We start from the raw sequence: 72,089 nt of genomic DNA on the forward strand, positions 1-72,089 counted from the left end.
AGTTACCTTAGAAACCTTCCTATGCCTGCTGGTTAGTGAGGAAATGCGTGTGACCCTGAACTAGCTTTCTTTTCCAAGGGTGATTCCAACCATGCAATGAAGTAACCAGATATTTAGTTATCTAACTACCCACAGGACTTAACAAAAGCAAAGCACCCATCATGCATTTGTCACTTGCCTCAAAACATCATTGAAATGATCTGCTGCAACAATTTGAAACATTGGCATGTACACTCCAGAAGGAAGACTTTTTTAGATTTCTTTCTTTCTAAGGAGTTTCTGGGGTAGGGATTGCAATTGGAAATCTCAGCACACCCCAGTGCTAAATAGTTAACATGGCATGAAAGACAAAAAATCTCATTCAAGGCTTGAGAACTCATATTCTGGATTGAAACCCAAGGTTGACCTTTTACTAGCTACAGGACCTTGGAGAAAGTATTCAGCCTCTTAATTTGTTTCTTAGTGATAAAATGGGATTAATTCTGTAACAGAATTCACTCTTTCACAGGCCTTAGCAGGTGGTCATTGCTGTGCACCATTGACCCTCACCGTGTTACCAGGCAACTGTTACCCCAAGACCATTAGTGATCTTGCTCTCCCATTGGTTTGTCCTGCAAGTGGCCCCTTCCTCAAACAACTGGCTGTCTATGATCATTACTTAGAGGTCCATTCAGCCTACATTGGATGGAGAGTTGGGTCTCAGGCTAAAGGGAGATAAGAGTTGGATCCCATTCTTTACCTGGGACCCTCCAGCCTCCCTGGCCTTGGGCCAATGGGTTAGCTGGGGTACACAGGGAACCAGCTTGGGGGTATCCTACAGAGCTTCAGAGTTCTCACCAAGGTCATCCCTGGTCCTGAGTCTGGCCACAAGACAGTGGTGACTATCTTCCCGCTTCCTGTCTCGGGGACCTAAGAGCAGTGGCAGTCTGCCTGGGTCACAGTCTGCAGGACTTGCCCATCCTGCAGACGGGCAGACTGTGGAGCTTGAGGGGCACGTGCGTCCTGGGAGCCTGGCTCTGTCAGCAATAGCAGCTGGGCACGTATGGGGATGTAGCCCTGAAGGAGAGGAAAATTAGAATCTGGTTCCTCTTAACTAAGACCGGGACTTTAAAAGGAGAAAACTGTGCCTTGGGACCATGCCTTTTCTTGTCAGAACAGAGAACATTTGTTTGGTAGAGATTTACAGGGACATCATTACCTGCCCAAGACCTGAGCTCAAGAACAAAAGATATGACACCAAGAAGTTTGCAACAACTAATCACACCACAGAAAACAAGAAACCAGGCCAGAGCTTCCTCAGATCTAATCTTGACTCTGGCAGGAATCTATAGAGGCCATCACCACACAGGTGAAATGTGGCGGTACACTTTCAGTGCCACAGTGAGCTCTGGATTCATTTCCTTCCTAGTGCAGGATGCCCACCAGCCCCTCCAGCAGCTGCCTGCCTGGCTTTTGCAGACTCAGCCCTCTCCAGGTCTCTTCCACATCCCACAGTAAAGTCTAGAAAACAAACACTGTCAAAGCTCTCATATCCTGCCGAAAGCAGTTTGTTTGCTGTTTTTTTTGTTTTTTTAAACAGCCTTTGGTAACATGTTCAAAATCTTGAGTTCTTTGGTTTGGGACTGAAGGATCTGTACCAGAGAACCGGGAACCTCCCCTTCCAGCTAAATCTTTCTCCACTCCCACACGAACGACAGGCTTCACTGGACACTCTGTTCTCATAGTTGTTGTTTAGTCACTAAGCCGTGTCCACCTCTTTGTGATTCCATGGACTGCAGCACGCCAAGATTCCCTATCCCTCACTATCTCCCGTAGTTTCCTCAGACTCATATCCATTGAACTGGTGATGCCATCCCACCATCTCATCCTGTCACCCCCTTCTCCTGCCCTCAATCTTTCCCAGCATCAGGGTCTCTTCCAATGAGCTGGCTCTCCCATCAGTTGGTCAGAGCACTGGAGCTTCATATTCAACACCAGTCCTTCCACTGAATATTTTCTACAACTCCCCAAATAACACCCATGTTTCCAATCACCTGACAAATATTAAATATGGATAAAGTTGAATAGGAATGAGATCTTGTCCTCTGGAACTCCCAACACTACTGCTCCTGCCTTTGCTGCTACCATTCCCTCCCCTTGGCCTAGAATTTCTTCCCAGTCCCTTCTTCAGGTTGAAATGGCCTGCTGACCCATCCCTGTTAGCTATCCAGTAATTGTTCCTTCCTCATTCTCTAAAGATTTCTTCCTGTTCTCTGATGGTCCTCGGTGCAAACACATTCCAATTACTGTTTAGAAATCAGCATGTTTCTCCAGAAAAACAGGGGCTCCCCAAGGATCCAGCACATTTTCCCCATCATGTCTGCACCCCTGCATGGAAGTCAGTGCCTAGCATGCACAAGGAACTCAGTGAGTGCTGACTGCAAGGGGGCCTCCATTTTGTCAGACTTAGAGGAGCAAAGACTGTATTTACCCTCTTGCTTCAAACAACTCCAAACCAGACAAACTGAAGTGTTAGCTGTTGTACATCAAATGTCAGGCAGCAGAGAATGGATTCCTGAGAGGGGGAAGCAACTGAGGTGAGCCTTACAATTGCTTCAATGCTAGACAGAGTTTCCAACACATGCCACAGAATGGGCGTATCCAGGAAGAGCCAAACAGTCTCCCCAGATTTGGAAACAAAGTGTTGGGACTCTAGTTAGTTAGAGTTCATAGGAGAAAGCATGCAAAACAAACCATAATTTTTTTAAAAAACACAGTCGGAAAAAATCAATTGTGTGTCAGAGAGCTTTGAAACAACCTTAAGAATCCTATAATACAGGCAACTGGAACCCCACAGGAAGTGAAAGATAAGAGAATATAGAAAAGAACTGTAAAACTATTGGCCAAAACTTTTCCATATATGATGAAAGCTTTAAACTCATAAACACAAAACCTCAATTTACTCAAGTACAAGAAATATGAGAACTATACCAAGGGACATCATAATTCATTCATTTAAAACAGGCAATGAAAGAAATGTAGCCAGAAGAAAAAAGAGATACATAATAAAAAATAAATAAATAAGAATGACAGCAGTTTAGGCATATGAAACAATGTTAGTCAGAAGATACAGGCACCACATTTTGAAATGCAGACAGATACATAATTGATTCAGAATTCTATACCCAAGAAAGATCCATTTCAAACACAAGATAAAATAAAGACTTTTTCAGACCCAAAAGCTGCAAGAATTCTTCACCAACAGACCAATGTAATAAGAAATGTGTTTAAAAGGCCTCAAATCAGAAGGACTTTAAAAGGTAGTGGAAATCTGGATCTATGGAGGAACGTAAAGCATGTGAAATGATAAATGTGTAACATATATTTAAAAGTATATATATATATGGATTTCCCCAGAGGTCTAGTGGTTGGGAATCTGATTTGCAATACAGGGAACACTGCTTCAATCCTTATTCTGAGAATTAAGATCCCACAGGTGACTGAGCAAGTAAGCCTGCATGTCTCAAATAGAGAGTCTATGTGCTGCAACTACTGAGCTTGCCCTCCTCAAGTACAGAGTCCCTTTGTTACAAGGAAGATTCTGCATGCCATAGCTAAGAACCAAAACAGGCAAATAAAGGAATAAATCATTTTTAAAAGAGATTTTTCTTATTCTACATGTAAAATAATAGATCACTTGATGATAGACTGTGGCAAGGTAAAGATGCATTGAGTGTGAAAGTGTCTATTAGTCGTGTCTGACTCTTTGTGATCCCATGGACTGTAGGCCACCAGACTCTTCTGTCCATGGGATTTCCAAGGCAAGAATACTGGAGTGGGTTGCCATTTCCTTCTCCAGGTTATCTTCCCAACCCGGGGATTAAATTCAGGACTCCAGCATTACACGAAGATTTTTTTAACATCTGAGTCATCAGATAGAGCCTGAGTCATCACCTAGAGCCAGATATCCTGGAATGAGAAGTCAAGTGGGCCTTAGGCAGCATCACTACGAACAAAACTAGTGGAGGTGATGAAATTTCAGTTGAGCTATTCCAAAGTCTAAAAGATGATGCTCTGAAAATGCTGCACTCAATATGCCAGCAAATCTGGAAAACTCAGCATTGGCCACAGGACTGGAAAAGGTCAGTTTTCCTTCCAATCCCAAAGAAGAGCAATGCCAATGAATGTTCAAAATACCACACAGTTCCCCTCATCTCACACACTAGTAAAGTAATGCTCAACATTCTCCAAACCAGACTTCAAGAGTACTTGAACCATGAACTTACAGATGTTCAAGCTGCTTATAGAAAAGGCAGAGGAACCAGAGATCAAATTGCCAACATCTGTTGGATTATTGAAAAAGCAAGAGAGTTCCAGAAAAGCATCTATTTCTGCTTTATTGAATATGCCAAAGCCTTTGACTGTGTGGATCAAAACAAACTGTGGAAAATTCTTGAAAAGATGGGAATACCAGATCACCTGACCTGTCTCATGAGAAATCGGTATGCAGGTCAGGAAGCAGAGATTAGAACGGGACATAGAACAACAGACTGGTTCCAAATAGGGAAAGGAGTACATGAAGGCTGTATATTATCACCCTGCTTATTTAACTTATATGCAGAAGACATCATGAGAAATGCTGGACTGGAAGAAGCACAAGCTGCAATCAAGATTGCGGGGAGAAATATCAATAACCTCAGATATGCAGATGACAGCACCCTCATGACAGAAAGGGAATTAGAACTAAAGAACTCTTGATGAAAATGAAAATTTGGCTTAAAGCTCAACATTCAGAAAACTGTCATCATGGAATCTGGTCCCATCTCTTCATGGCAAGTAGATGGGGAAACAGTTGAAACAGTGAGAGACTTTATTTTGGGGGGCTCCAAAATCACTGCAGATGGTGAACGCAACCATGAAATTAAAAGATGCTTGTTCCTTGGAAGAAAACTTATGACCAACCTAGAGAGCATATTAAAAAGCAAAGAGATTACTTTACCAACAAATTTCCATCTAGTCTATGCTGTGGTTTTTTTCCACGAGTCATGTATGGATCTGAGAGTTGGATTATAAAGAAAGCTGAGCACCAAAGAATTGAAGCTTTTGAACTGAGGTGTTGGAGAAGATTCTTGAGATTCCTTTGGACTGCAGGGATGTCCAACCAGTCCATCCTAAAGGAAATAAGTCCTGAATATTCATCAGAAGGACTGATACTGAAGCTGAAACTCCAATACTTTGGCCACCTGATGCAAAGAACCAACTGATTGGAAAAGACCCTGATGCTGGGATAGATTGGAGGCAGGAGGAGAAAGGGAAGACAGAGGGTGAGATGGTTGGATGGCATCACTGACACAATGGACACGAGTTTGAGTAGGCTCTGGGATTTGGTGATGGACAGGGAAACCTGACATGCTGCCGTCCATCAGGTCTCAAAGAGTCAGACACGACTGAAAGACTGAACTGAACTGAATTGAGCCATCAGATGAATAGCATGAATTTTAAAACTACAATCAGAAAAAGTCATAGCTAATTAACTGATAAAGCTTATAAAGGTATACAAGGAACTTCCCAGGTGACTCAGTGGTAAAAATCTGCCTGCCCATGTTGGATATGTGGGTTCCATCCCTGATCCTCAAAGATTCCACCTGTAATGGAGCAGTTAAACCCATGTACCACAGCTATTGAGCCTGTGCTCTAGCGTCTGGGAACTGCAACTACTGACTCCACGTACCATATAGCCCATGCTTTGCAACAGGAGAAACTAAAGCAATAAGAAGCATGCACACTGCAATGAAGAGTAACCCTGACTCATTGCAACTCGAGAAGCAAATAATAAATAAATAAATAAAATCATTTAAAAAAGTCAATAGAAAATAAAAAGTGGCCTGGATGGAAAGAAGAGCAGATTAGACCCTACAGAGGAAAAATATCAGTGTACTTGAAGAAGCAACAGCAGAAACTAAGCAAAACAAACCCTAAATTAAAAGAAAACTTGACGAGTTGAAAAATTATGTGTCAAGAGAGCTTTGAAACTATTTGAAGAATATTAAATTACACGTAACTGAAGCCCCAGAGGAACCTCATTTCCATTCTTTTTAATTTCTTTAGAAAATCATTGACTGTTTAAAGCAAAAATTATAACAATATCTCATGTGATTTATAACGGATGTAGAAGTGAAATGTGTGACAACAACAGCAAAAAGGCCAGGAGGGAGGGAATGACAGTATAGCATGATTACATTCTTATTCTACAAGTAAAGCGATAGAAGATCACTTGATGATCGACTGGCAAGGTAAAGATGCATGCCATGAATCTTAATACAGCCACTTCATAAAAAGAGTTACAGCTATTTTTTTTTTAAGTTTTATTTTATTAGTTGGAGGCCAATTACTTCACAACATTTCAGTGGGTTTTGTCATACATTGACACGAATCAGCCATAGAGTTACACGTATTCCCCATCCCGATCCCTCCTCCCACCTCCCTATCCACCCGACTCCTCTGGGTCCTCCCCGTGCACCAGGCCTGAGCACTCGTCTCATGCATCTCACCTGGGCTAGTGATCTGTTTCACCATAGATAATATATATGCTGTTCTTTTGAAACATCCCACCCTCACCTTCTCCCACAGAGTTGAAAAGTCTATTCTGTACTTCTGTGTCTCTTTTTCTGTTTTGTATATAGGGTTATCATTACCATCGTTCTCAATTCCATATATATGTGTTAGTATGCTGTAATGTTCTTTATCTTTCTGGCTTACTTCACTCTGTATAATGGGCTCTAGTTTCGTCCATCTCATTAAAACTGATTCAAATGCATTCTCTTTAACGGCTGAGTAATATTCCATGGTGTATATGTACCACAGCTTCCTTATCCATTCATCTGCTGATGGGCATCAAGGTTGCTTCCATGTCCTGGCTATTATAAACAGTGCTGCGATGAACATTGGGGTGCATGTGTCTCTTTCAGATCTGGTTTCCTCGGTGTGTATGCCCAGAAGTGGTATTGCTGGGTCATATGGCAGTTCTATTTCCAGTTTTTTTAGAAATCTCCACACTGTTTTCCATAGTGGCTGTACTAGTTTGCATTCTCACCAACAGGGTAAGAGGGTTCCCTTTTCTCCACACCCTCTCCAGCATTTATTGCTTGTAGACTTTTGGATAGCAGCCATCCTGACTGGCGTGTAATGGTACCTCATTGTGCTTTTGATTTGCATTTCTCTAATAATGAGTGATGTTGAGCATCTTTTCATGTGTTTGTTAGCCATCTGTATGTCTTCTTTGGAGAAATGTCTGTTTAGTTCTTTGGCCCATTTTTTGATTGGGTCATTTATTTTTCTGGAATTGAGGTTCACGAGTTGCTTGTATATTTTTGAGATTAATCCTTCGTCTGTTTCTTCATTTGCTATTATTTTCTCCCAATTTGAGGGCTGTCTTTTCACCTTACTTATAGTTTCCTTTGTAGTGCAGAAGCTTTTAAGTTTCATTAGGTCCCATTTGTTTAGTTTTGCTTTTATTTCCAATATTATGGGAGGTGGGTCATAGAGAACCCTGCTGAGATTTATGTCGGAGAGTGTTTTGCCTATGTTCTCCTCTAGGAGTTTTATAGTTTCTGGTCTTACATTTAGATCTTTAATCCATTTTGAGTTTATTTTTGTGTATGGTGTTAGAAGGTGATCTAGTTTCATTCTTTTACAAGTGGTTGACCAGTTTTCCCAGCACCACTTTTTAAAGAGGTTGTCTTTTTTCCATTGTATATCCTTGCCTCCTTTGTCAAAGATAAGTTGTCCATAGGTTCGTGGATTTATCTCTGGGCTTTCTATTCTGTTCCATTGATCTATATTTCTGTCTTTGTGCCAGTACCATACTGTCTTGATGACTGTGGCTTTGTAGTAGAGTCTGAAGTCAGGCAGGTTGATTCCTCCAGTTCCATTCTTCTTTCTCAAGATTACTTTGGCTATTCGAAGTTTTTTGTTTTTCCATACAAATTGTGAAATTATTTGTTCTAGTTCTGTGAAAAATACCGTTGGTAGCTTGATAGGGATTGCATTGAATCTATAGATTGCTTTGGGTAGAATAGCCATTTTGACAATATTGATTCTTCCAATCCATGAACACGGTATGTTTCTCCATCTGTTTATGTCCTCTTTGATTTCTTTCATCAGTGTTTTATAGTTTTCTATGTACAGGTCTTTTGTTTATTTAGGTAGATATACTCCTAAGTATTTTATTCTTTTTGTTGCAATGGGGAATGGTATTGTTTCCTTAATTTCTCTTTCTGTTTTTTCATTGTTAGTATATAGGAATGCAAGAGATTTCTGTGTGTTAATTTTATATCCTGCAACTTTACTATATTCATTGATTAGCTCTAGTAATTTTCTGGAAGAGTCTTTAGGGTTTTCTATGTAGAGGATCATGTCATCTGCAAACAGCGAGAGTTTCACTTCTTCTTTTCCTATCTGGATTCCTTTTATGTCTTTTTCTGCTCTGATTGCTGTGGCCAAGACTTCCAACACTATGTTGAATAGTAGTGGTGAGAGTGGGCACCCTTGTCTTGTTCCTGATTTCAGGGGAAATGCTTTCACTTTTTCACCATTGAGGGTGATGCTTGCTGTGGGTTTGTCATATATAGCTTTTATTATGTTGAGGTATGTTCCCTCTATTCCTGCTTTCTGGAGAGTTTTAATCATAAATGAGTGCTGAATTTTGTCAAAGGCTTTCTCTGCATCTATTGAGATAATCATATGGTTTTTATCTTTCAGTTTGTTAATGTGGTGTATTACATTGATTGACTTGGGGATATTAAAGAATCTTTGCATTCCTGGGATAAAGCCCACTTGGTCATGGTGTATGATTTTTTTAATATGTGGTTGCATTCTGTTTGCTAGGATTTTGTTAAGGATTTTTGCATCTATGTTCATCAGTGATATTGGCCTGTAGTTTTCTTTTTCTGTGGCATCTTTGTCTGGTTTTGGAATTAGGGTGATATTGGCCTCATAGAATGAGTTTGGAAGTTTACCTTCATCTGCAATTTTCTGGAAGAGTTTGAGTAAGATAGCTGTTAGCTGTTCTCCAAATATTTGGTAGAATTCAGCTGTGAAGCCATCTGGTCCTGGGCTTTGTTTCCTGGAAGATTACTGATTACAGGTTCGATTTCCTTGCTTGTTATGGGCCGGTTAAGATCTTCTATTTCTTCCTGGTTCAGTGTTGGAAAGTTATACTTTTCTAAGAATTTGTCCATTTCATCCAAGTTGTCCATTTTATTGGCATAGATCTGCTGGTAGTAGTCTCTTATGATCCTTTGGATTTCAGTGTTGTCTGTTGTGATGTCTCCATTTTCATTTCTAATTTTGTTAATTTCATTCTTCTCTCTTTGTTTCTTAATGAGTCTTGCTAATGGTTTGTCAATTTTGTTTAATTTTTCAAAAAACCAGCTTTAAGCTTTGTTGATTTTTGCTATGGTCTCTTTAGTTTCTTTTGCATTTATTTCTGCCCTAATTTTTAAAATTTCTTTCCTTCTGCTAACCCTGCGTTTCTTCATTTCTTCCTTCTCTAATTGCTTTAGGTGTAGAGTTAGGTTATTTATTTGGCTTTTTTCTTAATTCTTGATGCAAGCTTGTAATGATGAACCTTCCCCTTAGCACTGCTTTTACAGTGTCCCATAGGTTTTGGGTTGTTGTGTTTTCATTTTCATTCATTTCTATACATATGTTGATTTCTTTTTGATTTCTTCTATGATTTGTTGGTTATTCAGAAGCGTGTTATTTAGCCTCCATATGTTTGAATTTTTAACAATTTTTTTCCTGTAATTGAGATCTCATCTTATTGCACTATGGTCAGAAAAGATGACTGGAATGATTTCAATTTTTCTGAATTTTCCCAGACCAGATTTAGGGCCCAGGATGTGATCTATTCTGGAGAAGGTTCCGTGTGCACTTGAGAAAAAGGTGAAGTTGATTGTTTTGGGGTGAAATGTCCTATAGATATCAATTAGGTCTAGCTGGTCCATTGTGTCATTAAAGGTTTGTGTTTCCTTGTTAATTTTCTGTTTAGTTGATCTATCCATAGTTGTGAGTGGGGTATTAAAGTCTCCCACTATTATTGTGTTGCTATTAATTTCCTCTTTCATACTCATTAGCGTTTGCCATACATGTTGCGGTGCTCCTATGTTGGGTGCATATATATTTATAATTGCTATATCTTCTTCTTGCATTGATCCTTTGATCATTATGTAGTGTCCTTCTTTGTCACTTTTCACATCCTTTATTTGAAAGTCTATTTTATCAGATATGAGTATTGTGACTCCTGCTTTCTTTTGGTCTCCGTTTGTGTGAAATATTTTTTTCCAGCCCTTCACTTTTAGTCTGTATGTGTCTCTTGTTTTGAGGTGGGTCTCTTATAGACAGCATATATAGGGGTCTTGTTTTTGTATCCATTCAGCGAATCTTTGTCTTTTGGTTGGGGCATTTAACCCATTTACATTTAAGGTAATTATTGATAGGTGTGGTCCCGTTGCCATTTACTTTGTTGTTTTGGGTTCACGTTTATACAACCTTTCTGCATTTCCTGTCTAGAGAAGATCCTTTAGCATTTGTTGAAGAGCTGGTTTGGTGGTGCTGAATTCTCTCAGCTTTTGCTTGTCTGTAAAGCTTTTGAATTCTCCTTCATATCTGAATGAGATCCTTGCTGGGTATCGTAATCTAGGTTGTAGTTTATTCTCTTTCATTACTTTCATTATGTCCTGCCATTCCCTTCTGGCCTGGAGGGTTTCTATTGATAGTTCAGCTGTTATCCTTATGGGAATCCCTTTGTGTGTTATTTGCTGTTTCTCCCTTGGTGCTTTTAGTGTTTGTTCTTTGTGTTTGATCTTTGTTAATTTGATTAATATGTATCTGGGAGTGTTTCGCCTTGGGTTTATCCTTTTGGGACTCTCAGGGTTTCTTGGACTTGGGTGGCTATTTCCTTCCCCATTTTAGGGAAGTTTTCAGCTATTATCTCCTCGAGTATTTTCTCATGGCCTTTCTTTTTGTCTTCTTTTTCTGGGACTGCTATGATTTGAATGTTGGGGTGTTTCACATTGTCCCAGAGGTCCCTGAGGTTGTCCTCATTTCTTTTGATCCTTTTTTGTTTTTTCCTCTCTGCTTCATTTATTTCCACCATTTATCTTCTACCTCACTTATCCTATCTTCTGTCTCCATTATTCTACTCTTGGTTCCCTCCAGAGTGTTTTTGATCTCATTCATTGCATTATTCATTTTTAATTGACTCTCTTTTATTTCTTCTAGTTCTTTATTAAACATTTCTTGCATCTTTTCAATCTTTGTCTCCAGGCTATTTATCTGTAACTCCATTTTGTTTTCAAGATTTTGGATCATTTTTATTATCATTATTCGAAATTCTTTTTCAGGTAGATTCCCTATCTCCTCCTCTTTTGTTTGACTTGATGGGCACTTGTCATGTTCCTTTATCTGTTGGTTATTTCTCTGCCTTTTCATCTTGTTTAGATTGCTGTGTCTGGAATGGGCTTTCTGTATTCTGGAGGTCTTTGGTTCCTTTTTATTGTGGAGTTTTTACCAAGTGGGTGGTGTTAGACGATTAGCTTGTCAAGGTTTCCTGTTTAGGGAAGCTCGTGTTGGTGTTCTGGAGCGTGAAACTTGATTTTTTCTCTTTGGAGAGCAATGGAGTGCCCAGTAATGAGTTTTGAGATGGGTCTATGTGTTAGGTGTGACCTTGGGCAGTCTGTATGTTGACTTTCAGGGCTATGTTCCTGCATTGCAGGGGAATTTGCATGGTATGTCTTGCTCTAAAACTTGTTGGCTCTTGGGTGATGGTTGGTTTCAGTGTAGGTATGGAGGCTTTTGGTCTTTTATTACTTAAAGTTCCATGTAGTCAGGAGTTTTCTGGTGTTCTCAGGTTTTGGGCTTAAGTCTCCTGCCTCTGGATTTCAATTTTATTCTTCCTGAAGTCTCAGGACTTCTCCAACTATACAGCACTGATAATAAGACTTCTAGGTTAATGGCGAAAAGATTCTCCCTCGTTAGGGACTCCCAGAGAGGTTCACAGAGTTACATAAAGAAGAGGAGAGGGAGGAGGGAGATAGAGATGAGCAGAAGGAGAAAAAGGGGGACTCACAAGGAGAGAGACAGATCTACGCAATTGTCTGTTCCTAGAGTGTTCTCCATATCCCAGACACCCACAAATGTCCACAGAATTGGATTGGGAAGAGAAGGGTAAAGGAGGAAATAGAGGTGTTCTGAGGAAGAAAACAGAGAGTCAAGGTTGGGAGAGAATAATCAACATACTCCTGAATAAAAATGGGAACTGAATATTGGATTCTTAATTGTTCACTGTTTATATCATATACTGAAAAACAAGAATTAAAAATCTATAGTAGAGGTTAGACTCTTAAAAATGCTATATTAAAAACAAAGACCAAAAGTCCCAAAAAAATAGTTTTAGAAATATATATGAGGTTTAGTTTAAAAATAGGGCTTCTCTTCTTTTTTTCCTTTTTATTTTTAAGGTTATAATGTAGTGAAAATGAAAATTAAGGAATAGTAGAGGAGTACTAGAGGACTTTAAAAGAAATAAGAGAAAAAGAAAAATATAAAATAGAAGAGACGAAGGAAAAATAAAAAGAGAGGAAAAAAAAGAGAAAAAAGAATTTTCCCTAATTAGAAAAATCATAGGAATTTTTGAACAGGAAAGTTAAGTAGTAATGGGGGATTAATAGGGAATTTTAAAGGAAAATAAAAGAGAAAAAATAAAAAAGAAAAAATAAAATAAAATAATTTTTTTTTTCTTAATAAAAAAAAAAGTAAAAATATATCTAGGAATTTCTCTGGAGCTGTTGCAGTCAGTGTGGGTTCGGCTCAATTTCAGATAGCTCCTTGTTCCAGCTTACACTTCTCCATATCTACAGGCCCCTTCTGGTGTAGTCAGTGTTTTCTACAGGGATTTTAATCTGTTGCACCAGTCACTTCTGAAGCGGTTCCCTTTGTTTTTTTGGCTTCTGTTTGCCGGTCTCTTCAGGGCCTCATTTCCGCTCTGAGACAGGCGGGTGGAGGTGGACTCTTATTCAGGTAGCTAGTTCTGTCGCGCTGCGGGGAGGGGCTGGTGCTCCGGGGAGTGCCTGGCGCTGCGAGGAGGGGCTGGCGCTGCGGGGAGGGGCTGGCGCTGCTCAGGCTCCCGGCTGCTCTATATGGAGTGCGCCCCGCGCTGCGCGCGGTTCCAGCCCTCAGGTGTTCCACAAAAGCTCGGAACAAAAAGCTGCGCATGCTCTTTGTGTCTTCCCCGTCAGAGCGGTCCAGGCAGCCAGGGGCTTGATGCTTGACGGGCGCACTTTCCCCGGGTGTGGCGCGCCCACTCCCTTCCGCGGTCCCAGCCATTGGTTCATAAAGTGCACATATACCTAAGTAGTATAAATGCAAAATTATTGTTAAAAAATATTCTCACAGATTTTGAATTTTTTTTCTTTCTTTTTTCTTTCCTTTCTGGTTTTCCCCACATTTGTGTAGCCTAGTATATATCCTCTCTTTTAATCTCGCCTGAATCCCTATTAACAGGCCAAAGGTGATGAAGGAGCAGGCTGGGGAGAACCAAAGAAGAGCAAAGCACAGGGACATGAGTGAAGGGTGGTGGCCCTGGTTACCATGAATATTCTGCAGTAGGATCACGTTCTCCTGCCCTTCTGTATACCCATCACCTGCAGGTTTGTTATGACCATGGAAGTTGCATTGGCCAGTGGAGTTTGAGTAGAGGTGACATATCACTTCAAAGTGGAAGTCTTTAAGAACCAGAGTCTAATTGGCCTCACACTCCCTTCCCCTGCATCCGGAGGGAACCTCCATCTACTTATGTCCCTGAACGTAAGTATTGAACAGAGCCCCCTGTCTACTAAGCTCAGATGTGAGTGAGAAATAAATCTTAGTTATTAAGACATTGAGATTTGGGCATTTTTTGTTTTCATACTGTAACTTTCTCTCCACTAAAAGAGGGGAATATAACAAGAACTCTTAATTGTCTCCTTCTTCGTTTAGTAACAAAACTATAACTAAATTCCTAGTCTAGAACCACCCAGCTTATTGTTTATTTCCTAGCTTATCTTTCACTTAAAAATGCCTCTCTGATTTCATTGTAACCAGTGAGAAATGAGCGAAAGTAATTTTATAACTTCTGGTTATGCCCTTAAAGGAAAGGGACATATCCAGATTCTTACAGTCTGTAAGAATAATTTTTTAAACAATAATTTTGCATTTATACTACTTAGGTATATGTGCACTTCATGAACCAATCCTTAAAATAAAAAATAAGACAAATTTAAAATATAAATGTAATCACTAAACCCAACAAAATAATAAGGCTAAACGTACTAGTATCAAGATTAAGTTTGGATGCACATTGCAAAAAACTAAAACAACCATACCTTTAACAAGATAAACTTGATTTTCTTTTCTCCCACCGAAATAAATCGGGAGATGGGCCAGCCAGGCCTAAGTGGCATCCATCTTCAAGGTTACCTATTTGTCCAAAGCAGCTTCAAGAGTTCCAGCCATCACATCTGGAAACAAGACAGCCTTTAGCAAGAAGGTAGGGAAGGAAAGAGGCTCGTCTCCCAGCTGAATCAGCTCCTTGAAAAAGTAGCCTTCCAAGAAATCGCTCTTAGAAGTCTGCTATATCACCAAGTCACCAGTCATGACTAAGGGCACTGGCAGGTAGGAAATGCAGTCTTTTAGGTACTGGGCACATTGCCTAATAACAAAATACACTTGGTTTTGAAAGAAAAGCAGATAATAGAGTATTTTGTAGGCAGTTACAGTTAGGCAGTTTTTAGGCTCCTGCCTAAAAGAACAAAACCTTTCTGGATGGATCAGCCTGAACTGTTGGGCATAATGTGGGAGCCAAGAGGAAGGAGCAGCAGTGAGAAACTGCTTGATGATCCAAGCAGCATTCCAGGAAAAAAAAAAAAAAAAAGACAAACTCGTCACTAGAGCTCTTCTAAGGATTGAATTGGGTATTATATATATCACATGATCCAATTTGTTTTGAAAACTGCTTTTCCAACTCAGGGCCAAACCTCTCTCAATTCTTCAGCTTCTGAAATATCTTGCCTTTGTTACCTCACATTCTGACCGACCTTCTCACACCTTCCTTACTCCTGTTCACATCACTTTGCCATCCAGTCCACCAGCATAACAAAATCCAGTACTGAGCAGCTAAACAACAGTTTTTAGAAGCAGGTAAGAACAAGATGATTATTACTATTTTAATATTTTTTGTTCCTGATCAAGGTCATCTGAAGGACTGAGATGCATTGGAGTAGGGAGAGTTCATATTTCTTCTCATATGCCAACCAGGAATGTGACTTCCTTGGACCTGGAGATGGTGTGTTCACTTTTGTATCCACGTGTCTTACAGAACAGCAAGTCCCCTATATATGAACAAGTTCTGTTTCAAAGGTGTTCAAAACTGGCCTTTCAGACATTGTAGGTTTGAAAGAATGATACTGTACTACTCTACTCCATATAGTTCTATGCAGTAAAGTACATAAAAGCACACTATCTTGTCAGGGATGTAACCAAAATGATGTGTGTCAGACCTGTGAACTGATGTGTTTGGACATTCAAATGCACTTATACGTCTTTGAAAGTTCTCAACTTGAAGGTGTGTAAATAACAGACTTGCTACACATGTTTTCAGTGAATGTCTGTCATGAAGGAACAAGAGAAGAGAATAAGAAACTGCCTGGTCTTTCTCCTTTTGCATGTATGATGGCCACTCTGAAAAGGAATGCCATTGGGTGTAATCGAGGCCTGGTGTATAGGAATATAGCTGCAAGTGACAGAGACCAGGATCCCAGGAGGTGGAACAAGAGCCAGGGTTGGCAGAAAAGAACCAGAAGTACAAAATAGGAAGAAACAAGGTTTACTGGTTTATGGGAGACTCAGCAATGACCATACAGATTTGTATGGCGTGACTTATCTGTGGCTGAGAAGAGTAGCACTGCGACTTAAGATGGGGCAGACAGGAGAGGAGAAGGGAGACTGAAACATGAAAATCAAACAAATAACGCCAGTCAGGTATGTCTAGTACTGAAGACGTGTAAGTTCTGTCAATTTCTCTGCTCCCTCCTGAGCAGAATTAGGGTAGTAAAAGAGGGAAGGTCGGCACTGTGCTGTCACCTTATTCTTCTGCTGTCCAGTGAACATTGATTTCTAATTTAAGTTCTTTATAAACAGGGAATATTCTTTGTATGATAGAATTCTTCTAACGTATTATTCCATATCATCTTTTTCTGCTGTTATGTGCCCAGGCACATGGGCCTCATTATCTGTCAGGTTCTGTTTCTGTTGTAGAGAGCAGTGTATGGCGATCAGCTGTCGTCTGGGGCCTGGGTTATGTCTTCAATCTGCATTCGCATCTGTGGGGTTAACTTTAGATGGGTTTAATTCTATCATCGTGCTGTTTGTTTTCAATCAGTCCCATGTTCTTTCTTCCCATTTTTCATTTTCAACTGACTTCTTTGAGTAGTTTTTATGATTCCCTTTCATATTGCTTCTCATTTTATTAGCTGTAACTCTTTTTTATGAAGTGGCTGTATTAAGATTCATGGCATGCATCTTTACCTTGCCAGTCGATCATCAAGTGATCTTCTATCGCTTTACTTGTAGAATAAGAACGTAATCATGCTATACTGTCATTCCCTCCCTCCTGGCCTTTTTGTTGTTATTGTCACACATTTCACTTCTACATCCGTTATAAATCACATGATATATTGTAATAATTTTTGCTTTAAACAGTCAATGATTTTCTAAAGAAATTAAAAAGAATGGAAATGAGGTTCCTGTGGGGCTCCAGTTACATGTAGTTTAATATTCTTCAAATTATTCCAAAGCTCTCTTGACAGATAATTAATTTTTCACCATGTCAAGTTTTCTTTTAATTTAGGGTTTGTTTTGCATAGTTTCTGCTATTGCTTCTTCAAGTACACTGATATTTTTCCTCTGTAGGGTCTAATCTGCTCTTCTTTCCATCCAGTCCACTTTTTATTTTCTATTGATTTTTTTAAATGATTTTATTTCTTTACTTTTTGCTTCTCAAGTTGCAATGAGCCAGGGCTACTCTTCATTGCAGTGTGCAGACTTTTTATTGCTTTAGTTTCTCCTGTTGCAAAGCATGGGCTATATGGTACGTGGAGTCAGTAGTTGCAGTTCCCAGACGCTAGAGCAAAGGCTCAATAGCTGTGGTACATGGGTTTAACTGCCCCATTGTATGTGGAATCTTTGAGGATCAGGGATGGAACCCACATATCCAACATGGGCAGGCAGATTTTTACCACTGAGTCACCTGGGAAGTTCCTTGTATACCTTTATAAGCTTTATCAGTTAATTAGCTATGACTTTTTCTGATTGTAGTTTTAAAATTCATGCTATTTATCTGATGGCTCAATTCAGTTCAGTTCAGTCTTTCAGTCGTGTCTGACTCTTTGAGACCTGATGGACGGCAGCATGTCAGGTTTCCCTGTCCATCACCAAATCCCAGAGCCTACTCAAACTCGTGTCCATTGTGTCAGTGATGCCATCCAACCATCTCACCCTCTGTCTTCCCTTTCTCCTCCTGCCTCCAATCTTTCCCAGCATCAGGGTCTTTTCCAATCAGTTGGTTCTTTGCATCAGGTGGCCAAAGTATTGGAGTTTCAGCTTCAGTATCAGTCCTTCCGATGAATATTCAGGACTTATTTCCTTTAGGATGGACCGGTTGGACAACCCTGCAGTCCAAAGAAATCTCAAGAATCTTCTCCAACACCTCAGTTCAAAAGCATCAATTCTTTGGTGCTCAGCTTTCTTTATAATCCAACTCTCAGATCCATACATGACTCCTGGAAAAAACCATAGCCTTGACTAGATGGAACCTTGTTGGTAAAGTAATGTCTCTGCTCTTAATATGCTCTCTAGGTTGGTCATAAGTTTTCTTCCAAGGAACAAGCATCTTTTAATTTCATGGTTGCGTTCACCATCTGCAGTGATTCTGGAGCCCCCCAAAATAAAGTCTCTCACTGTTTCAACTGTTTCCCCATCTACTTGCCATGAAGAGATGGGACCAGATTCCATGATGACAGTTTTCTGAATGTTGAGCTTTAAGCCAACTTTTTCATTTTCATCAATAGTTCTTTAGTTCTACTTCCCTTTCTGTCATAAGGGTGCTGTCATCTGCATATCTGGTTATTGATGTTTCTCCCGGCAATCTTGATTCCAGCTTGTGCTTCTTCCAGTCCAACATTTCTCATGATGTCCTCTGCATATAAGTTAAATAAGCAGGGTGATAATATACAGCCTTAATGTGCTCCTTTCCCTATTTGGAACCAGTCTGTTGTTCTATGTCCCGTTCTAATCTCTGCTTCCTGACCTGCATACCGATTTCTCATGAGACAGGTCAGGTGATCTGGTATTCCCATCTTTTCAAGAATATTCCACAGTTTGTTTTGATCCACACAGTCAAAGGCTTTGGCATAGTCAATAAAGCAGAAATAGATGTTTTTCTGGAGCTCTCTTGCTTTTTCAATAATCCGACAGATGTTGGCAATTTGATCTCTGGTTCCTGTACCTTTTCTATAACCAGCTTGAACATCTATATGTTCATGGTTCAAGTACTCTTGAAATCTGGCTTGGAGCATTACTTTACTAGTGTGTGAGATGAGGGGAACTGTGTGGTATTTTGAACATTCATTGGCATTGCTCTTCTTTGGGATTGGAAGGAAAACTGACCTTTTCCAGTCCTGTGCCCAATGCTGAGTTTTCCAGATTTGCTGGCATATTGAGTGCAGCATTTTCAGAGCATCATCTTTTTGACTTTGGAATAGCTCAACTGGAATTTCTTCACCTCCACTAGTTTTTTTCGTAGTGATGCTGCCTAAGGCCCACTTGACTTCTCATTCCAGGATGTCTGGCTCTAGTTGAAGGCTCAGATGGTAAAAGAAAACCTTCCTCTAATGCTGGAGACCTGAATTTAATCCCCGGGTTGAGAAGATACCCTGGAGAAGGAAATGGTAACCCACTCCAGTATTCTTGCCTTCCCATGGACAGAAGAGCCTGGTGGCCTACAGTCCATGGGATTCCAAAGAGTCAGACACGACTAATAGACACTTTCACACCCAATGCATCTTTACCTTGCGACACTTTATCATCAAGTGATTTTCTATTACTTTACATGTAGAATAAGAAAAATCTCTTTTACAAAATGGTTTATTCCTTTATTTGCCTGTGTTGGGCCTTAGCTATGGCATGCAGAATCTTCCTTGTAACAAAGGGACTCTGTACTTGAGGAGGGCAAGCTCAGTAGTTGCAGCACATAGACTCTCTATTTGAGACATGCAGGCTTACTTGCTCAGTTGCATGTGGGATACTAATTCTCTGAGAAAGGATTGAACCAGTATTCCCTGTTGTGCAAATCAGATTCCCAACCACTAGACCTCTGGGAAAATCCATATATATATACTTTAAATATATGTTACATATTTATCATTTCACGTGCTTTATGTTTCTCCATAGGGGGATCGGGATGGGGAATACGTGTAACTCTATGGCTGATTCATATCAATGTATGACAAAACCCACTGAAAAAGAAAAATAAATAAATAAATAAAGACCTTCTGATTTGAGGCCTTTTAAACACATTTCTTCTTACATTGGTTTGTTGGTGATGAATTCTTGCAGCTTTTGGTTCTGAAAAAGTCTTTATTTTATCTTGTGTTTAAAATGGATCTTTCTTGGGTATAGAATTCTGAGTCAATTATGTATCTGTCTGCATTTTAAAATGTGGTGCCAGTATCTTCTGACTAACATTGTTTCATATGCTTAATCTGCTGTCATTCTTCTTCTTCTTCTTTTTTTATTATGTATCTCTTTTACCTCCTGGCTACATTTCTTTCATTGCCTGTTTTAAATGAGTCAATTTGGATGTGCTTTGATGTTCTCATATTTCTTGTGCGTGAGTTAATTGAGGTTTTGTGTTTATGGGTTTAAAGCTTTCATCAAATATGGATAATTTTTGGCCAATAGTTTTGCAGTTCTTTTCTTTATTCTCTTATCCTTCACTTCCTGTGGGGTTCCAGTTGCATGTATTATAGGATTCTTAAAGTTGTTTCAAAGCTCTCTGACACACAATTGATTTTTTCCCACTGTGTTTTAAAAAAAATTTATGGTTTGTTTTTCATGCTTTCTCCTATGAACTCTAACTAACTAGAGTCCCAACTCTTTGTTTCCAAATCTGGGGAGACTGTTTGGCTCTTCCTGGATACCCCTTCCCTGTGGCATGTGTTGGAAACTGTCTAGCGTTGGAGCAATTGTAAGGCTTACCTCAGTTGCTTCCCCCTCTCAGGAATTCATTCTCTGCTGCCTGACATTTGATGTACAACAGCTAACGTTTCAGTTTGTCTGGTTTGGAGTTGTTTGAGGCAAGAGGGTAAATATGGTCTTTGCTCCTCTAAGTCTCCCAAAATGGAGGTCCCCTTGCAGTCAGCACTCACTGAGTCCCTTGTGCATGCTAGGCAGTGACCTCAATGCAAGGGTGTAGACATGATGGGGAAAATGTGTTGGGTGCTTGGGGATCCCCCGTCTTTCTGGAGAAACATGCTGATTCCTACATAGTAATTGGAATGTGTTTGCACGGAGGAACATCAGAGAACAGGAAGAAATCTTTAGGGAATGAGGAAGGAACAATTCCTGGATAGCTAACAGGGATGGGTCAGCAGGCCATTTCAACCTGAAGGAGGTACTGGGAAGAAATTCTAGGCCAAGGGGAGGGAATGGTCGCAGCAAAGGCAGGAGCAGTAATGTTGGGAGTTCCAGAGCAGGAGATCCCATTCCTATTCATCTTTATCCGTGTTTAATATTTGTCAGGTGATTGGAAACATGGGTGTTATTTTGGGAGTTGTAGAAAATATTCAGTGGAAGGACTGGTGTTGAATATGAAGCTCCAGTGCTCTGACCAACTGATGGGAGAGCCAGCTCATTGGAAGAGACCCTGATGCTGGGAAAGATTGAGGGCAGGAGAAGGGGGTGACAGGATGAGATGGTGGGATGGCATCACCAGTTCAATGGATATAAGACTACAAGAGATAGTGAGGGACAGGGAAGCTTGGCGTGCTGCAGTCCATGGAATCACAAAGAGGTGGACACGGCTTAGTGACTAAACAACAACTATGAGAACAGAGTGTCCAGTGAAGCCTGTCATTCGTGTGGGAGTGGAGAAAGATTTAGCTGGAAGGGGAGGTTCCCGGTTCTCTGGTACAGATCCTTCAGTCCCAAACCAAAGAACTCAAGATTTTGAACATGTTACCAAAGGCTGTTTAAAAAAACAAAAAAAACAGCAAACAAACTGCTTTCGGCAGGATATGAGAGCTTTGACTGTGTTTGTTCTCTAGACTTTACTGTGGGATGTGGAAGAGACCTGGAGAGGGCTGAGTCTGCAAAAGCCAGGCAGGCAGCTGCTGGAGGGGCTGGTGGGCATCCTGCACTAGGAAGGAAATGAATCCAGAGCTCACTGTGGCACTGAAAGTGCACTGCCACATTTCATCTGTGTGGTGATGGCCTCTGTAGATTCCTGCCAGAGTCAAGATTAGATCTGAGGAAGCTCTGGCCTGGTTTCTTGTTTTCTGTGGTGTGATTAGTTGTTGCAAACTTCTTGGTGTCATATCTTTTGTTCTTGAGCTCAGGTCTTGGGCAGGTAATGATGTCCCTGTAAATCTTTACCAAACAAATGTTCTCTGTTCTGACAAGGAAGGGCATGGTCCCAAGGCACAGTTTTCTACTTTTAAGGTCCCGGTCTTAGTTAAGAGGAACCAGATTCTAATTTTCCTCTCCTTCAGGGCTACATCCCCATACGTGCCCAGCTGCTATTGCTGACAGAGCCAGGCTCCCAGGACGCAAGTGCCCCTCAAGCTCCATAGACTGCCTGTCTGCAGGATGGGCAAGTCCTGCAGACTGTGACCCAGGCAGACTGCCACTGCTCTTAGGTCCCCGAGACAGGAAGCGGGGAGATGGTCACCACTGTCTTGTGGTCAGACTCAGGACCAGGGATGACCTTGGTGAGAACTCTGGAGCTCTGTAGGATACCCCCAAGCTGGTTCCCTGTGTACCCCAGCTAACCCATTGGCCCAAGGCCAGGGAGGCTGGAGGGTCCCAGGTAAAGAATGGGATCCAACTCTTATCTCCCTTTAGCCTGAGACCCAACTCTCCATCCAATGTAGGCTGAATGGACCTCTAAGTAATGATCATAGACAGCCGGTTGTTTGGGGAAGGGGCCACTTGCAGCACCAACCAATGGGAGAGCAAGATCACTAATGGTCTTGGGGTAACATTTGCCTGGTAACTCGCTGAGGGCCAATGGTGCACAGCAATGACCACCTGCTAAGGTCTGTGAAAGAGCGAATTCTGTTACAGAATTAATCCCATTTTATCACTAAGAAACAAATTAAGAGGCTGAATACTTTCTCCAAGGTCCTGTAGCTGGTAAAAAGTCAACCTTGGGTTTCAATCCAGAACATGTGTTCTCAAGCCTTGAATGAGATTTTTTGTCTTTCATGCCATGTTAACTATTTAGCACTGGGGTGTGCTGAGATTTCCAATTGCAATCCCTACCCCAGAAACTCCTTAGAAAGAAAGAAATCTAAAAAAGTCTTCCTTCTGGAGTGTACATGCCAATGTTTCAAATTGTTGCAGCAGATCATTTCAATGATGTTTTGAGGCAAGTGACAAATGCATGATGGGTGCTTTGCTTTTGTTAAGTCCTGTGGGTAGTTAGATGACTAAATATCTGGTTACTTCATTGCATGGTTGGAATCACCCTTGGAAAAGAAAGCTAGTTCTGATTCACACGTATTTCCTCACTAACCAGCAGGCATAGTAAGGTTTCTAAGGTAACTGCCAGTGTTCTAGATATGAGGGGCCCATGGGGACAGTTCCATTTAACAGGTTGAGATTGGACTTTGCAGGTTGCCAAAGTAACAGCTTCCTGTGCTACCTAGGAGATGTGGGGGAAGTGACAAGAGACTTAAAGCCTTTACAGCATTCATTGCCATTTGATTTTAGGCTAGAAGTATTTGGCAAGGAAAGGTTGGCTGGCAAGTATGAGGACGGGAGTAAGCGAGCCAGCTCTTTAACTCCCAGTGGAGCCAGGAAAAGAGAAGTGCTGGCTCAGTCAGAATTCCCTGTCTTTGTTCAGAACAGCAGTCATTTTGCTTGACTCATATTCAGCCCTGGGCATGGCAGGAGTTGTCTCTAAAGAAAGAATTGCCAGCACAAGAGGCAGAATAATTCATATTTTTCCAGACTCAGGAATTCAAAAAGCCTTCTCACGGCTACTTGCTCCTCCCAGGCACACATACAATCTCCAAGGTGGAATTGTCATCATGAGGGCCACTTTCCAGATGAGGAAACTGAGGTTAAGGGACTTGATCAAGGTCACACGACTCGGGATATGAGGAGTCAAAGTGGAAACTCAGGATATCCGTTCCCAAATTGTATGGTTTTGCTCTGCTCCCACCAGAGATGGAAGGTGGTGATCTGCTACTAATTGTGTAGGGAGAAGCAAGCAATATCCAGACTTAAAATGAAGAAACTAGGGAAAACAACTAGACCATTCAAGTATGACCTAAACAATATCCCTTATGATTTTACAGTGGAGGTGACAAATAGATTCAAGGGATTAAATCTGGTAGACAGGTTGCCTGAAGAACTAATGATGGAGGTTTGTAACATTGTACAGAAGGCAGAGATAAAACCATCCCCAAGAAAAAGAAATGCAAGAAGGCAAAGTGGTTATCTGAGGATGGCTACAAATAGCTGACAAAAGAAGAGAAGTGAAAGCAAACGCAAAAGAGAAAGCTAAAACCAAAGGAATGCAGACGTTCAGAGAACAGCAAGGAGAGATAAGAAAGCCTTCTTAAGTGAACAGTGGCAGAAATAGAGGAAACAATAGGTTGCAAAGACAAAACATCTCTTCAAGAAAATGGGAGATACCATACAAATATGTCATCTGAGGTGGACTAGTCAGAGCTCTCCCTTGAACCCTAAAGTCTCTGAGCTACTTCCCTTATGGGTTAGGTGCCTTCGGGATATAAAACCCTAGGGCAGGGAGCCCTAGTCTCCCTCAGTAGGTGTAGAAGCCTTAAGGAAGAAAGCTGTCAGGCTAAAACAATCAAAGAAGAGAGAGGGGAAAGAGCAAGGGTGAGAGAGAACTGATGACTTCTGATTTTTTGGATCCAGTCCTTGAAATCTTTCTACCTGCTCTGGTTCCTATGTACAGGATCTCCAGTGTTCTTCCAAAAAGTCTCCCCTTTCCTTGAAACCAGCTGCTCCTCTCCGCAGTGGTTCAGACTTGGTTCTAGATCCTGCCTGATTATGATGCACCTTCCAGACCCAAAAAGAGGCACCCATTTGTTTTAGCACCATTAAGAGTGAAACATTTTATTTATTACTGAGAATAGGGTTTGCAGAGCACCAAACACAGTTCACCAGCTTCACTGGAAAGGAGTGCTCTAGTGAAAGCGAGTGTGTGTTAAGAGAGGCCTGATTGGTTCCTGAACCAGTCCAAGCATTTACACTGCCAGAGCCAGGCCAATCCTTTCATTTTTTCGATCAAAAACCGAGAAGTACTGCCTCAGAAAGACGTCACCCAGGAGCCAGTTGTTTGAAGAGGTAGCTTGTTGACCTCCGTGAAATGCACTAAGGCAGGAGCTTTTTTCCTGGGGGAGGTAGAGACACACACCAGTCAGCCTGTGAGCTTACCTGCAACCCCCTCCTCAATATCCAGACCTAGCACACTTCTTGGTTACATTTCCCTCTTTTGGTATGTATCGGGTGATTTTCTCAGCACCTTGGGATATGAGGATTCATCCAAAAACAAAAAGGGCCAAGACGTGTGGTTGTCATATGGCAGGAGTGTGGGGAGGGGAGGGTTGGGAGTTTGGAATGATCAGATGCAAAGTAATATACAGAGGAATGATAAGCCACAAAGTCCTACTTATAGCACAAGGAACTATATTCAATATTTATTGAATAAGTAATGAAAAAGAATATGTATATTTGTATATGTACAGCTAAAGCACTTCTCTGTGCAGCAGAAGTTAATGCAACATCGATCAGCCACACTGCAATACGGTTTTCTAGAAAAGAACAAGAGCGTCCCTGGTTCCCCTGACACTCTCTGTTTCTTTCTTTCTGACTCCTGCTCCTCATTTTCTCTGCAGTAAATGCCTGTTCTTCTCCTGCATCCACAAAACCTGTTCTTTTTTTTTTTTTAATTAACTTTTAATTTTGTTTTGGAGTATAGCTGATTAACAATATTCTGAGTTTCAGGTGGACAGTAAAGGGACTCAGTCATACATGTACATGTATCCTTGTCCCAAAGACAGCCCTTCCATCCAGGCTGCCACCTTACTTTCAGCAGAGTTCCCTGTGTTATACAGTAGCTCCCTGCTGGTTATGCCTGTTAAATATATTCAAAGCAGTGCTCACAACACGTTCTTTAAGATGTCGCTCAGGCTTTCTGAGAAGCATGTTTGGATCGACACTCACCCTTCAGCCAGTCCAGGCTTCGTTGGGTGACTTATTCAGGTCTCTATCCCCACTGGTCGGTTCATAGCCCTCATCACCCCTAATAAGTCCCCAGGGTCCCTTTGCAGAGCACCGTGGGGTTCCGTTTGCATGGAATCCAGGGCAGATTTGCCTAGACCCAAGCAGGCCTCCCTATGAATCAGGGGTTTTAGAATTACTGTAATTCCCTCACTTCCTCAGAGTCATCTTTGAACCCAACAGCCTGCTCTGAACTCCCACAGGGAGCTGACGTGAAGCCTCCACCCTGTGTCAGGGCTGAGCAGTCACTGTGCACCCTTTATTCAACTTAGCATCCAACCACCCCACAGAAGGTTCGGGTAGCCCGACTCACAGAGGGGGAACTGGGAAATAGCAAGGGGAAGTTGCAGTCAAGGTCTAAGGTAGCCATGGAATTTATTGTACCTGGGAAAATTTCAAGAAGGCAAGGGAGACTGTTAGTCATTATGGTCGGACAGCACACAGCACCGCCACCAGCCAAGCCCCCTTGTCACATGTCCTATTTTAGGGATGACTAGAGCTGACTTTCCATGTTCCTGCATGTGAGGGCTCTAGTTGAACTGAAGATCTATGAGGGCGGAAGACCTTAGTGTTCCCCTCTTCTTGTGACTCCCACCATGGCAGCAAGGAGTGATGTCTCCACATTTACTTCAGGAGGACGGATACCCCAGACCATCCTCCACTCTGAAGTGGTTGATTTTGTGGGAGGTGCTGGCCCAGCCACAGGGGCTCAGCGGCATCTGCAATGCTGCGGCTTGGCCTGCAGAGGGTGCCGTCCTCCCAGCAGTAGCCCAGGGTTCCTGCAAACCCCAATTTAGAGAACCAACCCTCAGGGGTGGCCGCTCACCTTGATGATGTAGGCTTGAGGGGGCAGTGGATAGTCGACGCCATTGATGTTGAAGATGACAGGAGGCAGGGTGTTGACTGCATCACATGAAACCACATACTGTTAGAGAGAAGGAGAGAGGTTGGCCCAGAGGATCCTTATTATGTGGGGAGACTGGAAGTGACCCTGTGGCATGACCCTTCACCTCAGAGTCCTTGGGCTTGGCTTTCATGACTTTGTGGATGTTGGTGACCATTTCTTTTGGGCCATAGATCAATGCTGATCTGGTGTCCACAAAGGCCTGACATCCACGAGAACAAGCAACAACTTCCCCGTTCATGGTGGTGCTGAGACAGTAGGACAAAGCGGGCATCAGGGTCATGCAGAAGGCTCCCTCCTTGAGGGAACTGAGCTCCCTCCCTCGCAGCTGCCCCCTCCCTCACAGTGTCCAGAATAGCGCGTGATCTCTTGCCCTGACTTTTCTTTTTCTCTGATCACAGCACCTTTCGTGACATCCTTGAGCAGTACTTGAATACACCAGGCTCTTTTGTACCTTGACACAAGCTGGTCTTCCTTTCTAGAAGAGCACCCTCCCCTTTGACTAGGTAATTTCTCCACATCTTCCAGATTCCAGCTTAACTGTCATGGTTTCAAGGAAGTCTTTCCCCCAGTGTGTATCAGTCTCCTTTCTTGGTCACTCTCTGTAGACCCTTGCTCATGTCTAGCGTGTACCAAACTGACAATTCACTATGTGTGTGTGTCATTTCTTGCAATTTGCCTTCTTAGATGTGAGGGCGAGTTTTATTCTCATCGCGTCCCTAAAGTGCCTGGCACACAGTTGATGCACAATTCTTGTTTGTGAAATGAATGAAAGAAGACTGTGAAAATAATGAATGGAGACCAACCAGAGAGGTATATCTGATGTCTCACCAATAATGGGTCAAACACACAGTGAAGATGGAGGTTCCTGTGGCAGGAGATTCTCATAGAGGTGGGAGAGACCGGCTGCCCTGGGAGAGGGTGTCTCTGAGCAGCACCCCTTCCCTGGGCTCAGACACTGAGACCCCGATCAGCCAATACCTGACTAGACACAGAACCTCAAAGGACAGGTAAGATTTTATCTGAGGCCCTCTTGTTCTCGAGCCACTCCTTTATCCCACCTTCCCAATTCTCTCAGTTATAGCCCCTGTCCCACCGTGTGCCCTGGGACATGGCGTGTCTCTTTTTATGAGTGGTTTTCAGGTCCCAAGACTGTGGCCATCCTCTCTTTACTGCTGGCTAGCTTCTCCCTAAGGAGACCAGTTTTCCCCATTTCTTCAGGACTCTCCCTGTTTTTAAACTGACATTTCTCTGTAATGAGAACTTCCTTGGCCCATATATCCCTGGAGAGTTGGTCATCTTATCACAGCTCTGTTCAGGCTGAGGAAATTCTTCCTGATCCTGTTTTCCCTACACTGTAAAGTCCTATAACCATGCTCCCCACCTCACACTCAGGGGTGCCTTCCTCCCGCAGCTGCACAGGCCTCTCTGGACCCTGTGAGGGACCCTGTTCTGAGCCCTGGTCAGGAGGCCTGGGGCGATTACAAACCCATGTGTGGTTTGTGTATCTATGTGTTTCTGTGTTTGTTTACGTGTGTGTTAATGCGTGGCTCTGTGTGTACTTGTGTCTCTAGCTGGGTATGTAAGTTTATCTGTGCCTGCCTGTGTCTTTGCATGAGTGTCTGTGTGTCTGTCTGTGTCATTGTGGGTGGTGTGTATGCCTGTTGACTTTGTGTCTGGGAGTGCATTTGTGTGTCTGCATGTGTCTGTGTACAGGTAAGGGATCATCACTTGAGGTGACCTTCAGAAGGAGAGGCTTACCGGTTCATGCTTATCTGCCAGTGGCGCGTATGGGACACTGGTACCCAGTTGAGCTCTCTCTTGTAGTAGCGGTGGTCCACCCCACCAAACATGACCACACTGCCCTCTGTCTTGCTTCTGCAGAGAGAAGGGAGGGGGATCCTTGGAGGACAGTAACAACAGCACTGCCTGGAAACTGTGCTTGTCCACCCATCAAGGCCCTAATAAGATCCCCATCTACATATGCAGAAATCGAGGCTAGGAGTGATTGAGAACCAAACCGAGGTTGGTTGCTGGCTAGTGAGTGGCACAAAGGAGGTTAGAAGCTGCGCCACCTGGCTGGGCTCCACCCACTCAGTGTTCAGATGAGGCCCTGAACCTCCTGTGACTTGAGTGCTCAGAAATACCCTCAGAGGACCGTGTGCCGAAGGGCTTTGGCTTTCCCCTTGTCCAGCCTGTAGTTTTTCAGAAACATCAAGGCCTGAAGCACTAAGGGTGTGGCTTCAAGTCACACAGAGTTGGCTTCACTGGCCTGTGACCTCTGCTGTCCTTTGGGCCCCACACTCAGCAGGGCCCCCACCTCTGCTCTCGTTGTCTTGAAATTCCCAATACTTGTTTGAACAAGTGGAGTCCCACACTTTTGGTTTGGATCCCACGCTTTCTTTTTGCACTGGCTCCTGCAAATTGTGTGGCTGGTCCTGGGTGCTCAGTGAAATGTTAGTGAGGAAGGAAAGATTTCCACCATCCCTCTCTTTCCTTCCATGTCAAATTCATCAGCATATCCTGTTGCCTTTTCTTCCAACTCGTATCCTGACACCTTGCATTTGTCTTCCTTTTCACTCAAGCCCTACACCAAGCCCTGGCTCTTCCACCCAGGAGCATGGTTGTGTTCCAATAAAACCTTGTTTATAAAAGCCAGTGGTGAAGCCAGGTGGGGCCCTGGGGCCATAGTTATCCTGGATTAGTCTATCTCTCAGGATATTTCTGTATCAATTGTTGCATCATTTTCATACAACTGAAAGGATCTGACAACTAATTTGGAGAGAGGGATTGTCCAGCTCAGACTTACTTGCTCAAGTAGAAGGCAAAGATCGGCTCCGAAAAGGCACCTTGGGACCACAAGTTGTCAAAGATGGGCCTGGCACCTGTGAGGCTGATGGAGGGGAAGGCCAAGCCCAGGACGCCATCAAAGGGCATACCATCAAACCCGAATTCCTCCACGCTTAGGCCAAACGACTGATTAAGGCTAACGAAGTTCCCGATCTGTGGGCGAGAAGAGTGTTCCCACATAAAAGTTTGTTAAGTGGGTCTAGGCTTGGGTTGAGTAAGAAATGCCATTAGCTCTGCAGAGAAGAACTGAGAACGTTCGGTGTCCTTGGTAGACCTCAGATGGTTAGAGCGAGCAGGGAGGGGAATTTGGTTTCCATTTATGTGGGTCCGTGGATTTTAAAACTTCTGCCCCTCTCAAAAACACCTTCTGAGTGAGTCAAATTGGCCTCAAGGCTTCTGTACTGGTGGGACAGCCAAAGTCAGGCCAAGACCCAATGGTGCCCCCTTGTGGACAAAATGAGCAAAGAGCAAGAGAGCATTCTCTGGCGTCTCTATGAACTGATGACAGAAATGGACTGGATTGATGGTAACATATTTTGGATTTTGCATCTGGCCAGAAATACAGAAGTCCATTATATAGTGTTTCTGGCCGGATTCTTAAGAAATTCCTGCCTGGGAAATACCCTTTTGGGGGTATCTGTGTGTTTGTGTGAGTGTGTATGAGAGAGACAGAATAAGAGAGAGAGGCGAACTACTCAGGTACTTTGGGGAAGGAAGGCCATAGGTTTTATCATACTCCCAACAGCCCCATACTTTGAGAACACACTTATCAGGACCCCCTACATCTCTGGCCTCCTGCTTACTCAACTGGATATCTGAAATTCCTGACCTCACCCAGGGTCCCCGATCAGTTTTTCCCTTTCCCCAAATACCCACCACCAGCTTCGGTCCTGACAAGCCAGCCTAGCTCCACTGCTTACCACAGGTGTGACCTCAACAAGGCTCTTACTGTCTGCACCTCAGTTTCCTCATCTGTATCATTAGCTAATCAATGCATCTGCTGTGTGGGGTGGTTGCAGCTTTAAGCAAGTTATTACCACGGCAGTGCCCGGCACATTCTGAGAATATAAAAGCCGGTGCTTTCTCTCCCCCTCTTCTGGTTCCCAGCAAAATGAGCCCTGAGCTGCTCATGGGCAGAGGAGCTGCAAGTCCACAGCCCAAGCCACTCTCTGGGTTAGCTAATCCATTTGTTTGTGTGTCACTATGGAGACGTCTCCCCAGGGACAGGATCCTGTGGGTAAGATGGCCAATGTCTATGGGAGTTAGGGTAGGACGGTCCTACCAGCTGGTCCTGTGTCTGTTTTGTAAGCAGCGGTCCCTCCATAGTCAGTCCTGACTCAGCTTTTGTTTCCACATTACCCGAGCGGTGTCAGAGCCAAGAAATCCCTGAATTAGCCCAGGTCCATAGACGATGCTGACAGGCTGGCCTGCTTCCCTTTAGCTGGAAGAATTTTGAGGATTGAAGGTGTTGTGTGTTTCTGCAGACACAAGAGATGAGTGTCAGTCAGGTGCCAAGGGTGGAGAAGGGAGAGATAGGGTAAGGAATAGGTGGGTGGGTTGGGGGGTGTTTGTACTCACTACAGGCTGGACTTTGACAAGTGATGGAGGGCACCCACAAGTCAGCTGAGCCTGTGTCAAAAATGACCTGGATGTCCTGAGGGGGTGTTCCAATGGTGATGTTCCCCTCATAGGCAATCTATGGGGACCAGGAGGGGTGGGTTAGTGCAGATCTGGCTCCCCTCGATTCCCCCACTGCTGCCTCCCTCTGGGTGTCACATGTCTCCTGAGATCACTTTCCAACCACCATGCAGCTCACAGCCTTTGTTCTCAGAGGATTGATATTTATCTCTGCGCTACACAGTATCTGGGACATTCTCTCTATGACCAGGGGTTGAAAAAGTAGCTCCTGCATTCGAAGCCCAGAGTCATAAGCACTGGACCTCCAGGGAAGTCCTGGTGCCTTCATTTGAGAAGCTCTCTAGTCTCTTCAAACCCAGCCTGAGCATCTCCTTCCCCAGGAGGTCCTCCTTGATCAATCCCAGCCACTCCCTCCAAACTCAGACCACATCCAATCAACACCACACAGGTGACCCTTTCATTTGACATATATTTACTCTTTGCCTTTCTCTCAGGCTAGCCTGCAAAATCTTGAAGACAACATATGCCCATTTTTTAATCTAATAAGAATAACCACATTGTCAGATTCTTATGCCTTACATGGATTAGGTATTCAGTGACTTTTTACTGCTGTGATTCTTGCATCTGTGGAAGCTGAATTCTTTTGCCTGGGGATTCACTCTTGCTTTGCAGTTGGCTTTATCCGTTGACCAGAGATGGCTCACCCTTCATCTGCAACTGAATGGCTCACTTATTTCAGAAGGAACAATCTCCCTCAGACTAACGACACATCTTTGACACAGAAGTGAATGTTTACCTGCCACCTGGTCATTGCTGGGCCAGTCACCACAGACCAAGAGTTGAGGATGAGAATGCCTTCTCCTCTGGAGTGGGGTCCCTGTTGCCCAGTGTTTCTGCCTCCTGCAGGAGCCCCAGCCCCAACTTCCCCCCTGCCACCGCCAGAAGAGGTAGCAGTGCCAGCCCAGAGCACCAGGGGGCGATGAGGAGAACCATCCTCCCAACAAACTCACATCCAGAAAGTTCCTCAGGGGGTGAGTGGCTATGTTGGTGTCTCTCTTGGACAGTCTGTAAGCTTGTTCCTCCAGGAAATTGTTCAGTAAGTTTTTTTCCCTCAGGGTTTCTCGCAAGGTCTTCACTTTCCTCAGAGGCAAACTTTCACCGAGGATTAGGAAAGAAACAAAGGAGAAGATACGATTAGCTGTCCGTGTTAAGGTATAACTGTCATTGTAAAGGCACTCTGGATTTTCCAGCGTTTTAATGAGTGTCACCTTATTATTGGAATGCCATCCAAATGCCATTTCAAAGATGTAGGTTTGAATACAGGTTGTGTTGTGTAACATTGTGTAAGACCATTTGGACTCTCAGCTTACTCCTGGGCAAAAGGGTGGAATGTAATGATTACCACCCTCCAGATGGAAAATTTAGGAGATAAGTGAAGTGAGGGATATAATGTACCTGATGTATACTAAATGTCAACAATGACAGCCATTAGTATTACTATTGCCATCCCACTGTATCCTTCTCAAGGAAGCTCAGGGAGGAAGGTTCTAGAAGAGGATTATTATCCTATTTTTACGGTGAAGGAATCTGAGATTTCCGGAGTTTGTCACTTGGCTGTGGTCACACTGCTTGTCAGATGTTCAACAGCGTAGAATTAGCTCTCCCAATCTTTCTCCAAGTAGAAACAGAACAGAGGGTTAAGAGAAGAATCCAGGAGCTAGGAAACAATTTAGAGAAATTAAGAGGCTAAAGAAGCAAGGATGAGTCAAAATCAAAAAACTAAAACAAGTGAAAACAACACGGAGAGATCTGCACTCACAGAGACTTCCAAAGAGATGGAGAGATAAGTGAGAGAGACACAGAGATGCAGACATAGACATATACACCGAAGCAGAGAGAGAACAGAGAGGACATGTTGAATAAAATGTAGAAAAGTGCTATTCCACAGGACCATACCTACATATGAACTAGCTGTGCACTGAAAAATTCCAAGGAGTTACATTTTCAACAGGTCACAACATACCTGGACCCCAAGAGTTGTGCAACCATGCAAATCTACACCAAGACCCTGGGACCCACAGTTCCTATAGCATGGTAGTTGTCAATTAAGTAAGAAATGAACTTTAACACTGTCAGAGAAATAGTCCTTTCCCTTCTAATCCTGATGGGTGGAAGTATAATCAGACAAAAAGAAAAATCCCAGAAAGGAAAATGATGCGACTTACAGTCTCCATACTTACATGACTATGCACTCTGAGAGGGCCACCAGCCTGAGGAGCACAAGCCACTTCATGCTTCTTTTCTGGCTCCAAGTACTCAGGGAAGTTTGGGTTCTTAGCATGTAGTGGTGACCAGGTGCTCCTTGTTATATAAGCTCTGTCCTGCCATAATTGCCCCCTTTAGGCCCAAAATGGATTTGATAAAAATACACAGCTCTCAGTAAAATCTTACCTCCATCAGTGTCCTTGGTGAATGGACTTTGAAGGTTCTCAGAATACAGAGAATTATACTGTAATCTCTTCCTTGTCACTTGCCTGAAAAACCAAACTGATCTGCATGGACATCTAAGAGCAGGGAAAACTTGCCAACTTGGAGAAAAAACTGCTAAGAACACCATAAAAATGAATATTAGGGGCCATGCTACCATTCTTCATCTCACGTGGTCTTCCTAGCCACTTCATGAGGTGTGGTTTGTGGTCCTCAATTGAAAAGGAGATTGCTAGGAGGACAAGCTATCAAAAGGCAAAGTGAAGACTTCAGGGACACCCCAGGGACATACAACTGGCCTTAGGTAGTGGGTCTAATGGCAGAGAGCAGGGGCACCTGTGATGCCAGTCTGCATCAAAGATTTATGGCAGAGTTGTACTTCAATTGCATGGTTTCAGTATTGGAAGAAATGTCATATGCATCCACAAGATATTTTATATCATCCAACAAATGTACAAGGAAGAACTGTGTGCTGGGTTCTGAGTTAGAGGCTTCAAAGTCAAAGTTGATCAAGACAAAAGTATTCTTTATCTTCCTCAAGCTAGCAGTCTAGTTCTCACAAACTCATGGCCCCAGAAGCAAGAGAAATGATAGTAGGACTAGTGGCCATGCTGGACCCTGGGCAGCACAGGCCTGACCACTGGGAGCAGCCTTTCCTCCACTTCAACCATGCTGAAAAGCAGGCCAGTTGGCCATGTTTTCAAGAGAATCAGAAGGTCGGATATTTATGTACAATCTACTGATTTCAATGTTAGCAACTAATTCTCGCCCCACCTCCACCCCCGGAAGGATATAGCGGAACATAACCCTCACAATGGTGTGCTGAGTTCAGCCTTCATTCCATGCAGGTTTTATTATTGGCCTAGAGGTGGGAATGCAGTTGGGATGGAGAGGGATTTAATTCAAGTTAGGTGATTTAAAAAGAGACTGTATGCACACTAAACATGTTAGTTTTTTGGGGCCCCAAGCGATAATGACCAAGGAGCAGCACCGCCCCGCCAGGGTCCGTCTCACTCTGACCCAGTGACTGGACCCCGCGTGCGTGTCGATCCCGCCCGCCCTGAAGTCTCACAGCGAATCCGGCAGCCCCGGCCCGGCCCAGCCCGGCGCCCGGCATCTCGTGAACACTAACGAGGCCGTGGTTCGGAGTCACCCCGCACAGCGGCCAAGCCCCAGCCCGGGAAAGCCCGCATCTTGCGGCCGCACCTGCCTCCTGTCATGACCTCAGGAAATAAATTTCCTTGACTTTATAAAAATAAATAAATAAATAAAATAAACATGTTAGTTTTCTTTCTATTTACAAAGAAAGATCACTGGGGACATATAAACTGACAAATTTAACTGCTGAAGATAAATAGATATTTTTCTGATAAAATTTCCCAGTAGGGTATATACAGTGAAAAACTTTGTCTGTCAAAACAAACATACAAAAAAATAATTTTGAAATGTCTTACCAACCAAAGAAGACAAAACTGTTGCAGCCAAGGTAAAGATGATCATATTTTATGACTCCTTCCAGGACTCCCAGGGCCTATTCTTGCATAATACCTATTCAGCACTGTCCCATGGGTAAAACAGGAACCTCTCCTGGTCACCAGGTGTTGTATAGATGGGGCAGTGTGTCTTAACCCTCATTTTTGCACATTGTTTAAACTCAGTTTTGGTGGTTAAATCCCAGCAGAGGGAATATGACATCATCTGACAAATGACATACATATATACCCTTTGAACTGTGGTGTTGGAGAAGACTCTTGAGAGTCCTTTGGACTGCATGGAGATCAAGCCAGTCAATCCTAAAGGAAACCCATCATGAATATTCATTGGAAGGACTGATGCTGAAGCTGAAGCTTCAATACTGTGGCCACCTGTTGGGAAGAATGGGCTCATTGGAAAATACCTTGATGCTGGAAAAGATTGAAGGCAGGAGGAGAAGGGGATGACAGAGAATGAGATGGTTGGATGGCATCACCAACCACTGATTAATGGACATGAGTGAGTGAGCTCTGTGAGCTAGTGATGGACAGGGAAGCCTTGCATGCTGCAGGCCATGGGGTCACAAAAGTTGTACATGACTGGGGAACTGAACTGAACTTGCCTTTGAACTCAGCAACTCTACATCTAGGGATGTATCCAAAGGATACACTGGTGAAGATAGAAAAAGCTGTGTGAACAAACTATCTACTGCATATTGTTTTTAAAAGTAAAATATCATCAAGGTACCAGAAATGACCATCCACAGGGAAATGTGGAATAAGGCACAAGGCATCTCAACAACTGGGTATAATGTAGATGGAGGGAGGAGTGGAATGGGTGACTTCTTCAGAGTGCACTGTTTATTTAGTTTTTAAAAGAAGAGAGTTCAAAAAGGTTCTTATAGTTTGTTTCTTCCATATACACATATATGTCTATTTTCATTTAGAACGAGTAGGAAAATTAGCCAAAAACTACTAAAATGTAACTTATGGGTGAGGGACAGGGGAGTGAGATTTTTCGTGTTTTATACTTTGATATCCAATGATGCAAATGTGTTACCAAATCAAGAAATAGATAATCACATCAGTTAAATTGAGGACAAAGCCTAATAAGTATAATCGTATCAGGTTATCGTGATCAGGTTATCGTATCGTGCAGGTGACTAGCTGCACATAACAAACATTACTTAAGTGGCTTTAAAACTCAGAATTATGACTCTACGTTCAGAGTGGAATACCTTCTAAGGACAAATAAAATTACTGCCCATCTAAAACAAAACCAAAGAAAACCAAAAGAAAAAAAGGAAAGTAATCTGAAACTATATACGACAACTTATTGTTGCTGATATTGCTTCTATTATTGTGACAGCATCATATGTATGTTATAAGTTAAAGCAAGTCAATAATTACAGCTAATGTTCTGAAGTAAGACTTTCAGTGGTTAGAGAAAAGAGGTTCACACATAACATAAAGAAGCTTAATTAAAACCCTGCTGTCTTAAATTTTGAACTGAAATCATAAGTGCCGGGAGCCAGCACACGAGACCCCACCCATGACAAGGTCATGAGGAGAAGACCTGACAAGCAAGGTAGATCAGGACTTCAGGGATTTCAAAAAGCTGCCCCGGCACTCACCTTAAAGATGATCTCTCTCTTTCTGATGCTTGCTATATTAGACTACTCCCTGATTTCTGTGACACAGGTAGAAGGCCTTCCCAATCTCTTTCCAAACAGAATCAACTTAGAACTTTAGTTAATATGTCTCCCAGATGGTGGTATCCTATAAGATTATCCAGGATGAAAGGAGTGTTTCAATTTAGACTCCTTTGCTGGTATTCTAGCCTGCTTGGCTAAATGCATACTAATGCACATGACTGCTCACAACACCTTAATCATAAATAGCATAAAGAACCTGATCACACAAAAGGCCCTAATAGGCACAGAGCCCTTCGGGGGTGAGGAAACCTGATTAGAAAACACAAAAATATTATTCTAAAAGTGGTTATAGTTAAAGATTTAGAAAAAAGAGTTTATTTTTTTTTCTTTTTTTTTTTTTTAGTTTTATTTAGTTATTTTTTTTTCCAGTGGGTTTTGTCATACATTGATATGAATCAACCATAGAGTTACACGTATTCCCCATCCCGATCCCCCCTCCCACCTCCCTTTCCACCCGATTCCTCTGGGTCTTCCCAGTGCACCAGGCCTGAGCACTTGACTCATGCATTCCACCTGGGCTGGTAATCTGTTTCACCATAGATAATATACATGCTGTTCTTTCGAAACATCCCACCCTCGCCTTCTCCCACAGAGCCCAAAAGTCTGTTCTGTACATCTGTGTCTCTTTTTCTGTTTTGCATATAGGGTTATCGTTACCATCTTTCTAAATTCCATATATATGTGTTAGTATGCTGTAATGTTCTTTATCTTTCTGGCTGACTTCACTCTGTATAATGGGCTCCAGTTTCATCCATCTCATTAGAACTGATTCAAATGAATTCTTTTTAACAGCTGAGTAATATTCCACGGTGTATATGTACCACAGCTTCCTTATCCATTCGTCTGCTGATGGGCATCTAGGTTGCTTCCATGTCCTGGCTATTATAAACAGTGCTGCGATGAACATTGGGGTGCATGTGTCTCTTTCAGATCTGGTTTCCTCGGTGTGTATGCCCAGAAGTGGTATTGCTGGGTCATATGGCAGTTCTATTTCCAGTTTGTTAAGAAATCTCCACACTCTTTTCCATAGTGGCTGTACTAGTTTGCATTCCCACCAACAGTGTAAGAGGGTTCCCTTTTCTAAGAGTTTAGAATTGTTAATTTTAACCAGGAATGCTAAACAGGCCTGCCTCACCGGAGCTGCAGAGTCTTTGTGTGGTAAACCTTTTAGATAAATTTAACTGATAACTTCTTCAAAAGGACTGACCTCTGTGTTCAACAAAGAATAGATTACGGAAAAGCTTTGCATTCACCTAGGTCATAAAATGTCAGTAGGCCCCAAGGCCAGAAGATAATGTACAAGACTCTCACAAGCAAAGGCTGGATGCATGAGACAAGTGCTAGGGCCTGGTGCACTGGGAAGACCCAGAGGAATCCAGTGGAGAGGGAGGTGGGAGGGGGGATTGGAATGGGGAATACATGTAACTCCATGGCTGATTCATGTCAATGTATGACAAAAACCACTACAATATTGTAAAGTAATTAGCCTCCAACTAATAAAAATAAATTAAAAAAAAAGAAGTATGCAGAAAACACCCTGGTTTTGGGAAGGACAAGCTGATATAATATTAAACTATCTTCCCCTTAAAAGTGTACTAACTTAGAATATAAAAGCTACGGTAAAAAATAAAGATTTGCCAGACTCTGCTGCACACCCTGAGTCTGGTCTCTCTCTGTTTCTCTCACTCTCTCTCTCTCTCTCTCTCTCTCTCTCTTGCCAACACCATTCATCCTGAGGGTACCCCTGGATCCTGCTGAGGCTGGACCCTGGACATAAGTTTGTACCAACTGATTATATTTCTTTTTATTTTTGTTAAGAAATATCTCTACTTCCTGCTCTGACCACTGTAAAGTCTAAAAACAATGACAACTTGATAACAGTGACTATCCTGAGGTCTAACAGGTAGCCTCTAAATGCATTTGCCACCAGACAATCCACGGATTCTTAACGAGACGTGCAATTTCAGGACTGGATAAAGAAATGCACCAAATTATCTTGGGAATCTTGAAGGACTAGAAAGTTGAGGGACTTCAAAGACCAGTGGGGCCTGGACAGAAAACTTAGGAATTCATATGGAGAGGCCAGAAGTGGGATAATTTTAGCATAAATGGCAATCGATTGAGATAAATTAAATGTATAAATGTCAGAAATTTCAAATGGCAATGTTGTTGTTCAGTTGCCCAGTCATGTCCAACTCTCTGTGACCCCATGAACTGCAGCACGCCAGGCTTCCCTGTCCCGCACCATCTCCTAGAGTTTGTCACAGTTCATGCCCACTGCACTGGTGGTGCCATCCAGCCCTCTCACCCCCTGACTCTTTCTTCTCCTTCTGCCATCAATATTTCCCAGCATCAGGGACTATTCCAATGAGTCAGTCTTTGACACAGGTGACCAAAATACTGGAGATTCAACTTCAGCCTCATTCCTTCCAATGAATATTCAGGGATGATTTCGCTTAGGATTGACTGACTTGATCTCCTTGCTGTCCAAGGGACTCTCAGTATTCTTTTTCAGCATCACAGCACAAAGTCATCAGTTCTTTGACACTCTGCTTTCCTTACGGTCCTGCTCTCACAACCATATGTAGCCAGTGGGAAAACCATAGCCTTGACGATATGGACCTTTGTCAGCAGAGTGATGTCTCTGCTTTTCAACACACTGTTTATGTTTGTTATAGCTTTCCTGGCAAGAACCAATCGTCTTCTGATTTCATAGTTTCAGTCACCATCCACAGTGCTTTTAGAGGCTAAGATGAGGAAATCTGTCACTGCTTCCACCTTTTCCCTTCTATTTGCCATGAAGTAACAGGGGTAGACCCCATGACCTTAGTTTTTTAATATTTAGTTTTAAGCTGGCCAAACGTGTCCAAATGTTAATAGATAACATCTAGTTTGTCACTGTGACAGACTACTAGGGCACCAACTCACCATTCTGAGCACTGAGAAAGGAAAATTATCATCAATATTGAAGCTGTTTTTGTATCTATGAAGCACATTTCATGTAACTACAAACAGTAAAAGGAATCTTATTTTTATTGGAGAATTTCAGGAATTAAATTCAAAGGAGTGATAAAAACAGGAAAGCACTATTTTGAAACATTCTCATGAAGTGGTTCTAGGCAAAGGTCTACGATGGATGCTGAAACCATAAGTGAAATGTAGAAGGGGATGTTCAAAATGGATTCCTGAGTTTGGCACCATCATAACTCACTGCATTCAAACATCTACCAAAGTGAGGCAACAGGAAAATAGGAACCTCTTGAAGTAGTATCATAAGAGATATATATCTGCATATGAAATATTCCAATAAAATTTTTTGAGCTCAAATACAGATCAGACATCCTGGAGTGTGAAGTCAAGTGGGCCTTAGGAAGTATCACTATGAACAAAGATAATGGAGATAATGGAATCCCAGCTGAGTTGTTTCAAATCCTAAAAGATGATGCTATAAAAGTTCTGCACTCAATATGCCAGCAAATTTGGAAAACTCAGCAGTGGCTACAGGACTGGAAAAGTCAGTTTTCATTCCAGTCCCAAAGAAAGGCACTGCCAAAGAATCTCCAAACTATTGCACAATTGCTCATTTCACATGGTAGCAAAGTAATGATCAAAATTTTCCAAGCTAGGCCTCAACAGTACATGAACCAAGAAATTCCAGGTGTTCAATCTGGATCTAGAAAAGGCAGAGGAACCAGATATCCAATTACCAACATCCGTTGGATCATAGAAAAAGCAAGAGAATTCTGGAAAAATACCCACTTCTTCTTCACTGACTACATTAACCTTTTAACTTGTGTATCACAACAAATAGGAAAATTCTTAGCAAAATGGGAATAATAGACCTATTTATCTGCCCCTGAAAAACCTATGCAGGTCAAGCAATAGTTACAGTTGGATGTGGAACAATGGGCTGGTTCCAAATAGGAAAGGAATACATCAAGGCTGTATATTGTCACCCTGTTTATTTAACTTATATGCAGAGTACAACACAATATGCTGGGCTGGATGAAGAACAAGAAATATCAGTAACCTCAGATATGCAGATGACACCACCCTTATGGCAGAAAGTGAAGAGGAGTTAAAAAGCCTCTTGATGAAAGTGAAAGATGAAAGTGAAAAAGTTGGCTTAAAGCTCAACATTCAGAAAACTAAGATCATGGCATCTGGTCTCATCACTTCATGGGAAATAGATGGGGAAACAGTGGAAACAGTGTCAGACTTTAGTTTTTTGGGCTCCAAAATCACTGCAGGTGGTGATTGCAGCCATGAAATTAAAAGACGCTTACTCCTTGGAAGGAAAGTTATGACCAACCTAGATAGCATATTAAAAAGCAGAGACATTACTTTGCCAACAAAGGTCAAGGCTATGGTTTTTCCAGTGGTCATGTATGGATGTGAGAGTTGGACTGTGAAGAAAGCTGAGCGCCAAAAATTTGATGCTTTTGAAGTGTGGTGTTGGAGAAGACTCCTGAGAGTCCCTTGGATGGCAAGGAGATCCAACCAGTCCATCCTAAAGGAGATCAGTCCTGGGTGTTCATTGGAAGGACTGATGCTGAAGCTGAAACTCCAATACTTTGGCCACCTGATGCATAGAGTTGACTCATTGGAAAAGACCCTGATGCTGGGAGGGGATTGAGGGCAGGAGGAGAAGGGGATGGCAGAGGATGAGATGGCTGGATGGCATCACCGACTTGATGTACATGAGTTTGAGTAAACTCCAGGAGTTGGTGATGGATAGAGAGGCCTAGTGTGCTGCGATTCATGGGGTCGCAAAGAGTCGGACACGACTAAGCGACTGAACTGAAACTGAACTGAAGTTGTCATGGGGTTTGGATGGTGGGGCCCCCATGATGAGATTAGCCTCTACCTCTTTTTCTCTCTTCTCCCTTTCCCTCCCTCCCCTCCCACACCACATGTGAGAACATAGCAAGAAGAGAACTGATGCAAGTCAAGAATGTCTTCACCAGGAACCCACTGTCCACCACCTTGATCTTGCATAGTCTCCAGTCTATGACATCCTATGCGACCAAGAGTAGCTTTGTAGTTATTGATGCTGAATGATGGGATACAGGGTTCATGACACGATTCTTTCTTGTATTTGGCATGTTTGAAACCATTTTGTAAGAAGAAATTTACAAAATGTCCATTTTCTCCCCTTTATTTTTATTAGTTGGAGGCTAATTACACTATTATAGTGGTTTTTGCCACACATTGACATGAATCAGCCATGGATTTACATGTTTTCCCCATCCTGAACCCCCCTCCCCCTTCCCTCCCCATCCCATCCCTATGGGTCATCCCAGTGCACCAGCCCTGAGCACTTGTCTCATGCATCCAACCTGGACTGGCGATCTGTTTCACACTTGATAATATACGTGTTTCAATGCTATTCTCTCAGATCATCTGACCCTTGCCTTCTCCCATAGAGCCCAAAAGTCTGTTTTGAAGTTTCTGTCTTTAGTGATACACTGTGGAACTCAAGATAGCAGATTCAGGCAGGCCCCCAGTGACAGAGTGTTTGGAGATACACATGCTCATTATTCCAGCTCTTCTCCTGTCATCTGAAAACTGTCCACCACACCCAACAACTCTACCCCCACCACTATCTGCATCTCTACTCCCCTGCTAAGCTGATTAATCATCCAGCTGGAGATCTTGATGATTCAGGACAGTGTCTGGAGAAAGAAGGAATGTGGTCATTATTAGAAAGAATTAACTGGACCGCCCCCTCCCTGGTTTTCTCTTCTTTAGTGCTATCTGCAGGTGATAGGCAGGGCCTGGGTGGGGAGGAAGCCAAAGTGGGGCTGCGGGGATAGATTGAAAGGAAGGGTAGAGGAGTTCACAACCTAGTCACCAAAAGGTGGTTAGGTTGCTCAGGACGTATGAAGGAAGAAGCACTGAGAAAAGAATGGTTCCTACCAAAGGGCAAGACCTACCTGGGTCTTCTGGTTAAACTTGCTAGAGGACACTTCCTTCCTGCTGGAATTCCTGCTCCAGACATGGAGGGGATAGAACTGTACTCACTGCTAGTGAGTCACAGGGAAAGTGCCAGCTTTCCCCAGAGGATCTTTGATTCCACTCTAACTGTGGGCATCATCCCAAGCCAGATAGCAACATGGCAGGTCATGCAAAAGATGACCTATTCAAAAAAGTATTTAAAATACTATGAAATTTATCCAAGAATCTTCTTGCATCTTGTGTCCAGAATTCTTTTAGGAGAGCTGATTCATCAGCCTAAGGTAGGTTTCTGCTGAAATCTACAGCCTTCCCATTTGATAACTTCTGGCGTATAACTACCTGATCTCAACCCACAGAAACCAAGTGGCAGAAAATTCCAGGGGACAAGGCCTCAAGGTCCTCCGTGTCACAGCAGCTGTGTCCAAGTGGCCTACCACTCCTTGTTCTGAGACCAGGATCCATGGACATCACCAGGCAGTCATGGCCCCCTTCTTACCAGATGCAGCCTCAGCATCCTCAGTGACATGCACCTCTGAGCCACTTGTCCATTGATTGACATTGAACTTCAGTCTGGAGCAAGTGTTCTGGAGCAAGTCCAGTCTCCCTCATTCAAGAGGTGGGAAAACAAACCCTGGGGTGTATGACTCACTCTAAGGCTGCAGGTGGGATTGGGAAGTACTGGGACCCAGGTCCTCTGGTTCTCAGGCTGGGAGAGCTCCAGGAAGTGAAATGTCATCAATTGCATCTACTGCTGCACAGCTCTCAGAGGTCTGCAGGCACCAGAGTGAAAGTTCCTTTTCCCTTGACCCACAAATCTGGCTCTAATTCTATCAGCAGACCTGCCTTCTTGTAGCAGCAGGAAAGCAATACTTGGAGCTGGTTCCGTTGGGTTCCAGGCACAGTGGGGGCAGCCCCAGCTGGAGTAGCCCCTGGAGGCCATCATGCAGGTGGTGCCTGACTCACTCCCAGTTCAGCAGCCCCAGAGCTCTGGCTCCTCATTCATACAACACAGACCCTTGGGAAACTTGGTCAAATCGACCTGGGTTCACACCAAGGAACATTTACTTCTCAGACTTCTGGCAACTTAGATGCAGTGTCTGTGCATCCCTCCTTCCTCAGGGAATGCTTGGCTGAGTGAGATTCAGGTGGCTGTGGCTAAACTGGATTTAAGGGATGTGTTCCTTCTTTGATGCTGAAAAAAGACCTTGGAGCTTTGCAGACTTTGAGAAAGGGTGAACCAGTTATGTTCTTTGGAGACTTTGATTTATGGACCTGGTTGGGTAAAAAGAGACACAAAACACAAGGCTGGGCTTTGCTGGGTCAGCTGATTGTGAGTTATGTACCAGTCACCAGGCTTCAGAGTCAGTTGCTAATGTTAGCCACAGGTCACCTTTGGAGAAAGAATAGAGGAAAGAGATTTTTTGGCAGAGAGCAGTGTGGTCAGGGCGCCACAGGATCACACAGGGCAAGATGAGAAAAGAGTGATTCCTTGTTTCTTGACTCTATCAATTCCATGGAATTTCCACCCCTGCGGACAAGCAGGAATACACATAAGAACTATACAAATAAGATGTTCGTTACCCAGATAACCACAAAGGTTCGATCACTCACCTAGCCCCAGACATCCTGGAATGTGAAGTCAATGGGCCTTAGGAAGCATCATTACAAGTAAAGCTAGTGGAGGTGATAGAATTCCAGTTGAGCTACTTCAGATCCTAAAAGATGATGCCATTAAAGTGCTGCACTCAATATGGCAGCAAATTTGGAAAACTCAGCAGTGACTACAGGACTAGAAAACGTCAGTTCCATTCCAGTCCCAATGAAGGGCAATGTGAAAGAATTTCCCTCTCAATTTCACTCATCTCACATGCTAGCAAAGTCATACTAAAAATTCTTCAGGACAATTTGAAAGAAATGCCTTATCAATTTCACTCATCTGATATGCTAGCAAATTAATATTAAAAATTCTCCAAGCTAAGCTTCAACAGTACATGAACTATGAACTTTCAGAAGTTCAAGCTGGATTTAGAAAAGACAGATGAACCAGATATCAAATTGCCAATATCCATTGCATCATAGAAAAAGCAAGAGAATTCCAGAAAAACATCTTCTGCTTTATTGATTGAGCCAAAGCCTTTGACAGTGTTGATCACAACAAACTGGAAAATTCTCCAAGAGGTGGGAATACCAAATCACCTTACCAGCCTCCTGAGAAATCTGTATGCATGTCATGAAACAACAGTTAGAACCAGACATGGAAAAACAGACTGGTTCCAAATCGGGAAAGGAGTACGTCAAGGTTGTATATTGTCACTCTGCTTATTTAGCTTATATGCAGAGTACATCATGTGAAATGCCAGGCTGGATGAAGCACAAGCTGGAATCAAGATCACCAGAGAAATATCAATAACTTCAGATACACAGATGACACCACCCTTATGGCAGAAAGTAAAGAGGAAAAAAAGGCCTCTTGAAGAAAGTGAAAGAGGAGAACAGTAAAGCTGACTTAAAACTCAACATTCAGAAAACTAAGATCATGGCATCTGGTCCCATCACTTCATGGCAAATAGATGGGGAAACAGTGGCAGACTTTATTTTCTTGGGTTCCAAAATCACTGCAGATGGGTACAACAGCCATGAAATTAGAAGACGCTTACTCCTTGAAAGAAAAGCTATGGCCAACCTAGACAACATATTAAAAAGCAGATACATTACATTGCCGACAAAGGTCTGTCTAGTCAAAACTATGGTTTTTCTAGTAATCACATATGAATGTGAGAAATGGACTATAAAAAAGGCTGAGCACTGAAAAATTGATGTTTTTGAACTGTGGTGTTGGAGAAGACTCTTGAGAGTCCCTTGGACTGCAAAGAGACCAACTAGTTATTTCTAAATGTAATCAATCCTGAATATTCATTGGAAGGACTGATGCTGACGCTGAAACTCCAATACTTTGGCCACATGATAGGAATAACCGATTCATTGGAAAAGACCCTGATGCTGGGAAACCTTGAAGGCAGGAGGAGAAGGGGATGACAGAGGATGAGATGGTTGGATAGCATCAGCGACTCGATGGACAAGAGTTTGAGTAGGTTCCCGGAGTTGGTGATGGACAGGCAAGCGTGGAGTGCTGCAGTTCATGGGGTTGCAAAGAGTCGGACACAAATGAGTCACTGAACTGAACTGAGGACACATCATTCAAAGTGCTGAGCTGGATAATCCCAAGCAGGAATCAAGATGGCTGGGGGAAATAACAACACCAGATATGAAGATGTTACCACCCTAATGGCAGAAAGGGAAGAGGAACTAAAGAACCTCTTGATGAGGGTGAAAGAGAAAAGGAAAAAGCTACCTTAAAACTCAACTTTCAAAAAACTAAGATCATGGCACTCAGTTCCATCACTTCATGGCAAATAGATGGAGGAAAAGTGGAAACAGTGGCAGATTTTATTTTCTTGGGCTCCAAAATCACAATGGGCCTTGACCACAGCCATGAAATTAAAAGACACTTGCTCCTTGGAAGTAAAGCTATGACAAACCTGGACAGTGTATTAAAAAGCAGAGACATCACTTGGCTGACAAAAGTCTGTAGTGTCATAGCCATGGCTTTTTCCAGTTGTCTTGTACAGATGTGAGATTATAGAATGGGGAGCATCAAAGAATTGGTGTTTTCCAATAGTGGTGCTGGAGAAGATTCTTGAGAGTCCCTTATAGAGCAAGGAAATGAAACCAGTCAAGCCTAAAGGTAATCAATCTCTGACCCCTGTTTTCCCAGATGAGGCCTCTGCCGAGGGCGTCCAGGTGGGAAGAACCAATGCTTCCACTGCAAAAATGCCTAACCATGGGAGTTCCAACCAAATTGTTTGTAGCGCCACCCCTGGAGGAAGCTCAGAAAGGCTGAAGCCTCTGTGTACCCTGGGTGCCCCGATAAATGAGTTGCATTCTCCCCAGCAGAGTTGGAGGCCACGGAAGGGGCATTTGAGCCCTGCAGGAGGAAGATGGCTCAGGGATCCCAGAGGCCAACACTTGCCAAGTGGGACTGGACAGGACACAGCAGGTATGTGTGGCAGAGAGCTGGTGACTGGGGTGTGGGGACAAAAACAAACTCTTTCAGTATGATGGACTCACACAGAACCCCTGGAGCAGAAGCCCACTGCCAGTGTTCACCTGAGATGGGATGATTAGAATGTTTTCATTACCTCTTATGATTCCTCTGAATGAGGAGGTGGTGTAGTTGGTGGTGGAAGAGTCATAAACTCTTTTTATGGTCTAGACCATCCCCCAGCTACTATCTTTGAGGCTACAACTACCAAGCTCCAGTCACGTGGTTCTGCAGGAAATTGACAATCATGTGTGCTCTTGGGTCAGGGCCACATGACCATGTAAAGCCACTCACAGGACCCCATGACACTGCCAGGATGGTTGGTCTCCAGTAGGATGTGTGATCTGAGGTGGGCCATTCAGAACACTCCCTTGAACCATGATGTTTCTGAGCTTCTTTCCTTATGGGTTAGATGACTTCAGGATATAAAACCTTAGGGCAGGTAGCTCTTAACTCCCTCACCTGGTGTAGAAGCCTTAGGGAAGAAAGTTGTCAGCCTAAGACAATCAAAGAAGAGAGAGGGGAAAAAGTGAGAGTGAGAAAGAGAGAACTGATGCTTTCTGATTTCTTGGGTCCAGTCACTGAGATCTTTGGATCTGCTCTGGTTCCTATGTCCCAGATCCCCAGAATCCTTCCAATAAGTTCCCTGTTTCCTTGAAGCCAATTGGAGCTGGGCTCCTCTCAATTGTGTCTCAGACTTGGTACCAGATCCTTCCTGATCATTATGCACCTCCCAGACACAAACAGAGGCACCCATTTGTTTTAGCACCATTAGGAGTGAAATCTTTTATTCTTTACTGAGAATAGGGTTTGCAGAGCACCACATAAAAGGTTCACCAACATCCCTGGACAACAGTGCCCTAAGTGTGAGCCAGTGTGTGTTTGGAGTGGCCTGATTGATTCCTAAACCAGTCCAAGCATTTACGTTGCTGGAGCCAGGCCAATTCTGTCATTTCCTCGATCATAAACAGAGAAATACAGCCTCAGGAAGGCGTCACCCAGGATCCAGGTCTCCGCGTGTTTAAAAATTTCTGTGCCTCCTTTAAAGGTGCTAAAGCAGTGGCCTTGAGAATCCTGGAGGAGTCAGAGATACATACCAGTCAGCCTGAGCCCTTACCCATGACTCCCCCCAATATCCAGACTCAGCACACGTCTTTGTTTTATTCCCCTCTTTTGGTAAGTATCAGGTGACTTTTTCAGCAGCTGGGGATGTGAGGGTTCATCCAAAACAAAAAGGGCCAAGACATGTGGTTGCCAGAAGGAAGGGTGTGGCAGAGGGGAGGACAGGGAGTAGGGGGTTATCAGATGCAAAGTAATATACAGAGGAATGATAAACAACAAAGTCCTACTGAGAGCACACGGAAATATATTCAATATCCAGTGATACACTGTAATGAAAAAGAATAAAAAAGAATATATATTTTTGTATGTGTATAACTGAGTCAGTTTGCTGAGCAGCAGAACCTAAGGCAACACTGACAATCAGTCAGATTTCAATACAAATTTTTTAGAAAAAAACAAAAGTGTCCCATAGTTCTCTTCACACTCTCTGTTTCTTTCCTACTGACTCCATTCTTGCTTTCTCTGCAGAGATTGCCGGTTCTTCTTCGTCCCCACAACCTGTTCTTTATTAAAAACCTTCATTTTTGTATTCGAGTATAGGTGATTACCAATATTCTGAGTTTCAGGTGGATGATGAAGTGACTCAGTCATACATATACATGTATCCTTGTCCCAAAGATACCCCTCCCATCCCGGCTGCCACCTAACATTGAGCAGATTTCCCTGTGCTATGCAGTAGCTTATTGCTGTTTATGCATGTTAAATACACTAATAGCAGTACTCACAACTTGTTCTTTACGTCTTTGCTCAGGCCCTCTGGGAAAACTCCTTGGACCCACACTAACCTTCTTTGGCTACTCCAGGAATGGTTGAGTGACTTACTCTCATGCTCTACCCCCACTGGTCTGTCTGTAGCCCTCGTCACCCCTAGTAAGTCCCCAGTGCCCCTTTGCAGAGCACCTTTGGTGCCATTTGCATGAAATCCAGTGTAGATTTGCCTAGAGACAAGCAGGCCCCTTATTGCTCTATGAGTCTGCGGGGTTAGAATTACTGAAATTCCCTCTCTTCCTCAAAGCCTTCTTTGAGCCCATAAACCTGCTTTGAACTCCCACAGGGAGCTGACATGAAGCCTCCCCCCTGTGTCAGGAATCTATAGTCACTGTGAACCCTTTAGTCACCTAGCATCCAACTTCCGCACAGAGGGATTGGGTATCCCAACTCACAAAGGGGGCACCTGGGCATAGCGAGGGAAAGATGCAGCTGAGACTAGGGCAACTATGTACTTTATCATTCAAACCAGGAAAACTGCGAGAAGGGGAGGGAGAGTGTTACTCCCTCTGGTGGGACAGCACACCGGGACTGTCCCCAGCCATCCTTCTTGTCACGTGGCCTATTTCAGGGACTGCTAGCGCTGACTTTCCACGTTCATGCATCTGAGGGCTCTGATTGAACTGAAGTTATCTGAGGACTGAGGTCCTTAGTGTTCCCCTCTCCTTGTGATTCATACCAGGCCAGCACGGGGTGATGTCTCCACATCGACTTCAGGAAGATCAGTGTCTCAGACTGACCTTTACTTTCAAGTGTTTGGTTTTGTGGGAGGCACTGGCCCAGCTACAGGGGCTCAGGAGCATCTGCCATGTTGTGACATGGCCGGCAGAGGGCGCCTTCCTCCCTGAACCAGCTAAAGGGTTTCTGCAAGTTCCTTTTTGAGAACCAACCCTCAAGGTTGTCCCCTCACCTTGAGGATGTAGGCTTGAGGTGGCACTGGGTAGTCGATACCGTTGATGGTGAAGATAATAGAGGGCAGGGTATTGATGGTAAAACATGAAACGTAGTGCTGTTAGAGAGAGAGGGAGAGAGGTTGGCCCTGGAGATCCTTCTTGTGTGTGGAGCCTGGGAGTGACCCTGTGGCATGACCCTTCACCTGGAAGCCCTGGGGCATGGCACCGATGAGCCTCTGAATGTTAGTGACCATTCTTGTTGGGCCTTGGATCAGTGACGTCCCGGTGTCCACAAGGGCTTCACAGCCACCAGAACAACCAATAAGCTTTCCTTTCATGGAGATGCTGAGAGACAGTGGGACAAAAAGAGCACCAAGGTCACTCTGAGCCTCCCCAGTGCTGCCCCCTTCTCGACTGTCTTCTGAACAGCCCTTCAGAGATGTCAAGCCATCATCTCTTTCCCTGACTCTTTTCCTTTGCGCTCGACATGACACCTTCCTTGATATCCTTGAATGCAATATTTGAATACACCAGGCTCTTTTGTATCTTGACACAAGCTGGTCTTCCTTCCTAGAAGACCCCCCTCCCCTTTGACTAGCAAGTTTCTTCTCCTCTTCCAGATTCCAGCTAAATTGTCATGGTTTCAGGGAAGTCTTTTCCTTGGTGTACATCAGTCTCCTGTCTTGGTCATTCTCTGTAGACCCTTCCTCATGTCTAGCATGTACCAAAGTGACAATTCGCTATGTCTGCGAGGCATTTCTTGCACATCTGCCTTCTCACATGTGAGGGCAAGTTTTTTTCTCATCACGTCCCTAAAGTACCTGGCCCAGAGTGGATGCACAATGCTTGTCTGTTGAATGAGTGAGTGAAGACTGTGAAAATAATGAATAAGGACCATCCAGAGAGCTGTATCCAGTGTCGAACAAAAACGGATCAAATACACAGTGAAGATGGAGGTTCCCTGCAGCGGCAGATTCTCATAGAGCCGGGGAGACCGGCTGCCCTGGGAGAGGGTATCTCCAGCACTGCTCACTCACCCAGCTCAGACACTGATGCCCTGGCCAAGGGATACCTGAGGAGCTCAGGGGACCTCCAAAGGACAGGTCTGAGGGTATTACAGAGAATCCCATCAATTATTGCCCCTTGTTCTCAAGCCATTCCTAGATCCCACCTTCCTGTTCTCTCAGTTACAGCACCTTCTCCACTGTGTGCCTAGGATAAATAATAGGTAGCTAGGTTAAGTGGGGTGTCTTTTATTATGAGTTGCTTTCAGATCTCAAGACTGTGGGCAACCTCTCTCCACTGCTGGCTAGCTTCTCCCTAAGGAGACTAGTTTTCCCCATTTGTTCAGGATGTCCCCTATTTTTAAACTGACATTTATATGAACTGAGAGCTTCCTCAGTCCTGTGTAAACATGGACAGTTGGCCATCTTATCACAGCTCTGTTCAGGCTGAGGAAATCCTCCCTGTTCCTCTTTTCACCACTCTGTAGGGTCCTCTAACCATGTCCCCCACCTCACACTCAGGGGTGAAGCCCTCCCCCAGCTGCACAAGCCTTTCTGGACTCTGTTAAGGACCCTGGACAGAGCCCTGGTCAGGAGGCCTGGGGTGATAATGAATCCATGGGTGGTTTTTGTGTCTGTGTGTTTCTGTGTTTGTGTGTGTATTTGTATGTGATTCTGTGTGTTTGCTTGTGTGTCTGTCTGCCTATGCAATGTATGTCTGTGTGTGTGTTTGTATGTATCTGCTTGTGTGTTTATATGTGCTTGCCATTGTGTATGCATGTGTCTGTGTGTCTGTATGTGTCATTGTGGATGGTGTATATGTCTGTTTGGTGTATGTCTGTGAGTGTATTTGTGTGTGTCTGCCTTGTGTCGTGTACAGATGTGGGAGCATCACTTGGGGTGACCTTCAGAGGGAGAAGCTTACCGGTTCATGTTTACACGCCAGTCACCCACTCGGGACAATGGTACCCAGTTGAGCTGTCCCTTGTAGTAGGCTTTGTCCACGCCACCCAGCATCAGTACACTGCTGTTCATCCTGCATCTGTAGAAAGAAGGAAGAGGGTGATCTTTGGAGGACAGTAACAGCAGCACTGTCAGAACTGTGCTTGTCCACTCATCAAGGCCCTGAAAATGTCCCTATTTACAGATGCAGAAATTGAGTCCATGAGTGACCGTGAACTGGACCAAGGTCAGTTACTGGCTCATAAGTGGCACAGAGTAGGGTAGAAACTTGGCCACCTTCCCTGGGCTCCACCTACCCAAGCTTCTGAAGAGTTCTGGACCTCCTGTGACCTGAGTGCTCAGAGATACCCTCAGAAGACAGTGTGCTGAAGGTTTTGGCTTCCCCTTGCCTCAGGCCAGAAAAATAAAGGCCTGAAAGTGCTAAAGGTGTGGTTTCAGGCTCACCTAGGGCTGGCACCGCTAGCCTGTGATCTGTGCTGCCCATAGGGCCCCCACACTCAGTAGGGTATCCCACCTCTGCTCTCCCTGGCTTGAAATCCCAATACTTGTTAAAAAAGGATTCCCACACTTTAGTTTTGGGTCCCACACTTCTGTTTTGCACTGGATCCTGCAAATTGTGTAGCTGGTCTGGGCTGCCAGTGAAATGTTAGTAAGGAAGGAAAGATTTCCACCATCCCTCTCTTTCCTTCCATTTCAAAATCATCAGTAAATCTTGTTGCCTTTTCTTCCAACTCACATCCTGATACCTTGCATTAGTCTTCATCTCCAATCACCCCCTACACCAAACCACTGCTCTTGAGTCCAGGAGCATGGTTGTGTTCCAATACAATTTTATTTATAAGGGCCAGTAACGAAGCCAGGTGGGGCCCTGGGGCCATAGTTTTCCTGGGTTAGATTATCTCTCAGGATACTTCTTTATCAAGTGTTCTATAATTTTCTTGCAACTGAAGCATCTTAAGCTAATTTGGAGAGAGGGCTTATCCAGCTCAGACTTACTTGCTCAAGTAGAAGGCAAAGACAGGCTCAGAAATGGCACCTTGATTCTTCAGGTTGTCAAAGATGGGGATGGCTCTTATGATGGACATGTTGGGGTAGTTCAAGCCCAAGACGCCATCAAAGGGTAACCCGTCAAATCCATATTCCTCCAGACTTAGACCAAACGGCTGGCCATTGCTTACAAGGTGCCCAATCTGAGGGAGAGAAAAGTGTTCCCACTTACAGATTTGTGAAGTAGGGCTAGGACTGGACTGGGGAGCATTGCCATTAGATCCTCAGAGAAGAACTGAGGCTGGGTTGTGTCTTTGGTGCACCTCAGACGGTTAGACCAAGCTGAGGAGAATTTGGATTCCATTTGTGAGGGGTTGTGGATTTTAAAACATCTGCCCCTCTGAAAAAAAATCATCTGCTTGAGTCAAATTGGCATCAAGTCTTCTATACAGTTGGGGCAACAAAAAGTCAGGACAGGACCCAATGGTGTCCCCTTCAGGATAATATGAGTAGAGAGCAAAACAGTCTTCTCTTTGTGACCTAATGACAGAAATGGACTGCATTCACTGTAATATACTGTGGATTCTGCATCTGCCCAGGAAGACAGAAGCCAAAAATACAATCTAGCTTGCAGGCTTCTATGAAGGTACTGCCTGGGAAATACAGTTTTGGGGATATGTGTGTGTTTGTGTGAGTGTGTATGAGAGAAAGAGAATAAAAGAGAGAGGAGAACTACTCAGGTACTTTGGGGGAAGTAGGTCATAAGTTTTATTAGACTCTCAAAGTCTCTCACCCCCTAGAGTGAGAACTCATTTATCAGGCCCCTCTGACATCTCTGTACTCCTTCTTTCCATATTGGATATTGGAAGGACTTGACTGCCCCCAGGGTCCCCAAATCAGTTTGATTCTGCCCCCAAATACCCCACGGCAACTTCAGTCCTGAGAAGCCAGCCCAGCTCCACTGCTTACCACATGTGTGACCTCTGCAAGGCCCTTGCTATCTGTACCTCAGTTTCCTCATCTGTATTATGAGCTAATCGAAGCACCTGCTATGTGGGGTTGTTGCAGGATTAAACTAGCTACTACCTGAAAGTGCCTAGAACATTCTGAGAATTTAAAAGTGGGTGTTTTCCCTCCCCCACTTCTCACTCCCAGCAAAATGAACCTTGAACTGCTCATGGGCAGAGGAGCTGCAAATCCACAGCCCAAGGCTCTCTCTGGGTTAGCTAATCGGGGAGTTTGTATGTCACCATGGGTGCTGTCTCCCCAGGGACAGGACCCTGTGGGTAATATGGTCAATCACTAGGGGAGTTTAGTGTAGGATGGGTCCTGCCAGGTGGGCCTGCATCTGTTTTGTAGCTGTGGTCACTCCATTCCCAGTCCTGACTCAGCTTCTGTTTACACATTACCCGAATGGTGTCATAAGCAAGATATCCCTTTACTCTCCCAGATCCATAGGTGATGTCAAAGGGCTTGTTCGTATGCCGGTAGGTGGAAGACTCCAGATACTTGAAGGTAGTGTGTGTATCTGCAGACACAAGAGATGAGTGTCAGACAGTGACACTGTCAGATGAGTCAGACACACTGTCTGATGAGTATCAGGTGTCAATGATGAAAAAGGGGGTGTTGGACAAGTAAAAGATGGGAGGGTTTGGGGGTGTCTGTACTCACAACAAACGGGACTGGAGCAAAAGATGGAGGGCACCCACAAGTCAGATGAGCCTGTGTCAAATACAACCCGGAACTGCTGAGGGGGTGATCCAATGGTGATGTTACCAATGTACATGAGCTACAGGGACCAAGAAGGGTGGGTTAGTGTAGATCTGGCTCCCCTTGATTTCCACACTGCTTCCTCCCTCTGGGTGTCACATGTCTCCCAAGATCACTTTCTAACCACCATGCTGCTCACAATGTTTCTCACAGAGGTGCCTGCATTTGATATTTTTTCCTGCACTACACAGCATGAAGGATATTAAACCCATGACCAAGCATTGAAGAAGTACCTCCTGCATTCGAAGTCCAGAGTCATGACCATTGGACCCCCAGGGAAGTCTTGGTGCCTTCATTTGAGAAGTTTTCTAATCTCTCCAAACCCAACCTGAGCACCTCTGTCTACAGGAGATCCTCTTTGATCAACAACACTCACTCCCTCTAAACTCAAACCACATCTAATCGACACCACACAGGTGACCCTTTCATTTGACATGTATTTACTCTTTGCCTCGCTCCCAGGCTGGCCTGGGCATTCTTGCAAACAAAATGAGCCCTTTTTTTCTAATCTAATAAAAACAATCACAGTGTTAGATTCTTATGGCATTACATGGAATAGTAAATTTTTACTGCCGTGGTTCTTGCATCTGTGGAAGTTGAACTCCTCTGCCTGGGGATTCACAATTACTTTGCAGTTGGCTTTACCTTTTGATCAGAGATGGCTCGCCCTTTATCTGTAACTGAGTGGCTCACTTAGTTCAGAAAACAATCTCCCTCACACTAATAACACATTTTTGACACAGAAATGGATGTTTATCTGCCACCTGGTCATTGCTGGGCCTAGTCACCACAGACCAAGAGTTGAGGATGAGACTGCCTTCTCCTGTGGTAATGGGGTCCCTGTTCCCCAGTGTTCCTGCCTTCTGCAGGAGCCCCAGCCCCAACATCTGACCTGCAGATGAGCCCCAGTGCTAGGCCACACCACCAAGGGGCGCGGGGGAGCACCATCCTCCCGACACACTCACATCCAGGAAGTTCCTCAAGGGTACAGAAGTTATATTTGAGTTACGAGTAGAAATCTTGGACAGTCTATAAGCGCGTTCCTTCAGGAAATTGTTCAGCAAGCCTTTTTCACCGAGGGTTTCTTGCATGATGTTCACTTTCGTTAGAGGTATTCTTTCACCAAGCATTGGGGAAAGAAAACAAAGGAGAAGCACCAATTAGCTGTCAGTGTTAAGGTATAGCTGTCATTGTAATGACACTGTGTATTTTCCAATCATTTTTATGAATGTCACCTTATTATCAGAATTTTATGCATATACCATGGGAAAGACATAGATTTGAAAATAGGTTCTGTTCTGTAATCTTGTGTAAGCCATATGAAAATGTGGGGTCTCAGTCTCTTCCTTGGTAAAAAGATGGAATGTAATAATTCCCACCATCCAAATAGAATATTTTGGGAATAAGTGAAGTGATGGATATAAGGTACCTGATAAATAGGAAGTCTCAACAATAACAGCCGTTAGCATTGCTGTTGCCATCCCACTGCACCCTTCTCATAGAAGCTCAGGGGAGGAGGTAGAAGAGGGGTTCCTAGTTCTCTTTTACAAGGGAGGAATTTGAAATGCAAGAGGTTTGTGAGTTGGCTGTGGTCACACTGCTTCTCAGATATAAAACAGTGTGTAAGTAGCTGTCCCAATCTTTCTCCAAGTTGAAAGAGGAGAGTTGAAAGAAGAATCCAGGAGATAGGGAACAAGTTAGGGAAATTCAGAGGCTCAAGAAGGAAGGATGAGTCAAGTGAAAAATTAAAAGAAAGGAAAACAACACAGAGAGAAATACACTAACAGAGAGTTCCAAAGAGATGGAGAGATAAATGACAGTGATACAGAGATGCAGACATAGACATATACACACTGAAGTAGAGAGAGAACAAAGAGGACATGTTGAAAAAAACGTAGAAAAAGTGCTATTCCACAGGACCACACCATCATCTGCATTGACTGTGCACTGAACAATTGCAAGGAGTTCCATTTTCAATAGGTCATGAGATGACTGGACTCCAAGAGTTGTGCAACCATGCAAATCTCGTCAAGACCCTTGCTACTTTCCTGTAGCAAGGTACATATCAATAAGTAAGAGGTGAACTTTAAGACTGTCAGGGAAATATTCCATTCCTTTCTAAACCTGATGGATGGAAGAATAATCAGATGAAAAAAAAAAAAAAAAACTTGAGAAAGAAATATGATGTGGCTTACAGTCCCCATACTTACTTGACTATGCACTCTGAGAAGGCTACCAGCCCGAGGAGCACAAGCCACTTCATGCTTCTTTCCTGGCTCCAAGTACTCAGGGAAGTTTGGATTCTTAGCATGTAGTGGTGACCAGGAGCCCCTAGTTATATATGCTCTGACCTGCCCTAGTTTTCCATTTTAGGCCACTAATGGATCTGATAAAAACACAAAGCTCTCGATAAAATCTATACCTCCATCAGTGTCCTTGATGAGTGGAATTTGAAGCTTCTCAGCATACAGAGAATTGAACTGTAATCTCTTCCTTGAAGCTTGGCTGGAAAATCAAACTGATTTTCATGGACATCTAAGAAGATGGAGAACCTTGCCTACTTGGAGAAACAACTGCTAAGAACATCATAAAAATGGATACTAGGGGCCATGCTCAACATTCTTGGTTTCGTGTCATCTTCCTAGCCACTTCATGAGATATGCATTGCTCTCTTCGTTGGAGAGGAGATTGCTAGGAGGATAAGTTGTCAAATGGCAAAGTGAAGACTTCAGGGACAGCTGAGGGACATACAACTGGCCTTAGGTAGTGGGTCTAATGGGAGAAATCAGGGGCACCTATGATGCCAGTCTGCATCAAAGATTTAGGGCAGAGCAGTCCTTCAATTGCATGGTTTCAGTATTGGAAGAAATGTCATATGAACCCACAAGATATTTTATATCATCCGACAAATGTACAAGGATGAAGTGTGTGCTGGATTCTGGGAAAAAGGCTTAAAAGTAAAGGCTGATCAAGACAAAAGTAGTGTTTATCTTATGCAACCTAGCAGTCTAGTTCTCACAAGCTCATGGCCCCAGGAGGTAAGAGAAATGATAGTAGGACTAGGTGGCCATGCTGGATCCAGGGCAGCACAGGCCTGGCCACTGGCAGCAGACTTTCCTCCACTTCAACCATCCTGGAAAGCAGGCCAGTTGGCCATGTTTTCAAGTAAGAAGCCTGTATATTTATGTACAATTTGCTGATTTTAATGTTAGCAACCAATTTTTCCCCCTGAAAAAACAGTGGGAATGAAATCTCCACAGTGATGTGTGGAATCAGCCTTCAGTCTCTGCAGGTTTTCATTTCTGGCCTAGAGTTGGGAGTGCACTGGGGAAAGAAGGTATTTAATTCAAGTTGAATGATTTACAAAGAGACTGAATACATACTAAGCATGTTTGTTTCCTTTCTATTTATAAAGAAAGATCATCAGGGACATACAAACCAACAAATTTAACTGCTGAAGGTAAATGGATATATTTCTGATATAATTTCCCCATAGGGTCTATACCATGAAAAATTTTGTCTGCCAAAGCAAACATACAAAAAAGTAATTTTGAAATGTCTTCCCAATCAAAGAAGACAAAACAACTGTGGCAGCCAAAGTAAAGACAATGGTTTTTAATGACTCATCCAGGACTCCCAGGGCCTATTCCTACATGAGATCTATCCAGGCCTGTCCCTTGAATACAACAGGGGCCTCTCCTGGTTACCACGTGTGTATAGATGGGGCATTGTGTCTTAATCCTAATTTACGCATATTGTTTAAATTCAGTTTTGGTGGTTAAATTCCAACAGGGATAATATGACGTCACTGACAAATGACACACATATATGCCCCTTTAACTATGGTGCTGGAGAAGACTCTTGAGAGTCCCTTGGACTGCAAGTAGATCAAACGAGTCCATCCTAAAGGAAATCTGTCCTGAATATTTACTGGAAGGACTAATGCTGAAGTTGAAGCTCCAATTATTTGCCCACCTGATTAGAAGAACTGACTCATTGGAAAAGACCCTGATGTTAGGAAAGGTTGAAGGCAGGAGGAGAAGGGGAAGACAGAGGATGAGATGCTTGGATGGCATCACCAACTTGATGGACATGAGCTTGAGCAAGATCTGGGAGTTGGTGATAGATAGAGAAGCCTGGCATGCTGCAGTCCATGGGGTTGCAAAGAGTCAGACAGGACTGAGTGACTGAACTGAACAAATAGAGAAGAAAGACTAACAAGTCTACTTGTTCAAGCTGGTGGCTAGTTGCATGTAACAACACATTAATTAAGTGTCTTTGAAGATCAGATTATGACTCTATATTCAGAGTGGAACACTTTTTAAGGACAAAAAAAGTACTGCCCATCCAAAACAAAATCAAGGAAAATTAAAAGAAATAAAGAAAATAAATCTGAAACTATGTTCAACAACCTGTTATTCCTGATTTTGTTTCTGTTATTGTGACAGAATCATATGTCTCTTAAGAGGTAAAAGCAAGTCAATAATTAAAACTAATGTTGTTCTGAAGTATGACTTTTGGTGGTTAGAAAAGAGGTTCACACATAACATAAAGAAGTTTAATTAAAACCCTGCTGTCTTAAATCTTGAACTGAAAACATAAGTTTGTACCAACTAATTATATTCCTTTTTATTTTATTTTTTAGGGAAAATGTGTACTTCTTACTCTGACCACTGCAAACCTTAGGAGCAATGACAACTTGATAACAGTGACTATTCTGAGGTCTAACCTGTAGCTTCTAAATGCATTTCCCACCACACAATCCATGGATTCTTAAAGAGATGGCTGATTTCAGGACTGGGTCAAGAAATGCACAAAATAATCTTGGGAATCTTGAAGGACCAGAAACCTGAGGGACTTCAAAGACCAGTGGGGACTGGACAGAAAGTTTAGGAATCCAAATGAAAAGGCCAAACATCTGCCAGTTTGCTGGGCAGAATGATGTTTCTGCTTCTCAACACACTGTTTATGTTTGTCATAGCTTTCCTGCCAAGAAGCAAACTTCTGATTTCATGGTTGCAGTCACCATCCACAGTGGTTTTAGAGGCTAAGATGAAGAAATCTGTCACTGCTTTCACCTTTTCTCCTTCTATTTGCCATGAAGATGGGGCTGGATCCCATGATCTTAGCTTTTTAATATTTAATTTTAAGATGGCCAAATGTGTTCAAATGTTAATAGGCAACATCTAATTTGTCGCTGTGATAGACTGCTAAGGCACCAACTTACCATTCTGAGCACTGAGAAAGGAAAATAATCATCAATATTTATGCTATTTTTGTTTCCATTAAGTATATGTTATATAACTACAAACAGTTCCAGGAAAACAAGCTAGACTGTCCCTTCTGGGGGTGATGAGAGAGTGACAGGGAGCAGCTATAAAACAGATGAAGCCTCACTGGCCTGCAGCTCACCTCCTGCTGTGGAGGTCTGGTTCCTAATAGACCAAGGACTGGTACTGGTCCTCGCCCACTGTGCTGGTATTGTGGACTCCTGCTCTAAACCCAATAGTGGGACATTCTGTAAGACAAACCACCCTGCTTCCTCCCAGTTTCTGAACATATAAATGGCATTAAAATTGGGAGCAAAACAGTTATTTACTCTTAAGAGAACAACCAAGTGCAACATATGATTACATTCTTTCAATAAACTGAAAAGACATCTGCTTTTTGAGAATCAGGGAAATTTGCACATGGACTGGATATTAGATGTTAATTTGATGAGGAACAGAAGAGCATTTTTTTTTTTCACATCCTATCAATTTACCCCAAATACTCATTATGTAAAGTTCTCATTATGTAAAATACTCATTTGTAAAATGTTCATCTCGTCCCTAAAATACTTCAGGAAAAATGAATAGAGCAAAAAAGATATTAAATGGAGATTTGTCTTGATTTAAAAACAAATCTGCATAGCTGCTATGGATTGAAAGGTGTCCACTCTTGACTCCCAATGTGATGGTAGTAGGAAGTAGGGCCTTTGGGAGGTACGCAATTTGACATGGGGTTTTGATGGTGGTCCCTCATGATGGGATTAGCCTCTCCCTCTTTTTCTTTCTTATTCTCCCTCTTCCTCCATAGCTTCCCCACCACGTGTGAGAACATAACAAGAAGAGAAAGACCTGATGCAAGTCAAGAATGTCTTCCCTGGGAACTCAATTGTCCACCACCTTGATGTTGCATAGTCTGCGGTCTATGACAACCTGTGGGACTAAGAGGTTAGTTTTGTAGTTATTGATGCCAAATGATGAAATATCGGGTTCATGACACTCTTCTTTCTTATATTTGTTATGTTTGAAATCGTTTTGTAGTAAGAAGTTTCTGTCTTAGTGATACCCCGAGGGCCCAAGATAACAGATTCAGGCAGGTCCCCAATGAGTGAGTGCTTGGAGGGCCACATGCTCTTTACTCCAACTCTTCTCTTGTCACCTGAAAACCATCCCCCCCACACCTGACAGCCTTACCACCACCCCCATCTGCAGCTCCACTCTTCCGCTAAGCTACTGAGTCATCTAGTTGGCGATCTTGATGCTTTAGGACAGGGTCTGGAAGCAGACGGAATGCGGACATTTTTAGAAAGAATGAACTGGGCAGACCCCACCTTGGTTTTCCCTTCTTTAGTGCCATCTGCAGGTGAGGGATTGGGCCTGGGTAGAGAGGAAGCCACAGGTGGGACTGCATGGATATTTGCAAGAGAAGGGAGGAGAAATTCACAACCCAGTGACCAGGAGATGAGCATTTTACTCAGGACCCAGGAGGGAAGGAAGAAGCACTGAGAAAAGAAGAGTGCCTACCTGAGGGCCAGACCTACCTGAGTCTTCCAGTTAAACTTTGAGGTCACGTCCTTCCTGCTGGAATTCTTGCTCCCGATGTGGAGAGGAGAGAGCTATACTCACTGCTAATGAGTCACAGGGGGAGGGACAGCTTCCTCCAGGGGCCCTTTGATTCCACTCTAACTATAGGCATCATCCCAAGCTAGAGAGCAAATGGCAGGTCATCCAAAAGATGACCTACTTGAAATAGTATTTAAAATACTACAAAATTTGTCTAAGAGTCTTGGCATATCTTTTTCCCAGAGATTTTTAGGAAAGATGATTCATCAAGCTAATTTGGGTTTCTGCTGAGGAATCTACAACCTTCCCCATTGGTAACTTCTGACTTATAACGACCTGATCTCATCCCACAGAACCCAAGTGATGGAAAGTTCCAGTGGGCAAGGGCCCTAAGGTCCTCAGTGTCACACAGCTGTGTGCCAAGTGGTCTACCACTCCCGGTACTGAGTCCAGGATCCATAGACATCACCAGGCAGTTATGGCCCCCTGCCACCAGACGTAGCCTCAGCAACCTGAGCAACATCAGCAACATGCACCTCTGAGACACTTGTCTTCTGATTGGCACTGAGCTTCAGTCTGGAACAAGTGTTCTGGAACAAATCCAGTCTCCCTCATCCAAGAGATGCCAAACTGAACCCTCGAGTGTGTGACTCACCTTAAGGCTACAAGTTAATGAAGTTAACGAAGACTTGGGACCCAGGAACTCTGATTTTCAGGCTAGGAGATTTCCAGGAAGGGAAAGATGAGAGAAAGTTCAATTGCATCCACTGCTGGGCAACTTCTTAGATTTCTGCAAGCAGCAGAGTGGAAGTTCCTTTCCTGTTGCCCCTCAAGTCTGGCTCCAATTTTATCAGCATACCTGCTTTCTTGTAGCAGCAGGAAAGAAATATTGAGAGCAGTTTCTTCTGGGTTCCAGGCTCAGTGGGGGAGCCCCAGTCGTAATGACCCCAGGAGGCAGTTGGTCAGGTGGTGACTGACTCACTCCCAACTCAACATCCCCAAAGCTTCCGCTCCTCATTCACACAACTCAGACCCATGGGTGACTGGATAATGTGGACCTGCATTCACGGCAATACACATTCTCTTCTCAGCCTTCTGGAAACTTACAGTGTCTTGCTGTTTCCTTAGGGAACCCCTGGCTGAGCGAGGCTTGGGTCTGAGATTAGCCTGGATGCAGGGGATGTGTCCCCTCTTTGATGGTCAAAATAGGCCTTGGAGTTTAAAAGGCATTGAGAGGATTAGAATCACACTTATGTTTTTTAGGGACTTTGCTTTACAAATCTGGTTGGAGAAAAAGGACAGAAACACAGGACAAGGCTGGACATCTCTGGGTCCCAGCTGATTGTGAGTTGAGTTCCAGCCACCAGGCTTCAGAGTCACGAGCTGGTGTTATTCACAAGCCATCACTGAAGAAGGAATAGAGGAAAGAGATTTTGAGCAGAGAGCAGTGTGGTCTGAGGGCCATGGGAATCACACAGGGCAAGATGAAACAAGAGTAATTACTTGTTTCTTTGCTCTATCAGTTCCTTGGAGTTTCTACCCCTGAGGACAAACACACAGAGATAGTCAGAGGCATTGGTTGTGCCCCTGGCATCTGATGCTCCTGGTGATAACCAGTTTGTGCACACGTCCCTGAATCCAGAGCCAATTCAGCCTTGTGATAGCCCCAGGTTATTCCTTCTTGGGAAGGTTGATATGGCTCATTGCTGCTAACTCACAACTGAAGTATGGGATGAGGTCATGGTGGTTGACCTGTAGACCAAGTTCCAAGCATGGAAGGAAGGTTGGCAGTGGAAGGGTAGCCATTTGTTAAGTTTGGTTACATTGGTCCTTAGCAGTGGCTACTTCCCACATCTAGAATGTTTTTCTCCCAGCTTTTTGCATGGCCGGGTCCTTCTCAACATTTAGCATCATCTCAAATGAATCTCTCTCAGGCTTGCTTTCCCTGGCCACTGCACTCTCACAAGCACAGACCCTCATCCAAAAAGTACCAAGACACTTCCCTCTGTCAAAACAATAATTATAGTTACCAAAGTGGAAAGGTGGGAGAGGGATACATTGAAAGTTTGAGATTAATATATGTATACTACTGTATTTAATAGATAATCAACAAAGACCTACTGTACAGCACAGGAATTCTGCTCAGTAGTCTGTAATAACCTGTATGGGAAAAGAACCTAAGAAAGAATGGATACATATGTATGTATAAGGGAATTAATTTCCCATACAACTAATATTCATACAATACTCTAAATAAACTGTGCTCCTACAGAAATTAAAAGCTAAATTTAGGGGAGTGGTCCTAAGATGGTGGAGGAATAGGATGGTGATACCACTTTCTCTTCCACAAATTTATCAAAAGAACATTTGAAGGCTGAGCAAATTCCACAAAACAACTTCTGAACGATGCCAGAGGACAGCAGACACCCAGAAAGGCAGTCCATTGTCTTCCAAAGGAGGTAGGAGAAAATAGAAAAGATCAAAAGTGAGGCAAAAGTGTTAGCGATGGAGACCCATCCCAGAGAGGGGGTGAGAGTTGTAAAAGAGGAGCGGTTTCCAAACACCAAGAAACCCTCTCACCAGCGGGCCTGTGGGGAGTTTTGGAATCTCAGAGGGCATCATAAATGGGAGGAAAAATAAATAAATAAATAAATAAATAAACCCCACAGATTATGTGCCTAATGGCAACTCCCTGCAGAGAAGTAGCCCAGACAGTCACATCAACCACCAGCCAGCAGGGGCTAAAGAGGGAGGCTCGGGCTGCATTTTTTATGGTCAGGACTGGGCCTGGATGCCCTGAAGGCAATCTGAGGGAGCTAATGTGAGATAGCAACTGTGGGGTAGCGAGAGAGAGAGAGAGAGAGAGAGAGAGAGAGAGAGAGAGAGAACTTTCATGTGAAAAGCTCTAACCTAAGGCACTGCTGGGTCCACTCACAAAACAAAGGAATGAATGAATATCAGAGGAGAGCTAGCTGGCTGCAGAACAGCCCATCCCCTATCAGAGGCAGGAGGTAGGTGGGTGACAGCCAGAGCTGGAAAGGGGCAATCTTGGCCCCAGAGATGGCATCCTGTACCAAACTGCAAGCAGGCTCCCAGTTGATAACCAAGTCTTCCTGGGATCCTGGATGGTTAACATCTGCCTGGAGGGTCATAGCCAGAGATCAGCTCCCCAAAAGAGACACACGGCACACCTGAGACGGTGATCCCACTGTGCACCCAGGAAACCGAGCAGCTGGGATGGGGGAGGCGATAAGATGCACCACACCTGTAGAGTGTGCACACGCAAAGCACCTGGTCACCTGAGCTGCTTGGACCTGGGACGGGCACAAAAACCAGACCTAACCAAGTCTGTACCTTTGTGGAGTACCCGAGAACATGAACCTGAGCGGCTTAGACCTGGGAAATGCATGCAACCCAGGGCCCACTTTAGACAGTTCCCCTGCACAGCAACCTGGAGCCTGAGCAGTGTAGACTGGGAAAGCATGCGTACCATGAGCGGGGGCAAACTCAATGTGCCAAGACACTGTGAGCACTCACCACACACGCCAGTGATATTTGTTAGCAGTGTTCCTTCATCCCCACAGCATGACTGAACAAGTGAGCCTAAATAAGTGACCACCTTCGCCCCCTTGTGTCAGGCTGGAAATTAGACATTGAAGAGACCAGCAAACAGAAGAAGCTAAAATAAACGGAGGGAACTGCTTTGGAAGTGACAGGTGCAACAGATTAAAACTCTGTAGTTAGCACTGACTACATTGAAAGGGGCCTATAGATCTTGAGAAGTATAGCTGGAACAAGGAACTATGTGAAATTGAACTGACCCCACATTGCCCACAACAGCTCCAGAAAAATACCTAGATATATTTTTACTACTATCATTTTAAACTTTTTTCTTAATTTTTTTAGGTCCTCTTTTACTCCTTTAATTTTCATTTTTATAACATACTATTACCTTGCAAAAAAAGACCCCATTTTTAAAGGAAATTTCATATATGTTCTTTACAATTTTTGTGATTTTGTTTCTTTTTTTTTTTTTAAATATTGTATTTTTGAAAGTCTAACCTCTACTCTAGATTTTTAATCTTTGCTTTTTGGTGTTTTTAAATCAATTTTGTACCTTTAAGAATCAAATCTTCAGTACCCATTTTTACTTAGGAGTGTTATTACTGGCTTGATCGCCCCCTCCCGCTTTTGAATCTCCTTTTTCTCCCCTAGGTCACCTCTATCTCTTCCCTCCCCCTTCTCTTCTCTACACAACTCTGTGAATCTCTTTGGGTATTCTGGGATGTACAGAACACTTAGGGAGCTGATTACTGGCCAGATCTGTCTCTCTCCTTTTAGACACCCCCTCTTCTCCTCCTGGTCTCCTCCATCTCCTTCCTCCCTCATCTCTTCTCTATGTAACTCCGTGAATCTCTCTGGGTGTTCCAGGCTGTGGAGAGCACATAGGGATTTGATTACTGGCTAGATTACTCTCTCTCTTTTGATTCCCCCTCTTCTCCCCCTGGTCACCTCTATCTCCCTCATCCCTCTTCTCTTCTCCATGTAACTCAGTGAACCGTTCTGGGTGTCCCTCATTGTGGAGAATCCTTTATCCATTAACCTAGATGTTTTATCATCGGTGCTATGTGGATGGAGAATTCTTGAAGTTACTGTAAGAATAAGACTGAAGACCAGAGGCACAAGGCCTAAATCCAAAACTTGAGAACACCAGAGAACTCCTGACTACAGGGAATATTAATCAATAAGAGCTGATCAAAAAGCCTCCATACTGACACTGAAACCAAGCTCCACCCAAGAGCCAACAAGTTCCAGAGCAAGACATACCACCCAAGTTCTCCAGCAACACAGGAACATAGCCCTGAGCCTTAATATACAGGCTGCCCAAAGTCACACAAATCCCACAGACAACTCAAAACTCACTACTGGACACTATATTGCACTACAGAGAGAAGAAATCCAGCTCCACCCACCAGAACACCTATGCAAGCTTCCCTAACTAGGAAACCTTGGCAAGCCACTCATCCAACCCCACCCATAGGAAGGAACCTAGACAATAAAGAGGAACCACAAACTGCGAGAATACGGAAAGGCCACCCCAAACACAGCAGTCTAAACAAGATGAAAAGGCAGAGAAATACTCAGCAGGTAAAGGAACATGATAAATGTCCACCAAAACAAACAAAAGAGGAGGAGGTAGGGAGTTTACCTGAAAAAGAATTCAGAATAATGATATTAAAAATGATCCAAAATCTTGAAAACAAAGTGGAGTTGCAGATAAAAAGCCTGGAGACAAGGATTGAGAAAATGGAAGAAATGATTAACAAGCACTTAGAAGAAATAAAAAAGAGTCAGTTAGTAATGAATAATACAATAAATGATATCAAAAGCACTCTGAAGGGAACCAACAGAAGAATAACTGAGGCAGAAGATAGCATAAGTGCAATAGAGGATAGAATGGTGGAAATAAATGAAGCAGAGAGAAAAAAAGAAAAAAAATGAAAAGAAATGAGGACAACCTCAGAGACCTCTGGAACAATGTTAAACACCCCAACATTCGAATCATAGGAGTCCCAGAAGAAAAAGACAAATAGAAAGGCCATGAGAAAATACTTGGGGAGATAACAGTTGAAAACGTCCCTAAAGTGGGGAAGGGAATAGTCACTCAAGTTCAAGAAACCCAGAGAGCCCCAAACAGGGTAAACCCAAGGTGAAATACCCCAAAACATATATTAATCAAATTAACAAAGATCAAACACAAAGAACAAATATTAAAAATCAGCAAGGGAAAAACAACAAGTAACACAAGGGGATTCCCATAAGGATAACACCTGCTCTATCAGTAGGAACTCTTCAGGCCAGAAGGGAATGGCAGGACATACTTAGAGTAATGAAAGAGAAAAACCTACAACCTAGAATACTGTACCCAGCAAGGATCTCATTCAGATATGAAGGAGAATTCAAAAGCTTTACAAACAAGCAAAAGCTGAGAGGATTCAGCACCACCAAACCAGCCCTTTGACAAATGCTAAAGGATCTTCTTTAGACAGGAAACACAGAAAAGATGTCTAAACTTTAACACAAAACACCAAAGTAAAGGGCAACGGGATCATACTTATCAATAATTACCTTAAATGTAAATGGGTTGAATGCCCCAACTAAAAGACAAAGACTGGCTGAATGGATACAAAAACAAGACCCTTATATATGCTGTCTACAAAAAAATCCATCTCAAAACAAGGGACACATGCAGATTGAAAGTGAAGGGCTGGGAAAAGATATTTTATGCAAATGGAGACCAAAAGAAAGCTAGAGTAGTAATACTCATATAAGATAAAACAGGCTTTGAAATAAAGGCTGTGAAAAGAGACAAAGAAGGACACTACATAATGAGCAAAAGACCAATCCAAGAAGAAGATATAACAGTTATAAATATATATGCACCCAAAATAGGAACACCAGAATATGTAAGGCAAATGCTAACAAGTATGAAAGGGGAAATTAGCAATAGCACAATAATAGTGGTAGATTTTAATACCCCACTCACACCTATGGATAGATCAAATAAACAGAAAATTAGGAAGAAAATACAAACTTTAAATGATACAATGGATCAGTCAGGCCTAATTGATATCTATAGGACATTTCACCCAAAACAACGAATTTCACCTTTTTCTCAAGTGCACATGGAAGCTTCTCCAGGATAGATCACATCCTGGGCCATAAATCTAGCTTTGGTAAATTCAAAAAAATTGAATTCATTCCAACATGATCACAGTGCAGTGAGATTTGATGTCAACACAGGGAAAATAACTATTAAAAATTCCAACATATGGAAGCTAAACGCTTCTTAATAACCAAAAAATCACAGAAGAAATCAAAAGAGAAATCAAAATATGCATAGAAATGAATGAAAATGAAAACACAATAACCCCAAAACTATGGGGTAAAGGCAATAAAGGTAAAGTGTAAAGGCAGTGCTAAGGGGAAGGTTCATAACAATACAGGCTTACCTGAAGAAACAAGGAAAAAGTCAAGTAAATGACCTAACTCTACACCTAAAGAAACTAGAAAAGGAAGAAATGAAGAACCCCAGGGTTAGTAGAAGAAAAGAAATCATAAAAATTAGGGCAGAAATAAATGCAAAAGAAACTAAAGAGACCATAGCAAAAATCAACAAAGCTAAAAGCTTGTTCTTTGAAAAGATAAACAAAATTGATAAAACATTAGCCAGACTCATCAAGAAAGAAAGGGAGAAGAATCAAATCAACAAAAATAGAAATGAAAATGGAGAAATCACAACAGACAACACTGAAATACAAAGGATCATAAAACACTACTATCAGCAACTATATGCCAATAAAGTGGAAAACTTGGAAGAAATGGACAAATTTCTAGAAAAGCATAACTTTCTAAATTTAACCAGGAAGAAATAGAAGATCTTAACAGACCCATTACAAACAGAGAAATCGAAACTGTAATCAAAAATCTTCCACAAGCAAAAGCCCAGGATCAGACGGCTTCACAGCTGAATTCTACCAAAAATTTAGAGACGAGCTAACACCTATCTTACTCAAACTCTCCCAGAAAATTGCAGAGGAAGGTAAATTTCCAAACTCATTCTATGTGGCAACCATCACCCTAATACCAAAACCAGACAAAGATGCCACAAGAAAAGAAAACTACAGGCCAATATCACGGTTGAACATAGATGCAAAAATTCTTACAAAATTCTAGCAAACAGAATCCAACAATATATTAAAAAGATTATGCATTATGATCAAGTGGGAATTATCCCAGGGATGCAAGGATTCTTTAATATCTGCAAATCAATCAATGTGACACACCACATTAACAAATTGAAAGATAAAAATCATACGATTATCACAGTAGATAGACAGAAAGCCTTTGATAAAATTCAACATCTATTTATGATTAAAAAAAAACCCTCGAGAAAGCAGGAATAGAAGGAACATACCTCAACATAATAAAAGTTATATATGACAAACCGACAGCAAACATTATTCTCAATGTTGAAAAATTGAAAGCGTTTCCCCTAAAGTCAGGGACAAGGCAAGGGTACCCACTCTCACCACTACTATTTAACATAGTTTTTGAAGTTTTAGCCACAGAAATCAGAGCATAAAAAGAAGTAAAAGGAATCCAGATTGGAAAAGAAGAAGTAAAACTCTCACTGTTTGCAGATGACATGATCCTCTACATCAAAAACCCTAAAGACTCGACCAGAAAATTACTAGAGCTAATCAACGAATATAGTAATGTTGCAGGATATAAAATTAACACACAGAAATCCCTTGCATTCCTATACACTAACAAGGAGAAAACAGAAAGAGAGATTAAGGAAACAATCCCACTCACCATTTCAAAGAAAAGAATAAAATACTTAGGAATAAATCTACCTAAAGAAACAAAAAACCTATACATAGAAAACTATAAAGCACTGATGAAAGAAATCAAAGAGGACACAAATAGATGGAGAAATATACCATGTTAAAGGATTGGAAAAATCAATATGGTGAAAATGAGTATACTACCCAAAGCAATCTATAGATTCAATGCACTCCATATCAAGCTACCAATGGTATTTTTCACAGAACTAGAACAAATAATTTCACAATTTGTGTGGAAATACAGAAAATCTCGAATAGCCAAAGCCATCTTGAGAAAGAAGAATGTAACTGGAGGAATCAACCTGCCTGACTTCAGGTTCTACTACAAAGCCACAGTCATCAAGACAGTATGGTACTGGCACAAAGACAGAAATATAGATCAGTGGAACAAAATAGAAAGCCCAGAGATAAATCCACGAGCCTATGGACACCTTATATTCGACAAAGGAGGCAAGAATATGCAATGTAAAAAAGACAATCTCTTTAACAAGTGGTGCTGGGAAAACTGGTCAACCACTTGTAAAAGAATGAAACTAGAACCCTTTCTAACACCATACACACACACAAAAAAAAAACTCAAAATGGATTAAAGATCTAAATATAAGACCAGAAATTATAAAACTCCTAGAGGAAAACATAGGCAAAACACTCTCTGACATAAATTACAGCAGGATCCTCTATGACCCACCTCCCAGAGTAATGGAAACTAGGGGCAAAAGTAAACAAATGGGACCTTATCAAACTTAAAAGCTTTTGCACAATGAAGGAAACTATAAGCAAAGTGAACAGACAGCTTTCAGAATGGGAGAAAATAATAGCAAATGAAGCAACTAAGAATTAATCTCAAAAATATACAAGCAACTCCTGCAGCTCAATTCCAGAAAACTAAAAGAACTTATCAAAAAGTGGGCCAAAGAACTAAGCAGATATTTCTCCAAAGAAGACATACAGATGGCTAACAAACACATGAAAAGATGCTCAACATCACTCATTACCAGAGAAATGCAAATCAAAACCACAATGAGGTAACATCTCACGGTGGTCAGAATTGCTGTTATCCAAAAGTCTATAAACAATAAATGCTGGAGACAGTGTGGAGAAAAGGGAATCCTCTTACACTGTTGGTGGGAATGCAATCTAGTACAGCCACTATGGAGAACAGTGTGGAGATTACTTAAAAAACTGGAACTAAAACTGCCATATGACCCAGCAATCCCATTGCTAGGCATACACACCGAGGAAACCAGAACTGATAGAGACACGTGTATCCCAATATTCATCACAACACTGTTTATAATAGCCAGGGCATGGAATCAACTTACATGTCCATCAGCAGACGAATGAATAAGTAATCTGTGGTACATATACACAATGGAATATTACTCAGCCTTTAGAAAGAATTCATTTGAATCAGTTCTAATGAGTTGATGAAACTGCAGCCGATTATAGAGAGTGAAGTAAGCCAGAAAGAAAAACACCAATACAGTACACTAACACAAATATATGGAATTTAGAAAGATGGTGATGATAACCCTATATGTGAGACAGCAAAAGAGACAGAGATGTATATATATCAGTCTTTTGAATTCTGTGGGAGAAGGCGAGGGTGGGATGATCTAAGAGAATAACATTGAAACATGTATATTATCATATATGAAACAGATCACCAGTCCAGGTTTGATCCATGAGACATGGTGCTAAGGGCTGGTGCACAGGGATGACCCTGAGAAATGGGATAGGGAGGGGGTGGAGGGGGTTCAGGATGGGGGACATATGTACACCCATGGCTGATTCATGTAAATGTATGGCAAAAAACACTACAATATTGTAAAGTAATTAGTCTCTAATTAAAATAAATTTTTTAGAAAAGCTAAATTTGAAAACAATGGTTACCTCTAGAGACCCATGGGGTTCTTTATATTTGCAAGTTCCAGATATGATGTTGGAGATGGCAGAGTGGGTGCAGAAATCAAGACATTATCTGAGGTTGCATTTTCCTGAGTCTCGGTGTCTTTTTGCTTCTAGTGTCACCTTTGATTTGTCTTTGGAGGATCTAATAGAAGGGCTCGAAGACACCAGCTGGGTGTTAGTTGAAGGATGAGAGGGAAGTGCTAGTGGGAGAGTGAAATCCCAGCTCCCTAGCCTTGGGTTGGGGCATGTTTGAGGCACAACTTATGTCCCAGGTTCCCTGTGAAAACAGGCTGTAGCTTCCCTCTCCACGACTTACATGAAATCAAACCCAGACAGGTTTCATCCTTTGTCATATCCTGCTTCCCCTGAGACTTCACTGGTTTCTCTGGGAGAATATTTTTTAAAAATTGTGGCCACACTAGGTCTTCATTTTTGCTCAGGACTTCTCTATTTGCAGGGATGAGGGGCCACTCAGTAATTGCAGTGCATTGGCTTTTCAATCCTGTGCTTCTCTTGATGCAGATCACAGGCTCTAGGGCACTCAGGCTCAGTAGTTATGGCCCACCGGCTAGTCGGCCTGGGGCATTTGCAATCTTCTCTCTTTTATTTGTTTATTTATTTATTTGCATTTTGATTACATTTATATTGTAGTGGTTTTTGTCATACATTGACATGAATCAGCCATGGATTTACATG

The 72,089-nt window shown here is 42.9% G+C and overlaps 1 protein-coding gene and 1 pseudogene across 1 annotated transcript; both read right to left on the bottom strand.

The window, feature by feature from the left end:
• Nucleotides 1-24,572: 24,572 nt before the first annotated feature.
• Nucleotides 24,573-33,293, bottom strand: LOC136168795 (pregnancy-associated glycoprotein 2-like; annotated as a pseudogene).
• Nucleotides 33,294-47,167: 13,874 nt separating this feature from the next.
• Nucleotides 47,168-56,552, bottom strand: LOC136169275 (pregnancy-associated glycoprotein 1-like). Its single transcript, XM_065937068.1, has 10 exons — nucleotides 56,452-56,552; nucleotides 55,207-55,357; nucleotides 54,143-54,260; nucleotides 53,881-53,999; nucleotides 52,481-52,674; nucleotides 51,447-51,563; nucleotides 49,721-49,862; nucleotides 49,535-49,633; nucleotides 47,660-47,808; nucleotides 47,168-47,231 (listed from the first exon to the last, which is right to left on the bottom strand). The coding sequence occupies exons 1-10, from the start codon at nucleotides 56,550-56,552 to the stop codon at nucleotides 47,168-47,170; spliced, it is 1,254 nt and encodes a 417-aa protein (XP_065793140.1).
• Between the last annotated feature and the right edge of the window lie 15,537 nt (nucleotides 56,553-72,089).

The sequence above is a fragment of the Muntiacus reevesi genome, chromosome 5, assembly GCF_963930625.1.
Source record: "Muntiacus reevesi chromosome 5, mMunRee1.1, whole genome shotgun sequence".
NCBI classification, from domain to species: Eukaryota; Metazoa; Chordata; class Mammalia; order Artiodactyla; family Cervidae; genus Muntiacus; species Muntiacus reevesi.

What these genes read in the sequence shown, in the direction of transcription:
- LOC136169275 (XM_065937068.1), bottom strand. Translation starts at nt 56,552, where the DNA reads ATGCTAAGAATCCAAACTTCCCTGAGTACTTGGAGCCAGGAAAGAAGC. An exon ending in TGGCGTGTAAACATGAACCG is followed by an intron (nt 49,863 to 51,446) that starts GTAAGCTTCTCC and finishes ACTGTCTCTCAG; the next exon opens with CATCTCCATGAAAGGAAAGC. An exon ending in CCATGCCCCAGGGCTTCCAG is followed by an intron (nt 49,634 to 49,720) that starts GTGAAGGGTCAT and finishes TCTCTCTAACAG; the next exon opens with CACTACGTTTCATGTTTTAC.